This window comes from Uloborus diversus, chromosome 7, assembly GCF_026930045.1.
Source record: "Uloborus diversus isolate 005 chromosome 7, Udiv.v.3.1, whole genome shotgun sequence".
NCBI lineage: Eukaryota > Metazoa > Arthropoda > Arachnida > Araneae > Uloboridae > Uloborus > Uloborus diversus.
The window spans coordinates 131,833,430-131,894,113 of NC_072737.1; the positions used below are offsets into that span (position 1 = coordinate 131,833,430).

Genomic DNA, 60,684 nt, shown 5'->3' on the forward strand with positions numbered 1-60,684 from the left:
GATATGGAAACTTTACAAAATAGACAGTTATCTGACAAGATAGAGCTAAACAATGCAAACACTTTATTTAGTAATAAGATAGAACGCTCAATGAGAAAAAAAATATGCATTTTTTCTGGAAACGAAATTTGAAGTAAATTCGTAGGTCTTATATCAAGTATGAACTTCTAAGGCTTTTTTTTTTTTTTGAGACTTTTTTCACTTTTTCCATAAAATATCTCTCATAAATTATGCCTATTTCGAGAAAATACGCATATTTTCCTAGAATTTTTAAAATTTCTAAATTTAATGTCAAGGCTCCAAATTTTTGAAATATATTATCAAACATAGTAACGCTGCTCGATGGCACATCACATTGGCATTTCGAGCACCAAAGACTATTTAAACATAAAAAAATTACAATTGGTGGCTCCCATGCGTAAGACAGTATTAAAAAAAAAAAAAAGCAAAGATTCCGTTTTTTAGTTATTTACAACAATGTACAACGAGTTTTCTCGCGGAAAAATGTGCACTGACCGTTTAAATATGTACGTGGTTAAGTAATATAATGCACATATAAGTATACAGATAAGTATACAGATACTATCTCTATTTAATATAAATGCCAAAATATGTATGGTGGGTGCGCCAAATAATGTCATGTAGACCAATAAAGCTAACCCTCATTTTTTTTTTTTTTATGTAGGATAGCAAAATTGAATTGAAAATTGTTTTTATTCAACGAACGTACTTTAAATTCTTAGCACCGGGCATCGCCGTGCGGGTACTGATAGTATTATTATGTATAGATTAAGTATATATGAAACATTGTAACATTAAAGTTATAATGTTTACATTTGATATGTCTGTATGAATGATATGCTAATGATTACAGTGTGTGTGTGTATGTATAGGCATGTTTGTGCGTGTGTGTGTGTGTATGTATCAAAGTTAAAACAATAAGCAAATCATAGTTTATGAATGGGATGCACTAATAAAAAGCTTTATTTTATTTTTAACATTCGCTCATGCAGGACATTAAACTACAAGTAAATCTATAGGTAGATATAAATTTTACGTAACGAAGTGCAACACTTCAGCATCCTCTTCCTCTTGAAATAATTTCTTCATAACATTTTGTTTTCAAATTTTGGCATAGTTCAAATCAATAAATTCGAGATGAATAAAATACACCTTTGTTGAACCCAGCAAGCATGGCTTTCTTCTTTTGTTTTCGTGACTTCCAGAAACTACGACCAGCAGGATAGTAAAGCAGGTAAGTGATTGTTTCAAAGAGGTCGAAGAAGGAAACCAATGAAAGACCAAGCCACATGCCCATGTAGCCTCCAATGTAACTAAACATCTCAACACTCTGCAAGAAATGTCTGGAATTAGATGCATTGATTGAGCATTAATTTGTTTTGTTTAGAGCTGAAGATACAACAATGGAAGCATTTGAATAGTTTTGTGCAGCATACGGAGTTTTCGTTTTTGTGAAAAGTTAAAACATGGCCCCACTAAATTTCACTTACGTTTATAGGCCGACACCATAGCTGAAACTCATGGCAACAAAGAGGGCGCTACAGGGGATCCATGTTTTTCATTACGTTGCCATTGATTGGTTGATTCCAGGGTTTAGTTCAGCGCCTCTTGTGGTCAAAATGGGGGACGTCCAATCAAAAACAAACCAACTTTGAAACTTGTGAATGATTGGTGGATGCACAGGATTCCATTCAATTTCAAGAGCAAATCACAGTTGCATCGGTTTAACACAGAAAAGTCATAAATTCTCAAGGCCCGAAAGCGTCAGTGCCATCTAGTGGGGCCAAGGTTAAAAATATCTTTGCAGAAGCGTTTAATCAGCAGTCGACAATCAAAGAAAATGAAACGAATTTTGAGTCCTACGTACTTTTAATGGTAATTTTATGTGAATTTCTAGGATATAAAATAAAATCTGTTAGACCAGGTGTTTCTAACCTTTCAGACTCTTCTCCCCTTGTTGAACACTGATGTAAGGTCACGTTCCCAAACTATATGCAGTGAGAAGCAAAGAGAGGTAGGTGCCAAAATTAAGAATTTGTAGATAACTATAGTATATAAATGGTAGGTGAACCTCACCTCTGTTTTGGGGAAAGGGATAATACTATTAGATCTGGTAGGTGCTGCTATACAGCATGATTTAGAAAACAAATTAAGGTCTAACGAGGACCGGAACTTTAAACGCATTTTACTCAAAATTCGAAAATGTCCACTTACGTCCGTTTGCTTCTCACTGCTTCATATGATCAATACGATAGGAATTTGAAACTGCAACTGATTTAAGATAGCAGAAACTGGTGATTTTGTTAAAATATAAATAATTTCGTACACAAAGTTTAATATTACAACGCTTAGTTTTGTTTTGAACAAATTATTAATCGGACACTTGAAATCAAAGAATCAAAAACTAAATGCTAATTGGTTGAGGTATGTAGGTGAATTTAGCATGTAACACCAGTTACTTTCACAAAATCAGTGGGAGGGATACCACCGTTTATCCTTGAAAAATTCTTGAATATTGGGTTGCGACTGTGACAAAGAACATCTCAAAGCACTTTCAATGTCCAGCTAGATATGTTGACTCTACGGTACGTTAATGCTGAAAATTCGTATTTTGAGATATGTGAATGAAAAACACACTAGAAAACTCAAAAAGGGCAATAATAATAAAAACGTTTACTCTTGACGAAAAAACTACAGCACGTTTTGAAAGTTTTGCTGTTTTACTTTATTATTTTATACGTTCATACCTCCTTTGAAATTCTTCAGCGCTTCCTAAGGAGGCACGCTGATAATAATAAAAACGCAATAATAATAAAAACGTTTACTCTTGACAAAAAAAAAAAAAAAAAACTACAGTACGTTTTAGAAGTTTTTCTGTTTTACTTTATTATTTTATAATGAAGTAAAACATACCTCATTTGAAATTCTTCAGCGCTTCCTAGGGAGGCACGCTCCATGGTTGAAAGTCAATGTGTTAAACCAATATTTATTATGCTATTTTCAGTTGTCAGGTAAATTTTCATTTTTATCATTAAGATCAAATGTCCTGAAGCTGACATTCGAAAAAACAGTTCTTAAAGCATCAAGGCATTCGTAAAGCTGGCATCTTCACGTAAAACAAATACTTGAAACATTACCAATTTTCTAAAATAATTTAGAAAGAGTTTTTTTTTTTTTTTTTTCAGAAGAAAGAGAAACTCTTCAATCAACGACCTACTGTCAATCTACTTCAGCGGTTCCCAACCTTTTTCTCTTTGCGAACCCCTTGGAACAGGCAAAAAAGTTCGCGAACCCCCTGATGTTGAAATTAGTAACATGTAAGAAACAATAAAAAAACAGCATGTTTGCTTTCCATTTTTTGCAGCATTTGATTGCAATAAACAAAAATATAATTGTAAAATATCATTAAGTGCAAACATTAATAAAAAGTTAAAACTACATCTACAAGAAAAATTATAAACAAGAAGTTTTATAAACCAACTATGTTTTTTAAGCATACTTTAAATTGGGGAAAAAATCCTTAATGCGATATTTGTGGCTGTTTGACGGAACAAAGAAACTGAAAGTTTGGTTCAATGTCTGACAGTTTGAGTCTTAAATCAGGCTCTGCATTCAATCTGCTTTGGTATTTATCTTTGAGATAAGTATAGGAGGAAAATCCTTTCTCGCACAGATATGTTGTACAAAATGGTAATTAAATTCGAATTGCTTTTTTGGACAAAACGGTATAGTCATTTCTTACACTGAGCCAGAAGTCAATTAACGAGCGCTCTTTAAAGGTAGTTTTCAATGAATTATCACAGGATAACTCGATGAGCATTTCCTTTTCAGGTAATGTCAGGGTGTTCTCTAAGCATGGATTTCCTTCAAAAGGATTGCGTATCCAGTTGTTTGAGAGAGGGACGTTACGCCTATTAGGAAAATACTCGTCAAAAGTTAGTTCACGATGTTGCAGATGTTCACATACATTTCTTTTAACGCTTTCATCAAGTTTCATTGAGTTTTCTGATAAAAAACTACTAAGAGAAGTGAAACAAGAAAACTCACCCATTTCCAGGCATTGGATCCAGAAATTCAATTTTTTTATCATAGCTTCAATTTTATCATATACAACGAAAATATTAACAACTGCACCTTGCAAGGATAGATTTAATTCATTTAATTTTGAAAAGATGTCAGCTAAATATGCAAGCCTTTGCATCCAAAGAGGATCGAATATGCAAGTGGACAAGTGAAATGGATGATCAACAAAAAATGCTTGGACTTCTGACTTCAATTCAAATAGGCGTGTCAAAATTTTGCCACGGGAAAGCCATCTAACTTCTGTGTGTAGAAGTAAAGTAACATGAAGGCTTCCCAATTCCTCACAAAGCGCGTGAAATAGACGGCAGTTTGTGGCACGTGATTTTATGCAATTTACAATTTTTACCGCATCATTCAAAGTAGCGGATAATTCTGCGGGAATACGCTTACATGCTAATGCTTGTCTGTGAATGCAGCAATGAGTCCATTCAATTTTCTTGTTAGTCTTCTTTACTCGCACCACAAAGCCAACAAATTTTCCTGTCATTGATTTTGCACCATCCGTGCACACACCCACACACAAAGACCAATCTATTCCATTTTCTTCAAAGTAACTGTTGACCAGTTCGAAAATTGCTTCTCCAGTTGTGTTGGTTTTCAAAGGTTTTGCAAATAGTACATCTTCTTTAATTGCATCGTTAAAAATATACCTAACATAGACAAGTAATATTGCAGCGTTTGCTACATCAGTCGACTCATCAAGCTGGATCGCAAAATTATTCTCTTTTATTTTATTCACAATTTCTTTCTCCACATTACTTGCCAAATCAGTAATTCTGCGTGATACTGTGTTATTTGATAGCGGAACCAGGTCAATTTCTTTTGCTGACTTTTCTCCCAGCATACACTTAGCAATATCTTTAGCACACGGTCCAATTAAATTTTCTGCAATTGTATGTGGCTGTCCAGATCTTGCAATTCTATAACTGACTCGATATGAAGCTTCAAGGGCCATTTTACTATTTTCGTTGGATTCTAACAGGAACGTAGAGACGCTACACTTTTTATTATATTCCAATTTTCTTTTAAAATATTCGATAGGTTTGTCCTTGTGTGTCGGATGCTTTGTTTCGAGGTGTCTTCTCAGAAGTGACGGTTTCAAACTGCTGTTCGCTAGAACTTCGTTGCAGAGAAGACAAAGCGGTCTAGGTTCAGACTCTTCTCCAGTAAAATAAAAGCCCATTTGTAAATAGTCACTGTCATATTTTCGCTTTTTTCCTTTTTTTTTCCCCTAGTTCACTTTTCTGTTTAGTCGGGGGAGGCGGCAGTTCATTACAGCTATCTATTTCAATATCCTGTGTTGATTCGAAAGTTACTGCTGATGTTGAGGGTTGATCGATTGACTGCTTGTCCATTTGTCGCTCAACCAAACTACCAGTTTTCAACCATAGATCCATAACAGCAGAGAGTTATTAAATCATAAAAATTACCAACACGATTATAACTTCCCAAACAGAGTAGCAAGTTCACGTAGCAAAACCAATTGCAAACAAATTCACTTGTTTTCAAGCATCTCTAAAGTATCTCTAAATACGTCTGTTAACAACTATTTCCCCAGAACTATGAGCATGCTGATGTTATATATTTTTGAAAACGAACAGATGGTTAAAATCCAGTAATAAATTTTAAGTTTGGAGCCTTTTGCTGTCATGTCTGCTATTCGATGACTGAATTCGACGGAAATTCCCGAGTTATATTTCAACCAGATTAGAAATAATACCCCTATGATGCATTGTTTGAGAATTCTTTATTTTTTTCGATATATGTACATTATGTATATCGTTTGATTGACTCCACGCGATGGCGCCTTTTTAAGGTCATCGTGATCCCCGCCACAGCTTAATACAACGTTTCTGCATGGCGCCTCGCAATAAAGAAGGAAGGATATCTCTTTTTGTTGTCTATCGAACAAAAAAATGAGAATTTCTTTTTAACCAAGATTATAAAACCGCTGAAAGATTTTTTTTTTGAGCTTAATACAAGAGTCTGGCGCGTTTTCAAATTAAAAAAAAAATTTAGTAACTATGTGTGCAAATTGAATATTTTATAATTTTTTACCAAACTAGGAAAAATCCGCCATTGCACCGAAATTTTCGCGAACCCCCTTCCTGCACCTCGCGAACCCCTGGGGGTTCGCGAACCACCGGTTGGGAACCTCTGATCTACTTAAATATGCCAAAACAGCAGTTTCACTGTTTTGGAATGTTGCTTGGATTTTGTTTTACTTCTAAAGTTCAAAATAATGCTATAACGAACAACTGTACCTCAAATTTTGGTTGATAAATAAACCTTGTCACACGAAATCTCTTGAAATATATAGACAGTTTTATTCTTGCAAATCTAAAAAGCAAACAAACAAATTTAATAAGTAGAAAGATACAAAATAGTAAATAAATGTATTTTTTTAACAATATTGAATTCGTCCATAAATATTTCTCTTTATCGAAAACTTTCAACTAATCAAGACGAATAAAAAAGAAAGCATGAAAACGTAGATTGCATAAACAGATTTTGGTAACATAATATATTTTTAGAAAACATTATTGGAAGTAAAATTTCTCGCAAAAATTCAACTTATTGAAAGCTTCTTTTTAAAAACATATAAATATTGGTTTGTTTGCTGAAATATCAAGTTTATCTTTACGCATTTCAAATTAATAATACTTATAATAATGATTATTATCATTATAAATAATCTTACTACTATTATATATGCGAAAGTTTGTCTGTATGGATGTATGGATGTTTGTTACTCTTTCACGCAAAAACTACTAAATGGATTTTGATGAAACTTCACAATAATATAGCTTATGCATCAGAATAACACATAGGGTAGTTTTCGTCCCATTATGGGGGACAAAACCCCCTTTGGGAGGCAATAAAACACAATTTTAGTATAAATTCTCTAATGTGGGGATGAAAAAATACTTGCACATATTAACATTATATGTCCATCGAAAGCTCCGATTTTTCTGCTGAAGATGGCACCTTTTCGAAATTTCTAAGTAGAATAAAAAACGAGTTATGAGCTTTTTAGTTCCATGTTCGAAGGCTTTCCTTAACTCAATACAATATTTAGTGTATCATCTCAACTCCCTGTCGATAGCGACTATTGTATTGTTGACTATCTTTGCTTTTCGTGACTGTTCAAGGCTTTTCTCAAGTCAAATCTTGAAGTAAGATTTTTGCACAAGATTGGCAAATAATACATGGATTTGGCTGATTTTTTTCCATTTTAATGCAACTTTGAGGCATCTAATGGATTTTTCATTTATTTGTATTGACTGGGTATTTAATCGATCAGCAGGAATCTAGCCAAACTTTTTTTGTGGAATCATTTCAATAGCTAAGGCATTTGGCATTTTTTTCAACTGTCGCTGTTTTTGAAGCTAAAGACTACGCAATACTGTTTCTCGGTTTTCACCATGTAACCAAATATCGCCATTTCTTTAATATTTCTTCCTTTAAATTTGTTAACACGTAAAATAATTCACCAACTAATTCGCAAATTCATAAACAGCGCAAAAACTTCCATTACTTTGTCTTTGCACACAATTTCAAACAATTGCCAAATTTTTACTGTTTATTGGAGACATTTCGGGTAGCATCATTGTTGACCCTATTTTGGGATGATTTCTACGGTATGAAGTTACACATCATACAATAGTTTAGATTCCCGGTGTAGCGCTGGATATTATGTATTTGATGGAGATCGGGATTATAAGGGAACTGTTTCACTTTATTTAAGAATAGTTGACCTCACTCGAATTGGATTTTTTGGGAATTACCCAAACTGACTTCTTTACAACTCCTGAACGTTTTCGTGATTTATTTTTTGTGATTTTTGGGGTTCTTCTCAGTTTTGCCAACATTTCATTTACTCTCTTTCCCCCTAATTTTCAGTTTTAATCATACCTTTTGATACATTTAAGGGGGCAGGCAATTTGAAATGTCGGCGAAACTAGAGACAAACAACGTTTTAGTAACTATTTGACCTCTGCCTCTAATGACCATTAACTTGAATCAATTGAAAAAAAACTACATCAACGTGAGCGAAGCCGCGGGCAAAAGCTAGTATTTTCATATTTTACAAAAATTGTGAGCTTTCTAAACAATCAGGCTGGAAAATCAATTTTAACAATGAAATAATTGTACGAGTATACACCAAAAAAAGACAAGTAATGTGTCAATAAGTTTTGTAAGTTTGTCTACAAATGTTGAAAAAAACTTTTAAATGTTTCATTTTTAGTGAAAAATTCTAATTTATTTTCTTTGAACTTAATGAGTTTTCCAATTTTTCACTTTACATTTTGAACTTCTATCGAACTTATCTTTTTATAATCTTTTATTGCATTTTTCTCTTAAAAGTTTCAGTTGCATAACTTTAATAAAACTTTTTTATGTCTCGATTGCACTCGTTTCATATCCGCATCAGTATTTTCAACTCTATTTATTCTTTTAAATCTTCTTAAGTTGTATTTTTCGGCACTTACGTATTATTTCGTTGATCATTTTCTTCAAAAACAAGACTATCTCCAAGTGAAAGCTGAGTTCTCTGCAAGTCTTCAACCGAAAAATTTTCAAAATCAGTTACGAAAGTTTGGCGACTCCATCATTAGCAGTCTTTTTCTTGTGTTTGCCTTAACTTTGGTTTCGACACATCTGCTATTGAAATTTTCGTCGCTGCTGCTGTTTTGCTTTTCTATTTCATCTTTCAAGTTTTGCTTGGTGTTCTTTCCAGTTGCTTCCGCCTAATTTCCTTAAACTTTTTATTTCACCCATTTAATCTTCTTTGTGAGTTTGGGCAATATTAATTTTGCAATCGACCACTATTTGTGAATGTTAGTTCTTTTGCATTTTTCTTTACTTAACTTTCTTCGCTTTTCTATTTCAACGTTTTACAATTAAGCCGTCCACAAATGATGCTACACTCTGAGGGGGGGAAAGGTGTTCAGGACATATATGAATAATTATTATATAAGTGAATAGATCTTTAAGAAGGAAAAAAGTGAAAATAAATATATATTAAAAAAAAGTCCATTTATAAAAAAGAGAGACGTGAGACGTGTCAAATGCGAGTGAAGCCAATCTTCACGAAGAAAATCATCGATTGCAGACTCTAAATTTATGGCATTAATGAAAATTGACTCTTTTATTTATGTACTTACTAGCTGCGTTGCCCGACTTTGCACGATCTACCTCGAAAATAAAAGTTAGGTCATGTGACGCGTGTTCAACAATTATACTTAAATAATTGAAAAAAAAAAAAAAAACACACAATTTTCCGTTAAAATAATGATTCTTAAATTTCGTCAACGGCAAATCGGAAAGTCCCGAACAAATTAAAAACACAACCCTCCATTAATACAACTAAAATCCTTGATTATCATCTGCTGGCAGTCAAAAAAAAAAAAAAAAAAGAGAGAGAGAGATAAATGGCCAAAAAAATAATCAAAAGGAAAAATTTTACTTCAAAACAAAAAGGAACAATTTTATTTGTTCTCAGTGAAAAAAACGGCAAGAGATCAAAAATGATTTTATTGACGCTCATTTAAATCGAGCTCGTTAGCAAACGATAAACTTCCGATTTGATACTGGAGTTCCATTCGGCTTAAAAATGCTTTTAATTTTTTTCCGGGTGATTTTACAGTCTTGTTTTCTTTTTCTTTTTTTGAAATTTGAAGGAAGTAAGTCAATTTCAAGGGTATTTTTCACGGGCTTTCGAATTTGATCTAAATTAAGAAAAATGGATAATTATTTCGGGTAGAAGAACCATTAAATACCATTTTCGGGTCCTAAAATTAAAATTCGACGGTTCGGTTCTCTGTTTTGGCTTTTGAAAACTCCACTACGTTCTTTCTCGGGTGCCCAAGTACCTTCCTGCCAAATTTGCTCGAGATCCGCTTTAAACTGCGAATTTGTATAGGGAACATACATATATTCACACATACATACACATAGATCCCTTGTTTTATTTATATAGATTTGTTATGAATATTTGAATTTTTTAAAGGCTGACAGATAAATTTTTTTGAGGACAGCTTAATATTTTCCCCGGGCTAGTGCCTTTTCTCCGTTTGGGAATCCGTGCTTTATCTCATTATTTTTAGTTCATACTTTCAATCTTTAATTACATATCTCCTTTTCATAGCACGATCTTCTTAATCATCTGCATTAATTCCACGAAACTTTTCTGCTTTCATTTCTCTGTATTGCTTCCGCCAAGTACAGCTGTTCATTTCTACTGTTTTTTCCGCTTCTATTATTTCATTGTGTGTCTTCCCTCGTTTTTTTCTTATTTATAATCTCATGTTCTAAATTTTCTTCTTCGCTTAACTCTACCATATAAAGTTTTAACATTCCACAATATTTTTTATAAAAGTCTTTCAGCGTATTTACCAATTTCTTCCATTAAAGAATTAAATTAAATATTTTTTCAACATACTTTTCACGATAGAAATGTTTTTATCTTCATTGCATGTAAAGGCAGATTTTTGAAGAAAATTATCAAAAGATTGAAATTGAGGAATGGATCTACTTACCGACACCACTCATCATTGCACTATAAAATTAAAAAAAAAAAAAAAAACCTTTTTAAATCACAGGTATATTTATGCATTTTCATGAAATTAAATTTTAACTATGAAAGACCACACACGTGCAACATTTCTGAAATTTGTACGACAAATTAAAATATAGATATTGTTACAAATTCTGTAAATAGTAATTATTTTTGTGGTTAATTTGTTGTAATCTAGCTAAATTTGGCGTTTATTCCATAGTCTCGTTTCAGTTCTTGCTTTGGAAAGCCTTGCGTATTTTGTTATTGTGTATTTTGATGTAAATACATGGTTGACCGTTGAGTATACGGTGTTAATCGATATTTGCCTAATTGCTATGGTTAATTTAGCAGTTGTTAACGATATTTCTTGTACATAGTTGTAAATAAATCTCCTGTGTTTTCTCAAGAACTGTGTCGTCATTTAAAGAAAGTTTGAAGCTGCACGGAACTGGGAACAATATGAATAATCCAACAATGGAAAATACAATAGTAAGCGTACCGAAGATGTCGATTGTAAACACTTCATCACAGAAGTGATGTGTAGAATCCTAAATGTTGGGAAACAATGAGAGTTAAACTATTGTTTTAGCCGAAACTCCTTCACAGCTTTCTACTTGTCAGAAAATTCGAATTTTTTCAGTTCCATGACATTAACCGAAATTTGACATTATACTGCTGACTCACTCGAACACCTTTCATTAATTCGCAACTCCAATAAACTATAGGGGGCGCTGCAGCCACTGTCTAATGGCGGATGAAAAAGGTAAAACAAATAAATACCGTAAATTATAACTTGCTTTGACGATTAGTGAATGAGAGTAATTTTTCATCATGTTTGTGGGAAGCTCGCTTTTCTATTCCTCTGAAATTACATTACACCGCAAATTGTCTGAAGCCTGTAATTTACCCCAAAGAAAGCACGTGGAATGGAATGTTTTACCTTTTTCTTTAGTATTGTTAATCGCCACAAGGTAGCGTATTCGAGCTCTGGAGTTGCGAATACTATAGCCTTGCATACGAAGAGAAAATAGGGAACTTATATAGCAGAGTCTGGCAGCATAGTATTTCAACATACAGGGTGATCAGTAATTAACACGAAGATGTTAAAAATTAATTTCTCTAAAACTATTGATTCAAAAATTGTACTTAAATTCTAAAACATAGTACAATACTTGGGAATTAGTTGCATATATGCTCGATGTTTTTTCCATCTCTAGCTATGGCGCAAACGAATAGCGAAATTCTGCATCACTCGCTGTAGGGTTAAAGTTTCAATGTTTTCAGTAGCTGTCTGAATCGCAATTTTCAAGTCTTCGAAGTTCTTGGTAGTTCCAGGGCAAACTTTGTCTTTGATATAACCCCACAAAAATGAATCGTCGGGGTTCCAGTCAGGAGAATAGGTTGCTCAGTTGATCCCCATACTTTTCGATTTTGGGTACTCTAAAGTTGAAATCCGCTCATTAGAGTACTCTTCACGAAATCTGTTTCGTGTCTTAAACTGAAACTCTGTCGAAAACTTTTTTGAGACACAATTGGGCTGTTGTTGTTCGAATAATACGTTTGAACCATGAAAACGGTCTCAGAGTACTATATCTCGACATTTTCACTGAAAAATAAACAACAAAAGCCAACTCAATGAGATTGCTCAAAAAAAAAAAAAAAAAAAAAAAAAAAAAAAAAAAAAAAAAAAAACCCCGCCAACGAACTGAATCGAACCACCAAATTTGACTCGATACGCCAAAGTTTTCCAGAAATAGATATTTATTTTCAACGCGTTAATTACTGGTCACTTTGTATTTATTCAAGCAAATGTTCAGGGTCTACGAAATTTTACATTGACTTTCAACCACATATGAACTATGTTTTAGCTTTACACTGGCGAGTAAAAATATTTATAATAATAATAGATGAAGTCTTACCACGTGTGCATAGTTATTCACTTCTTCATATTTTATTTCATACTGCTGATCTCTGAAAAAAGTTTTTAAATGAATAAGAATGGAAGGTTTCTCAAAAATTGGACATTGATTACAAATTAGCAAGATTACGTATACATACATTTAAATACTGCTTCTATATCTAATCGTTATAGTCCTTATAGGTAGACGGGGACGCATGTACATATTTTATCACGGGGGATTAAAATACCCGGATGTGTGCTGCTCCGCAGCAAATGGTCTCAAAGGATGCGGTGGATGATAACTGTCTTTTCATAGAGATGAGAGGGGTTTGAGAAAGATCGAGATATAGTTTCGAAGTAGCAAAATGGCAACAAAGTACAAATTAATGTCAACCAACCTGAGGACTAAAGGGCCTCTGCTTACTCCAGGCTTTCACACCACATATCGCTGCCCTAGTTTAAAAGTACTGAGACGTGATACAAACTACTACTTAGAGAAAAAAGCATTAAAGGTTAGTTGAAGTAAAAAGAAATATGGAGTAAATGAAAACTAGCTCTATTACCCCACTTGTGGTAACTTTTGAAACTAAACTGCTGCTGAGGTAACATACAGAAGAGATTTTGAGAGATTCGCGTGTTTCTACAGAATTGTGCAATTGTTATCATTGTAAAAATGGATAAATAAATAAGAATGCAAGAAGCATCAATCGTTTACGAGCTTACTTTCCCGTATACCCATACTACTTTCTGGTACATGATCAATATTCTCAAAAAACGAACAAATAAAATAGCAGCACCTTTTAAACAAAGCAGCTAATGCCCTTTTTTCCATTAAAAATCTTTTTAATAGCTTTCAAAAAGAAAGAATAACAATTAAAATTAATAAACTCTTTAAAATAAATACATCATATAAAAAAAAAGAGTCGTTTCTTTTTCCCTTGCTGCCAAAAATATTTTTTAAATGAATTAATGCACTTACCAAAATAAATAAAAACAATAAAATGTCAACTTAAAAAAATAATTTTCATTGTCAAAAAAAAAAAAAAAAAAAAAAAGAAAGAAAAAATTAATTTGAATTTTGACATTTCGAATTCAAATTATGTTTTTCGAAATCACGAGTGTGTGTATGTTTGTGTGTGTGTTTGTGTGTGGGGGGTATGTGTGTTTGTGTGTAGGGGTATGTGTATGTGTGTGTAGGCATGTGTGTTTGTGTCTGTGTACTGGCATAAGTGTGTGGGTGGTTGTGTGTATGAATGCATGTATGTTTTTGTGTGTGTGTATGTGTAGGTGTCTGTATGTATACGTGTGTATATGTGTATGCGTGTGTGTATGTGTTTGTGTGTGTGTATGTGTAGCTGTCTGTATGTATACGTTTGTATATGTGTATGCGTTGTGTATGTGCGTGTATGTGTTTGTGTGTGTGTATTTATGTGTATGTGTGTGTAGTTGTGTATGTACGCGCGTCTGTGTGTAGGACATGGATGCAACCTGGAGACGGCTTTCGCTGTAAGAGCAGCATCGTGAGGAGCCGGTCGGCGGTGATGGTGCGGAGGATGGCGGTGGGAAAATAAAATGATAGGACATCACAAAACAGTCAAGTGAGAACAATAAGCAATCGTGATTGCTCAAAAAAAAAAAAAAAAATCGTCAGCGCATATCTTTATGCAGAAACATAAATGATTTCGAGTTTATCCGCCGAAAACTGAATACCTAAATTAAAACTTTAGCGTGAAAATAAAAACAAGTCATATCAACAATAATTATTTCACAGTTAAAACCATAGCTGTGGAGTCGGAGTCGGAGTCAATCTCATTTTGAGATAAAGTAGTTGGAGTCGAATATCCAAGAATCGGAGTCAGTCATTTGTCATCCGGGTATAAATTTTTGCCAAAGCTACGAAATCAGAGTCGAAATCGGGGAGTCGGAGTCGGTTAATTGTCAGGCACAGGAGTCGGAGTCGGAGTCAGGTGCCCCTAAATTCTAGGAATCGGAGTCTCGAGTTGGGCGTCAAGAGCTATTTCCAACAAAATTTGTTTGAAAAAAATTCGCCTTCAAGTACGGAATCTACATTGACTTTCAGTTTTCCCGTAGGCGCTAATGTTAAAGGATTTGAACTGTTCAAAATTGAACGGAAAATTGTTCAAATCAAAAAGATATTCTATATAAAAGTTTTTCATCAAATGCTTTTTCCTAGAAAGTTTGTTTGAAGCAAATTCGCCTCACAGTTCGGAATTGCCTTGAATTTCCCTGTAGGCGATAATGTTAAGTTTTTTTGAACTGTTCAAAATTGAATCAAAAAATGAAATATAGGAATGAGGTGTCCTCGCCGAGATCTTTCAAAAAAAAAAAAAAAATCGAATCGGATTATTCACTCAAACGTTATTGGGGGGGGGGGGGGGGAGACAGGCACACAGGACCTACAGACACTTTTCCCCATCTCAATACCTTACTTTCCAATTTTTAATTTTTCGATATCTATTTAATTATTTTATTTATTTTTGACTTGTTTGTTTTTTGCGATATTTTTAAAATGCATTAGGCCTTCTTTCATGCTTTTTTCTTCTTTTTCTGACTTTTGCTGGGAAAGTAGGCTAAAAAACCGAAAAGTCGGTTTTTTGAATTTTTGGCACAAATTTGAGCTTATATAAAAAAAGTGCAAATACTAAAGTTGAAGATCTTTTTATTATCAACAATTTTGTCGTTTTATTCTTTTCGGCAGGACTTGTAGTTTTACAATAAATAGTTTTCAACCCTGAAACCCCCTGTCCTCTCCCCTTCCCGACCTCAGATCGCCCGCAAATTATTTTTTCTATTTATTTTATTATATTTTCTTACTTTTCTAAGAGATTTCATCCTGTTCTAAATTTTTTTGGTCTCAAAGATTAAAAGCACTGGTCTATACAGGAAATGTGCCAGGGAAAAATGAGAAAAAAGAGCGAACAAACTAGAGCTCAACATATATGTACAGAACTAGATAAAGCATGAAGTACTCCCTAAATGATAACAGAAATTTCAAAATCTGTTTTTAAAAAGCTGTTTCAGTCGGGAACTAGATCAGTGATATTAAGGCAGCGGATAGTGCTGTAACAAATGCGGTATTGGTCTTGTTTACTAGGCAACCCTAATCTTACGAGTGTATTGGGGCGGGGTTGGTCATAACAATCGTTTCTTGTTTATTTTGTATTACCATATTACTATTACCAATGTAACTTAAAATCAAGAATTTTATTTGGTTTTAATTCCGTCCTCCCGCCAGTATCCCTGGGCTGCTGTATATGATCATGTACAACGCAACATAGTCAAATGAAGAGTTTCTATCTTTGGTTACGCTGTTTTGACTTAGTTTGTTTTGTGACTTAAACATTTTTTCATCAAATTGTCCCTATTACTCGATAAATGAAACGAGCTGATGTGTGCCTCACATGACTTCCTTTTACTCCAATTTAATGTCATTTTCCCATTGGTAAGTTTAATGTGATTCAATAGTTTACTTTCTAAATATCACCAACAGTGGCCAAATTAAAACCAGATTTAAAAAAAACAGCCAAATTTGTCACCAAGTTGGCGACAAAACTTGGCAACCAAAAGACTGGCGATACATTGCCAAGTGTCCGCCAAATGATAACACCACTTGAGTTTAAATCGAAATTAACAATGATTTCCCCTCAAAAAGGGACAAAAGTCCCTCTTAGAAACACCCGAATGCAACCACAAGGGGAGGTGCATAACTAGATCCCACAGGAGTCTACGTACCAAATTTCAACTTTCTAGGGCATACCGTTCTTGAGTTATGTGACATACGTACGCACATACGCACATACGTACATACAGACGTCACGAGAAAACTCGTTGTAATTAACTCGGGAATCGTCAAAATGGATATTTCGCGTGTCTATACGTTCTTAGGCACCTATCCATGTGTGGACGAGTCGAAAAAAAAAACTCAACATTCATTCGGGGGTGAGCAAAATGGAAATTAAGGCCGATTTTTGCGCGAAAATTTTTTCGCGAATACAATACTTCCTTTTTTGTAAAATGAAGTAAAAATGATATATTTTCTTTTAGGATACTTTGTTATACATAAATAGTTCACCTACCATGAGCATCAGTATTGCTGTTATAGTTTAATATATGAAAATAGTTCAGAACTGTAGTTATGTAACATAACTTCTCTGCAAAACATTTGGATACTTACACGCATGGACTCGCACAGCTATCCGTACAGCTCTTAATCATATCACTAGTCACAGTAACAACATCTGAAAATAAATATCTAATTAGAAACTGAACTTTTTAGCAAGCCCCTTTTTTTTTTGGATATTTTTTAAACATAAGCACTGCATCGTTGGTCAAACTAAATTTTGATCGTCTTGATTTTTTTTAACTGCATTTTAACCCAAAAAGAACTAAAAAATAAAAATTTTGGCACAAAATTTAGAGATAGAAAACATTTACGCACGTTCATGAAACTTAACTGTGGTTTGTTGCAACCACAAGAACGAACTACAGCGGTTTGAGCTTTGTTAATCCTGCAACAATACTCGTATATCATTGATCTCGTGATTTATTTTTATTCGATGCCTGAAATTCGTAGGGTTTGGGTACCAAAAATGCAGGAGTAGGGAGTGATTAAAATTTTGCTTATATTATTTTTTATTTACTTGACGGATTATTTGATTTCAACTTTTTACGTCATTTAATGGCTTTTCTGTCACTTGGTGGCTTATTTTACATTTCAATGCATTTCTTTATTTATTTGAAGGACTTATTTCTAATTTAAATGATTGATTTAGTTTTATTTAAAGGCTTGTTTTGTTTGAGAGTAAGGTAGGTGCGGGTATTAAGGCCTGTCAGGTAATAAGGCCTAAACAGCGAAAATATAATTTAAAATGGTTGTAGCCACTCAAAAACGCTATCGTAGATAGTTTACACTCCCAGATGGCTCCTCAAACTGGTCGCAACGCCATGCTCAGTTGTTTTGATCAGCGAGCCCAGATTCATTTTCACGGAACGCTTGTAAGACACGAATAATAAAAAATCATCGGATTGAAATGTAAGTAATTTTTGGAATGTCATACTTTTATGCATAGTTTTGCGGTACAGTTATCTGTCTTGAATGCTTCTATCGGTATTTCATGTCTGAGTGAAATAATATGATCGAATTATTTTACTTTTTTGTATTTTTTTAAATTCGACGTCAGCGGCTAATAAGGCCTACGAAAGTTGACCGTAGGCCTTATTATACTCCTTTTTTTTGTAACGTAGTTTTTCAGCTGTGCATCTTATTTTGAACCTTTCTCAACATGGTATGAGTGTTTACTAGTAATTGCGGCTGTTTGCGACTTGGTTCATTCTTATTTTAGTGCCTACATCACGATGCTCCCCAAACGAGCACTGTGGTCTGATAATGACTTAGTGTCGGCTGTCCAAGCAGTAAGAAGAGGTATGCTGAGCTCATATAAAGCAGCTGTGAAGTATAATGTTCCCAGGAGAACCATTAGAAACCATCTCCAGACCGGAAGTTTGAAAAAAAAAACACTTGGTAGAAAACCTATTCTCAGTGATGACCAGGAAGCTGATCTTTTCATCAGAATTTTGAGGTTTGCTGAAGTAGGGTTGCCTGTGACACCACGTATTCTCCGACGCTTGGTTTATAAATTTTGTGAGCTTAATAACATAAAGCATAATTTTAATAAACTTGCTAAAGTTGCTGGTAAAGATTGGTTTAAAGCATTTATGAAAAGACACCCAGAAATATCTAGACGAAAAGCTCAATTTATGAACACGACCAGAACTTAAAAGCTTAACAAAGTTATTTTTAATGATCACTTTAACAGACTGAATGAAATTTATGATAATCTGGACTTGAGAAGTCATCCTGAAAGAATATACAACATGGATGAGAAAGGGAAAAAATATACAACATGGATGAGACTTGGTACTGCTATACCACCAATGATAATATTTAAAGGCAAACACTTGAAGGCAGAATTATATGACAATTTGCCACCAGGTTCTTTAGTAGAAAAATCTACAAAGGGCTATATGACTAATAAACTTTTTACAGAATTTCTAAGGCACCTATCTAGATTTAAAAGTGCAAAAAAGTCCCTTTTAATATTTGATGGAGCGGCTTGTCACCTAGACTTAACAATCGTTAAAGTCGCAGATTCTCTCTATATATCATTATACAGTTTACCTTCGAACACCACTCATGAACTCCAACCCCTTGATAAAGTCGTCTATCGATCATTTGAACACCACTGGGATGCAGAAGTTTCATCATTTATGGAACTAAACCCAGACAAAAAGCTCACCAAGGCACGGTTTAATGTTATTCTTTCAAATGTCTGGTCTAAATGCATGACACATAGTAACATTACAAGCGGCTTTAAAGTCACTGGTTTGTATCCATTGAATCCACAGGCTATTTCAGAAACAGCTTTTGCTCCGTCTGTATTAGCAGAAATTCCAGCTCCCGAAGCAGACAAATTTCAAGAAAAAAATTCGCAACCTCGCACCTCCCTCACGCCAATAACCCCAAGCCTTCCACATCGACAGCACACGATGAAATAATTAATAGTACCCCAAACAAACCTCCTGGAACGACGTACGGCATGGTTTACGGTTCTAGTTCGGACGATGAAGAGGACAATGTACCACTAGCTCAACTAAAAAAAAAAAGCATTTCAGGAGCTTATGCGTACTCCAGTGAAAAATACTGAAAAAACATCAATTTTAAGAAGAAAATCTATTAATTATCGAGGAATTAAGGTCACCAAAGAACCGTTTGAAGAATATAGAAAAGAGAAAATAGCAAAAAATGACGTCAACCCTCAAAGAAAGACGATAAAAAAAATACCAAAAAAAAAAACGATGCTAGTTGGTACTGTCACGCTTGTAAGGTGGATAAAATGATTGACATGAGGCCCTGTTCAAAATGCAACAGGTGGTATCATGAGCAATGCGTCGGTTTGACAGCCGATGACGAAGATATTTTTGAATGCCCTGACGGCTGTTAATTTTTTTTTTTTTTGTTATTTTGAAGATTTTCAGCGCGAGTAATGCTTAAGGATATTACAAATTATCTCAATTACCAACGTTAATAGCTTATTTTACTTATTTACGAGAGTTAAAATATTAGGCCTTATTACCCTACCGTAGTATAATAAGGCCTAATTGTAAGGTTTTTTTAAGTAATTAATTTTATGTTTGTTTTCGGCAAGAAAGGCCGTTTTTGGTTATGTTCTTGTAGTAATTGAATGGTACTTTAATTAAATTTGCAATTTGCTGATTCGGATCCTTTTCTTTCCATTTTATTCCAAATCTCCCTTAGGTAGGCCTTATTACCCGCACCTACCTTACATTAAAAAGTCGAAATAGCGTATGATATCGCCAAACAAGTAGTTAAGTAACATAACTTAGACCAAATACGATGGCAATGAACAAAATGAAAAATGATTGCCAAAATTAAAAATTAGGCAAGTGAAATACCACGAAAAATAACCAAATTCTCCAAATTCACCATATTTTTATGTATGTAGAAAAATGCTTTAAAAACGATTCTTTTAAGAAATATTGCTTCTTACGCGCGTGCATGATTACACGCACCAATTCTTTGGAGTTATGAAAAAACATCTATTGTTTAATAGACGTAAAAGGAGATAGTATGGTGTTCACATCAGATGTTTTTCATTTGCATTTCTTATAAATTTTATGTAGCTTTTGACAAAAGTAAGCATTAATTAAATCAGAACGGCGATTATACGAAATTGTTGGGATCGGACCCAGTTTGGATAAGCAAAAGTTCGAATTATTGGACAAACTACTTCAGGAATGTTCCTAAACATTCCAGAACGTTATTTTTTACGGAGGAACTTTTTAAAACGCAGCAGATGTATATATTTTTAAATTAAACTAAGCAATGAATTGAGTGTGCACAATTTTCCTCCACCTTTTATCGAGGGGTGGTAGCTCTAAATACATGCTTGCTAAAAAAACTGTATGTTTATAAGTATGAAAATGAATTGTAAACAATGAAAATTCCCTTTTTTCCTTTGTAATTTTATTTATTTGATTTTTAGGGAAATATTTTATACGTTTTACATTTTCTGAACAGCGAAGAGCAACGGAGGAATGCATAAGAATCAACAGCACAGGGTTATACGAGAAATAGCAATTCTGCTGTCGTCACCTTGATTTCATCCTCTTTTTGACAATCGCTTAAAATCTTGTTACTGACCCTCAAGGTACTGTCTGACCACGGATTGTATGGAAAGGCAAGCATCCGGTTTACAGGCGGAAATGGACGCAACTATTAGTTTTTAGGGATGTCGACTTTTTCAGATGCATGTTAGCCTCTAAGTAAACAGTCTCACTCAAATTGCGGAACACACGCACCAAATTTTTACTTTTTCCCCTCATTCAGATAGACTCGTCTAAACTGGACGCTTTCCAATTCCATAGAATCCGTGGTTGAACAGTAATAAAATTTATTGAAGAATGATCTGAATTTGATGCATTTTTTAAAATCTTTTTCGTTCTCTTTAAAAAAATGAGCCGAATGAAATTTTTTTCTGAATGAGATAAAGTCTTTGGACAGTTGGAAGTTCGGTCAATTGGACATTGGATAAGCGGCGCTCTACTGTAATAACACAAGTTCAGTTCACAGTTTAGCATTTTAAGTTGATGCTTTTTCAAAATGTTATATCATTATTTAAGAAACGGAACTTTGAGAAGTTTAACAAGTGTGTTAAATTACTTGTTAGGTGAAAGAGATTTGAAACTCAATGACTTTGGAAAAAATTATATGTAAAGGTACAACTTAGTAATTTGTACAACTTAGTAGATTGGAGATGTAAACGAAGTGGATTACCTCTTTCGCACAGTGGTTCCATGTGAGGATAAGCCACATTTTTATCGATGCACTTTCCTTCCGCAATTAGCGTGTTCAGTTTGCAGTATTCAATACACATCTGAACAACATGAAAGAAAAGAAAGATAGGGATTTAAAATTAAAGTGAAGAATAAAACGAAATGCACTCATTTAAATACGTATTTATTTTTCACTAGCTTTTGCCCGCGGCTTCGCTCACGTTGATGTAGTTTTTTTCAATTGATTTAAGTTAATGGTCATTACAAGCAGAGGTCAAATAGTTACCAAAAAATTGTTTATCTCTAGTTTCGCCGACATTTCAAATTGTCTGCCCCCTTAAATATATCAAAAGGTATGATTAAAACTGAAAATTAGGGGGAAGGGGAGTAAATGAAATGTCGGCAAAACTGAGAAGACACCCAAAAATCACAAAAAATAAATCATGAAAACGTTCAGGAATTGTAAAGAAGTCAGTTTGGGTAATTCCCAAAAAATCCAATTCGAGTAAGGTCAACTATGTGTGCAAAGACAAAGTAATGGAAGTTTTTGCGCGGATTATGAATTTACGAATTAGTTGCCGAATTATTTTACGTGTTAACAAATTTTAAAAAAGAAATATTAAAGAAATGGCGATATTTGGTTACATGGTGAAAACCGAGAAACACAGTACTGCGTAGTCTTTAGCTTCAAAAACAGCGACAGTTGAAAAAAATACCAAATGCCTTAGCCATTGAAATGATTCCACAAAAAAAGTTTGGCTAGATTCCAGCTGATCGATTAAATACCCAGTCAATACAAATAAATAAAAAAAAAACCATTAATTGCCTCAAAAATTGCCTTGAAATGGAAAAAAAAATCAGCCAAATCCATGTACTATTTGCCAATCTTGTGCAAAAATCTTACTTCAAGATTTGACTTGAGAAAAGCCTTGAACAGTCACGAAAATCAAAGATAGTCAACAATACAATAGTCGCTATCGACAGGGAGTCGAGATGATACACTAAATATTGTATTGAGTTAAGGAAAGCCTTCGAACATGGAACTAAAAAGCTCATAACTCGTTTTTTATTCTACTTAGAAATTTCGAACAGGTGCCATCTTCAGCAGAAAAATCAGAGCTTTCGATAGACATATAATGTGCAAGTATTTTTTCATCCCCATATAAGAGAATTTATACGAAAATTGTGTTTGATTGCCTCCCTAAGGGGGTTTTGCCCCCCATAATGGAACGAAAACTACCCTATGTGTTATTCTGATGCATAAGCTCTATTATTGTAAAGTTTTATCAAAATCCATTCAGTAGTTTTTGCGTGAAAGAGTAACAAACATCCATACATCCATACATCCATACAGACAAACTTTCACATACATAATAGTAGTAAGATTCACTGGCAGAAAACTATCTGTTAGCATGACAGCGTTTCTATAGATAAAAGAAATTTCGGAGATGCGTCTGCAAATCTGAAAGTTGATGTTTGAGGTGAGAATGACGACAACAACGCCACTATGAACATACGCATCTCTCTTACTTTTTGATACTCCGTTTAAAATCTAAGCCTTACGCTCAGAGAGCATTTAACCCAACTTTGCCACGAACCTTAAGGACCTTTTGACTCAGCGGTTAAAGTACTGGGTACGCATCGCAAGAGTCCGTGGTTCAAATCCCGCCACCCTCGCATCACCCTCCACGTCTACACCCGTCAGCCACATATTGGTGATCCGAATCAGAAGGTTGTATGTTCAGATCACGTCCGGGTCATCAACGTGCGGCGTACGGATGTAGACATGGAGGGGGACGCGATGTGTGTCCCGTGCAAGATTTGAACCACGGACTCTTGTGATGCTAACCCAGTACGTTAACCGCTTTGCCAAAAGGACCTTAAAGCTCGGGGGCAAAGTTTATGTGCTCTTTAAAGGCAACGGAACATATATGTCCCCTACCATCAAATCTAATATATAAAAATCTTCTGTCACGGTGTTAGTGTTTGAACTCCTCCGAAACTACTCGACCATTTTTTATGAAATTTTTTATGTATATTTAGTAGGGATGAGAATCTCTAATATATAAAAATTTCCTGTCATGGTGTTAGTGTTTGAACTCCTCCGAAACGGCTCGACCGTTTTTTATGAATTTTTTTATGTGTATTTGTTAGGTATGAGAATAGGACATAAAGTATATTTCATATCGCTAGGAAATCAGGGTGCCCCTATCCAGAATTTTTTTTGTTGAAAATCATTGTAAAAACCATTGTTGAACCATTGTTGAAAATCATTGTAAAAACTATCGTTGAAAATTATTTAAAAAAAAAATACCATTGTTGAAAACCATTGGGCAACAAAAAATGTAAACGTCGAAGATTTAAACTTCAAGATACAGCAGTCATTGCCTGGCGACTTGGTACCATACAAATCGATCGATACAGTTTGCGATGCTAACGAAGCTGTAAATTATACAGCAGAGTTCTTGTACTCACTGAATTTGTCAGACATGTCCCGTCACCTTCTACGACTATAAGTTAGATCTCCGGCTATTTTACCTCGAAATTTGAACCTACCACGTCTGTGCAACAGCACGCGATTGGTCATTTAAAAAATGATGAAAAACGTTATCGAAGCCAACATTTTAACTGGTGAATTACGAGCTAAAACGTTTTGCTGCCACGAATTCCAATGATTCTCACAAATGTGCCAATGGAATTCAAACGCTTTTATTAAATTGGCATTTGCAATGACAATCACAAGTCGCAAGAATAAACGATATGTGTGTTTGCAGCTTAGCTTTGCACATACGAGGCATGTTCTCGCGTGTGCAAATCATCGAGCTTATTTCTGTTGGCTAAAGATGGGAACTGACAAAAAAATATCATTCATTCGATTTCTTCTCGAAATGAATATTGATTTTCTTCATTTCATTGTTATACTTTTGGATAAAAAATATATTACCTGTTTCACACAACGTTCAAATTTTAAGCGATCAAACTATTAATTTCTTACGTTAACGAAATACATTGTATTGAGAAAACGAATGGTTATTGTTTTTTGTTTTTATATGCGATCATCGTCTTCTACAGCACTTCATTTACTTTCCTTAATAGATCCTATCCCCACTCACTTGCAATTCATTCGTTATGTTTTAATTAACAACCGAAATATTAACTGGAAATAATTTATGTGGCAGAACAAGATTTGCCACTCAGCTAGTTTATTATAAAAACTGGAGGATACAAATAATTTGTGAATTATGTATTTCAGGAAACATAATGTTTAATAATATATATTGCTGAAAATGCTACAAATTTCATAACAGAGAGCATTGATTTCACTTGAAGATGAATTGATTTAGTTAAAGCTTTAAGACGTAACCATTTCTGAACGTTGTAAAATTAAATGTTTAAATTATTGCTCAAATTTACTTTAGATACACTTTGATAAAAGGTATTAAACTAAAACATAAAAAACTATCAATTCAAAAATCAAAAGAATGCCATCGCGTCCTTTCTAACAAAACGCACTTACCTGCATCCACCCACAAGTAGTACAAACACGAGGATGAACATGAAGATTCAGCTAGGTTAATGACTTCATCCTTAATCGCAACAGCTATTGCTCAGTGTGCATGCAAATTAAATGCCTTTTTTCCTCCGATTATAAATTAAAGCTGTTCCGATACTTTAACATAAATGACAAAGAAATTGAGTTCTTAAATTTTATTTATACCAGGAAAAAAGGATTTCACTTCACAAATTGAAAACACTTGCAGGCAATCATTCAGCATTAGTACGGTATGATTCTTGACATTAAAAGAAAAAAAAAAAACTTATGAAAAATCCTTTTAAGATACTACATCGCGTTTACGAGAATCATGGAAGTTCGGCTTCAGTAGGCAGCCGATATCTTTTAAAATTTCATGATATGCAACTGGATTTTTTTATGAGATGCCACAGCTACGTGGCTACGAAATTTTGAAATATATAAATTACTATCTTTCGCGCATGCGCAGTGAGAAACTTCGCACGTAATAATTCAAAATCCCGCAAATGGATTTGGTATTTTTAAAAGAAGTGCTTCGTGAATGTAAGTGATGCTTACTACCCCATAAAATAATTTTACATAGCAAGTGAGCTAATTTCTGAAATTTACAGCTTATTCCGGCTATTTAGGATAAAGAATAATCTAAAAACATATTTTATTCCATAAATTTATTGCTGATTCTTTAATTGTATATCTGATTTAATTTCTTTTGAAAAACGGCAACTGAAGAATATCTTTATCTTGATCAAAAGTTACAGAACAGGTCACTTACTTCTCAAGAAATTCTTTAAAATGTTCCTTTTGGTAAAATAGAGCACATAGGATTTCGTGCATTCTGGGGATGTTGTTTTCCTTACATTGATATTACGCTGGTAAAAAAACTAGTTTTACATGTTGTTCTCGTGTCTTTAGGTAACATATCGTTAAAGCGTTGTGAAAAGTGTGACGGAAACTCCTACTTTCAATACGTAGCACCTCTTATATTTACTATCTACGTGATAAATAACGTTACTTTATTCGACGAAAGTTTTCCTTACATTACAGCAGTAGCCATCGAAACGTGATATTCCATGAACCAGTTTTCATATTTGTAAGTTACGAAATCTTATTTCTAACCATATCTATTTGATTGTCGAAATACATGAAAATTGTTTTGGTACATCATTTTTCAGAAATCGTGTGTCGGGGACAGTTTATTTTCCCTACAATAATAGCGCATATAATGCACAAAATTTCATTCAGTTATAATGCACATTGAACTTTTTGTTTAAAATCTTGAGTGCCAGAGATCAAATTATTAAAATACGAGTAGTAACTTGCACCAGACTTAGATATACTGAGTTGAAAGTGTTTGTAATTGGTCAGTACTAGAGCAATACTGTACTTTTGTATAATTGTTACTAGTAATAATATTATTATTAATTATTCTAAATATTTTTAGCATTGCTGATTGCTCAAAATAGTTTTTTTTTTCATTATTAAAGCGTTTTAGTTATCTAAATTCAACATTTTAATCACCAATGTCGTGAAAACACTATAATATTTCCTATAACTAATTAAGTAGCGTGCTGTTTTAATTTAAAAAAAAAACCCCACAAGGATGAAATATTTTTTAAGTTTACCAGTTCATTTAAAGGGCCTGTTCCTCCATTCTCCTTCCATAGCTTTACATAATCGGTGCAATTAGTATCATAGGGTGCTGGTAGCATTTGCTTCTCTGTCTGAAAAATCGGAAGCACAGCCTAAGAACAATCAGCAAAGATTTTTACTTAATTGCTATAAATACAAATGTATCTTAACGAAGTAGGGGACGAAAGTTGTGGGGTAAAGTGATATATTTAAGGTAACTTACCTTTTTAAAAACGAACAAATTGGAAATTTATTTTAAAAATTACAGTAGGTACATAAAAAGGAACACCATATTATATAATAAAACTTGCATTGAAACATTATTTATTTTTTAGCAGTAAATTTTTACCTTAAAAAAGTGAAAAATTTTCACCTTTTGTTTCATGGGACAAAGTAAAAAATAAAATATTTTTGAAATGAAATGATTTTTATTTGATTATTAAAGATATTTTTGATCAAATGAATGTTTTAATAAAAACATGAATGAATAAATAAATACTAAACGCATTAACAAATAAATGAGTAAATTAATACACGAGAAAAATTAATGAGTGTCAAAAATAGTGGAAAGAATAAGAAAATCAGTGAATGAATGAATAAATAAGTGAATTGCTAAATGAAGGAATGTAAATGAATGAATTAATGAATGAATATGCAGCAGATTTCATAAATGACTAAATACATAAACGAAATGAGCTATTTCACTTTGCCCAGCATGTTCTTGACTAATTGTATAAAACACTTAAAATTAAAAAAGGTTAATTAAAAAAAACAATACAGCACTGAATAATAGTAGTTTTCAGTCCAAAAAAAAACAAGAACTTTGTCATTTTATAATAACAAAACTTTTGGCAAACAACAAAATATTATGAAGAAATAACATTTTTGGGCTTATTAGCCGTGGTCGAAATGAAAAAAAAAAAAAAAAATCCAGCCGTTTCGTCAAGTTCTGCGGCTGACATCCTCAGTGGCTGCGACTGATGAGCTGCTCCGGTCGCTCTGGTATTTAAGCAAACTGCTGGTGGGTGCCGGTTTCTGATTGGATGGCGTTCTCAATTTATTTAGTTTGCTTAAACACCAGAGCGACCGGAGCAGCTCATCAGTAGCAACCACTGAGGATGTCAGCTGCAAAGCTTGACGAAACGTCGGGATTTTCTTTTCCATTTTGACCACGGTCAATAAGCCCGGAAATGTTATTTCTTCAATGTCAACTTTACTGAATGGTGTCGGCCTTAAGTCTCAAAACAGGTGGATAAACTTGCCATTATGTGGAAGTGTTCTTTTTTCATTGAAATTATCCATAAAAATTTGCCAGTAGTCAGAACTTAGCACGTTGATGATTCGGTTGTCTTTGTTTACGGCATTCGAGTTTTTCAATAAATCTTTAACGTCTTATTTTTTGCGTTAAAATTGTATTAGAAGAAAAATTTATTATGGATTGGCTTGAGGAAAATTTGTATTCTATTATTTATCAATTTTCACTTTTTAAGACTGTAAGTATTTTTTAAATGCAATTCTTGAAGCATCACAAAAAATCATTCATTTTTTGAAATTTTCTATGTAAATGAATGTTTTTAAACACTGTGTACTCATTTGTATTGTTTCTAAGTTATACCCTATGTTACTTTAGAATGTCTACTTTGATAATCTGCAGCAAAAGTTCACCCGAGTTTACCCGAAAAATAACAAAGCTATATATAGAGCACATTAATATATTTTCATAAATTTGAGCTTTTTCGATTACTTTTAGGTTCAGTCATGAGTACGACTCAAAATCAATTTCACAGTATTATGAAAGACAGTACATAAAGCAAAGCTATTTGATGCAAAGTTCAAGCAAATAGAAATGGAACTAGCTGAAATTATGGATTTCTCTTGAAAATATCGAAATGGAAAAATATCACCCTGTTTTATTTCTGGGTCTGACTTTGAAGTCAGTCAGTAGCATCAGATTGTCTTTCTATAATCTAATTTAAAATATCCTGTAGTTGTTTTCAATTTATGCACCAGACTGAAACTTGTGAACCAAAAAATAACCGGAAAAAGAAAAATTTATGAAATTAATACTCTGCTTTATTTCTAGCTTTATTATTTTTCTGTGCAAACTCGGGCAAACTTTTGCTGCAGATTGTCAAAATAGACATTATTATAGGAAAACCTGAACGTAGTGCAAATGAGAGCAGAATATTTAAAAATCTTGTCTTGTAAGGAAAAAAAAAAGAGTTGATGTGTTTTTGTGAGGCTTGAAGAAAGGTATTTATAAAAAAAAAAATTAGGAATATATGCATATAAATTGATGAATAATAGAGTACAAACCTTGCTCGAGTGTTTCGTCTAATATCACTTTTAACATAAAAAATAAAAAAAGGAAGGTTTGTTGAAAAACTTGAATAATTCCAAACAAAAGGACAACTGAATCATAAAATTGTTAAGTACCGACTGCTGGTAAATTTTTATGGTTAGTTTCCATGAAAAAAGAACGCTTTCACATACTGCCTTGTTTATTTACCTGTTTTGATGTTCAGGACTGACAAGCTGACAGTTTCGATTTTCGGCCAGCTTTTTGGCTCAAATACCCGTCTGTGCGCAGGTTGTGAAAGCCTTAAGCAGTTTTTAACAAAATATTACAATATGAGTATCAATTGTCTTGTATTATCAAATGCTTTGATCTTCAGGGGTAATTTTTTTCCTGACTGACATCAGTGGCAGATAAGGTAGGTGCGGGTAATAAGGCCTACCTAAGGGAGATTTGGAATAAAATGGAAAGAAAAGGATCCGAATCAGCAAATTGCAAATTTAATTAAAGTACCATTCAATTACTACAAGAACATAACCAAAAACGGCCTTTCTTGCCGAAAACAAACATAAAATTAATTACTTAAAAAAACCTTACAATTAGGCCTTATTATACTACGGTAGGGTAATAAGGCCTAATATTTTAACTCTCGTAAATAAGTAAAATAAGCTATTAACGTTGGTAATTGAGATAATTTGTAATATCCTTAAGCATTACTCGCGCTGAAAATCTTCAAAATAACAAAAAAAAAAAAAAAATTAACAGCCGTCAGGGCATTCAAAAATATCTTCGTCATCGGCTGTCAAACCGACGCATTGCTCATGATACCACCTGTTGCATTTTGAACAGGGCCTCATGTCAATCATTTTATCCACCTTACAAGCGTGACAGTACCAACTAGCATCGTTTTTTTTTTGGTATTTTTTTTATCGTCTTTCTTTGAGGGTTGACGTCATTTTTTGCTATTTTCTCTTTTCTATATTCTTCAAACGGTTCTTTGGTGACCTTAATTCCTCGATAATTAATAGATTTTCTTCTTAAAATTGATGTTTTTTCAGTATTTTTCACTGGAGTACGCATAAGCTCCTGAAATGCTTTTTTTTTTAGTTGAGCTAGTGGTACATTGTCCTCTTCATCGTCCGAACTAGAACCGTAAACCATGCCGTACGTCGTTCCAGGAGGTTTGTTTGGGGTACTATTAATTATTTCATCGTGTGCTGTCGATGTGGAAGGCTTGGGGTTATTGGCGTGAGGGAGGTGCGAGGTTGCGAATTTTTTTCTTGAAATTTGTCTGCTTCGGGAGCTGGAATTTCTGCTAATACAGACGGAGCAAAAGCTGTTTCTGAAATAGCCTGTGGATTCAATGGATACAAACCAGTGACTTTAAAGCCGCTTGTAATGTTACTATGTGTCATGCATTTAGACCAGACATTTGAAAGAATAACATTAAACCGTGCCTTGGTGAGCTTTTTGTCTGGGTTTAGTTCCATAAATGATGAAACTTCTGCATCCCAGTGGTGTTCAAATGATCGATAGACGACTTTATCAAGGGGTTGGAGTTCATGAGTGGTGTTCGAAGGTAAACTGTATAATGATATATAGAGAGAATCTGCGACTTTAACGATTGTTAAGTCTAGGTGACAAGCCGCTCCATCAAATATTAAAAGGGACTTTTTTGCACTTTTAAATCTAGATAGGTGCCTTAGAAATTCTGTAAAAAGTTTATTAGTCATATAGCCCTTTGTAGATTTTTCTACTAAAGAACCTGGTGGCAAATTGTCATATAATTCTGCCTTCAAGTGTTTGCCTTTAAATATTATCATTGGTGGTATAGCAGTACCAAGTCTCATCCATGTTGTATATTTTTTCCCTTTCTCATCCATGTTGTATATTCTTTCAGGATGACTTCTCAAGTCCAGATTATCATAAATTTCATTCAGTCTGTTAAAGTGATCATTAAAAATAACTTTGTTAAGCTTTTAAGTTCTGGTCGTGTTCATAAATTGAGCTTTTCGTCTAGATATTTCTGGGTGTCTTTTCATAAATGCTTTAAACCAATCTTTACCAGCAACTTTAGCAAGTTTATTAAAATTATGCTTTATGTTATTAAGCTCACAAAATTTATAAACCAAGCGTCGGAGAATACGTGGTGTCACAGGCAACCCTACTTCAGCAAACCTCAAAATTCTGATGAAAAGATCAGCTTCCTGGTCATCACTGAGAATAGGTTTTCTACCAAGTGTTTTTTTTTCAAACTTCCGGTCTGGAGATGGTTTCTAATGGTTCTCCTGGGAACATTATACTTCACAGCTGCTTTATATGAGCTCAGCATACCTCTTCTTACTGCTTGGACAGCCGACACTAAGTCATTATCAGACCACAGTGCTCGTTTGGGGAGCATCGTGATGTAGGCACTAAAATAAGAATGAACCAAGTCGCAAACAGCCGCAATTACTAGTAAACACTCATACCATGTTGAGAAAGGTTCAAAATAAGATGCACAGCTGAAAAACTACGTTACAAAAAAAAGGAGTATAATAAGGCCTACGGTCAACTTTCGTAGGCCTTATTAGCCGCTGACGTCGAATTTAAAAAAATACAAAAAAGTAAAATAATTCGATCATATTATTTCACTCAGACATGAAATACCGATAGAAGCATTCAAGACAGATAACTGTACCGCAAAACTATGCATAAAAGTATGACATTCCAAAAATTACTTACATTTCAATCCGACGATTTTTTATTATTCGTGTCTTACAAGCGTTCCGTGAAAATGAATCTGGGCTCGCTGATCAAAACAACTGAGCATGGCGTTGCGACCAGTTTGAGGAGCCATCTGGGAGTGTAAACTATCTACGATAGCGTTTTTGAGTGGCTACAACCATTTTAAATTATATTTTCGCTGTTTAGGCCTTATTACCTGACAGGCCTTAATACCCGCACCTACCTTACAAGGAAAGGGTCATGGGGGTTGGCCTATCCTAAACCGTCGCCAACAGTATCCGTTCTCATTGTGCATAAAATGTAAACGATTACAGTATGTTTTCATTTCATTAATTATTTTTGAACGTAAATGTTTGAACTACTACTTCGTTTCATTGCTTATGTAATTAATTTGCAACATTTATCCCCAATTTGATGCCTCATTCCTAGCCGATTTGGTGATTTTTATTGATCCTCAATCAGTTTCAGAAATATTTTGTACCTAAAACCGTAGATTCGTTTATGGGCGGGGGGGGGGGGGGTCCTAAATAGTTTTCTGTATCCTCCCTTGACTGGCATAGACGACATGTGGAACTTCACATTTCAAATATTACCGGAAAGGGGGCACAAAAAACTGAGTAAATGTTTCACCATTTTACTTTGCCCCAAATTTTGCATCACGAGCAAGGTATTTAGTTAAGTGACATTTGTACAACACGAGTGATACTGACTTCATGCCTGCATCAGAGACTGAATTTTCGTCATAAATTTTTTTTTCACCTCTTTATTGGTCCGCTATAATTTTAAAATATGTTCGCTCGTTGCTATTCGCTTTGTCATTGGCTGTCTTCATTCCAGTATTGAAATTTATTTTCACCATGTTTTATTAGCTCCTTTATAACGTCATATAGAGTAGAAGTAGAGAAACCGGTAGTTGGTGTATCTCTGGCAAAACGATACGTATTCTTGAACGCGATCATTTAAATGTTTGGGTTGAAAGAGGCGAAATGTTAGATTGTCACAATGCCAATTATGAACAGCAAAAGTCGTAGTTTGAAAAACGTGTTAGCTTTACTCACCCGTACTTTAGCAATTGGAACCGTTTAAGCTTCAACCGATCGGATGTCAACATGTCAAAGTCAGACTATTTCATGTGCAACAGTCACTTGCGACAAGCGTATTTTGTTGCCGTCCTATTTGACGTGAAATTATGAAGAGGCTTACGCATTTTAGTGGATTTTTTTAAAGTATTAAATGCATGGGGAAAAAAATGTGTTACGCGTAACGGTGAATCTCTCTTGGTATTCAAAAAGGTTTAAAGTACTCGCAAAGTTGAAACGTCCATATTAACGGGGGAGGGATAGTGTCGCATTAAGAGAATTGTCAATAGTAAAATTGAAAAAATAAAATTAAAAAACACGGTAAGACTCTAAAAGCCAATTAATCTTCAATAAGGAGTATATCTCTTTGAAAGAAGAGACTATCTTTATATAATACTACTAGGGATAAAAGCAATCAATTCCTATCTATGTTTCAAAAAGGCTTAAGCAGTGAGTTTATTGAAATTAAGTTGCAAAGAACATAAATGAAAAAAAGCATCTGTGTCGAAAATTCTTGCGACACGCTGCTCAAGGTTACATTCTACCCTTTTTTGTTTCAATAATCTAGCGATACTAGCATAGCAGAAAAAGTCAAAGTATTTTAACAAATATTAAATATTTTTTATCGACGAATTGTTTTTTATTTGAAAAGGTAATTATTAATTACATTTGGAGAGATGTAACCCTGAGCTGTCTGTATTCGTGAAGTAGAGAGATTAACATAGAGTCAAATCACCATTGAAACGTAAGCTTCGTATTCCACTCCACCTTGAAATGAATACCCTTTGGCGTACGGGCTGATGAGACGCCTTCGATCGTGCACTGCTCCTTGTATGAGTATCGGCTCGGTATAGATCATGTATTCTTCTGGTTGTGTGAATAAATACACATCAAAGTCTATAAAATTAGGGAGCATTGGAAACATTTATAATTAATTATAAGATAGCACTAACACCATAAATATTGACTAAAGTGAAAAACAAAATGGCAGTATGAAAATACAGATACAAAATGAATTTGAGATTGCGCAATACCTTTCATGTCAGGCGTTTTACAAAACAGCTTTGTTATATGTCTGACCGGGGGAGAGAAGGCGGGAGATCGCCGCTCACACAAGCTTTTTTTTATAGTTAAAATAATACAAATTCAATATAAATTGGTTTCAAACCGCCTAACTGCATCTTGTTTAATGAGTCCCCTCAAACCTCAAATCTTTTTTCCATCTGCAGCCCTAACTAAGTATAGACGGTATCTTTTATAGAATTCATATGCAGAAAAGTGCTCTTAGAATGTCTCTATAGCCCAAAATGGCAAAGTATCTCACTAAATTGATCAATACGAGAAACATCACGTAGTATAATAGGTTTAGAGCAGTTGTAGTCCTTCAAGGCTTTTCCATGTTAAAAAACCTCTAATTTAACTAAGAAACCAATCTTAACCTTTTTTAGAACTTTTAAAACATTCTCTGGTGTATCGGACTGCGTCTGAAGCTTTCTTTTGGAGTGATGATTGGGTATTTCGTTCCGTTTGGCGTGTGTGAAACAAAATCCAACAACGCCTTACTTTTACGTCAGCTGATTATTTCTAAAATGCTATATTAGTTTAGCAGCAATAGAAGACAAAAACAAGCACCAATGTGGCCAGATTAAATTCCTTTATCATATTTCAAAATATTCACATTCACATTTCATACTCACTGAATGTATTGGGGTAAATTTCTGGTTTAGCATCTGGTTCTTCCCATTGTGATTCAATCGTGTAACACATGTTCGGTTCGCCGGATGATGTCACCACAGGAACTCTTCGAAGAGTTCGCCTGCATATAAAAAACATTGTTTTAGACAACGATAGGTAACTGCTCTGTATGAAAATACGTTTTGCTACGTTATCGTTTTCTTTTAAATTAATTATCACTATTTCCAACTTAGAATGGAATCTTTATGTTATAAAAGTAACTCTTGAAAAGAACACTTACTCACAAGGAACTCTCTTCCCTTCAACAACTTTGAAGCACATTTCAACTATTGTGTCATTATGTGCTTCCTTCAGTGCCTCAGCCCATGAAAATTTGTCTTGGATCAAAGTACCATTGTAAACCTGCAATGGAGGTCAGAAATAAAAGAATAACAATTCAAGTAACAATTTTAAAGAAAGTAATCTTACTCTATAACAATTCCCTTGTGAGGATGTCACATTTGGTGTTTAAAGAATTAACACTAGGGCATTTTCAATAGTTTGGTGGGAGGGAAGCAACAAGGGGTCATCCCTCTCTGGCTTTAAGAAAACCTCTTTACATTTGTGCACACGTCATCGCTGTTCTTTAGGTAATGTATATCGAGTTGTTGAAGGTTTTCAATGTAGTCCCTTTTGGACAGTGACCAAAGGGTAGACCAAAAAAGAGATGGGTCGACTCTAGATACTGATTTTGACATCATTTAAATCAAAAACTGGAGGTCAACGCCAAAGAGGAGGACAGCCTGGCGGGGATTTCCTGAATATCGAGTTGTGTCAGTTGTAGGTGAGAGGAACATAAAGGCAAACACTTATTATAACAGTAAGTTACCGCCTTCAAGCCAGGGCTAAGGTAGAACTACATGCAGTATACCAACAGTCCGGTAATCACATCCACAGACTGCAGTTTCGTCCTTGTTATGGAGTCGTGCACCTGTGATGACGCATCTATTTATGGTTTTCTTTAACTGCCTGTAATACTGTACAGTATTCATGGTACGGAGTTTTCCAAAGTATTCTTTTCTTCAATTAAATGATACTGACAAAACTTGCGAACTTCAACTGCTGCATAGAATCGCCCCCCCCCCCCCCGGCTCATTTTTACAATTATAAGTTCAAAAAAATCCAATGATATTTATCACAAATCTGCAGCAAAGTTGCGTACACGAGTTTTAAGCTGTAATATTAGTCTATGGTTTTGAGTTACAAGGAATTCCCTCCTTCAGTGTCGAGAAATAGAGTCATGCGAAATGCGAGAAAAATAGCAATTCCGATATGAATGAAATTTCTTTTTGAGATTTTCGGAAGTATTGTTACTGTGTAAGTTGACCACTTTCGGTGCAATACTTTAGTGGTCAACTTAGACAAGTGGTCAACTCATGGAGGTTGATATATTGCGCACCTTGTACAACACTGCCATATCTCCAAAAACTACTTTTCGAGAGAAATCGATTTAAATGTAATGCGCCTTAGCTTAAATTCTTATATTAACGCACTGACACATCTCAAAAATAAGGTTAATTTTTTTTTCTGTTGTAGCTGTCTTGCATTTTAATAGAACTAATAAAATGCACCAGGACATGTATATAACTCAAAATCGACAATTTTTGACTTGTGGCGGTGTTGTATTAGGTGTGAGATGTATGATCATGGACAGTTCTGTACCTGACAATAGCGGTCAACTTAGACAGGTGGTCAACTTTACATGTTTTAGCTTGTGTTCGACGAACCTCACCGGTCGACCGGTGAGTAAAGTTGCTAACCGCAACGTTCTTGAGAGCTACCGGTTAACTGGTTGCTTCCGATGTCGTTTCATGAGCCTCACCGGTTGATCTACCGGTGGACCGCAACTCTAGTTGGTTGATTGGTTGGTTTAACCGCGTGAAATTTTGGACCAATTATATGTATTTTTCACCTGCGTGTGATTCGTCTGTGTTATGTCTGCACAAGTAACCGGTGATCAACCGAAAGCGTTCGATGAAGCATTGGTTCGCGAACAACTGGTTAGTAACCGCTGATGTCATTGCTGTCACGTGATTAACCAACCGGTCGCTACCGGTCGTGCTCGTCGAACGTAAGCTTACTGTATTATGAATACGAAATTTGATCTGTTTAAAATTAAGGGATGCATTTATCAATAGCAATCATTCCGTTTAATACAAACAGTAAAACATATGAGTAAGTTGTTTTGAGATTACAAAAATATGTACTTACACCAGTAAACGGGGACTTTCTACCCGGACAATATCTTGGGTATTTTTCACAAAACTCCTTTGCATTCTCCTCAAAACTGCACTTACTCTCTTTCTTCTCACAAATAACACGTCTTCGCTGTCTAAAAGTATAAAATTCATATGCGTGAAAGTTCTTACTTTATGCTTAAAGTAGTCAACTTTCGATTAATAATCATATCAAGATTTTGAAGTTCTTGCCCTGTAAAAAGCATGTGTAATCGTTCCTGGAAAATGATGAGCACCTAGTCTATTTAATTCTTGCGAGTAATACATCTAACAAAGAACAGAAAAGTTTCCCACTAAATGTCAGTAACCATCCTGAAATTAACCTGGAATGTCCCTGAAGAATTCAGAAACTTCTCAATAAAAGCGAAGTGCGCTCAGGTGTCTCCATCTGGTAGGAAAATGAGTGGCAACATTATCTGTGTCCGCGTCTTAATGGTGGCACATGAAAGACTGGATGCCATATTGGAGGATCGCACTATGTCTGCAAAAGGCTAAATAGTCTAACGCAGCCCCATTAGAAAGAAATGGAAAAAAAAAAAAAAAATCCGAACCTCTTAACTAATAAACAAGAATTTTTTCTTCTTCGAGCCGAGCTGAGGGATATAAAATTTTGGATCAATGGATGCTATTTTCTTAGATCAAAAATGGTAAAATTCAGTGTTATTTATACTCGACGAGAGAAAAATTCCTCTCACGTTAGTTCAAGTAAGTACCTTCAGTAAAAACTTTTCCTGACAACAATACTTTGTTTTTAAGTATCTGATACAAAGCCACTAAATACATGGACTTACATCTTCAGCATTGGTCTATAGCAGCGTTTCTTAATTTCTTTGATAAGTGAAACCCTTTCCAATGCCCACTTTTTTCTGGAATCCTTGGGTTTTCTTGAATAGTACGTATAGTGTGAATGCATCACTCTGAAAAATGGTTTGTTTGCTATTTCCGCGAAAATCATTTGAACCAATATTTATTGACTTTAAAAAGCAAAAATTGAGACAAAATTTCTCAAAATAATTTTAAACAACGCATTTTAAACTTAAAAGTTTCTATTTTAATGAGATGATTGGAACTTATTGTTGTTACCGCAGGTATACTTATAATAATAGGCTTTGGATGAAGGTTAAGTCTACCATCATGTCCGTTTCGGTATTTATTTTTGTTGGCACATAAATCAAAAATCCTGTTCGCATATATTGTTAAAAATAGTGAAAGTACCTCAGCACGGCCTTTGGTCACTCGCTGTTCAGAATATTCATCTTTTGAACTACATTAGAATTCCTTCTAATGGCATTGATGTACACTTCTGAGTTTCAAGAAGGAATGAGATGTGATTTCAGCTAAAACTAACTAAAATAGCCGAGGGTTACTTTGACTATGAATGGATTTTTAACCCACAGTTCCTTTTGGATATTTTCTTCTGCAGTTCATTCGAAAAATACTGATTAAAAGCTTCACTCAAACATTCTTTTAGTCGATTTTTTCAGTGACCAATTAAAACGTTATGCATGAAAATAAAGAAAACAAATTTCGTGGAACCCTTGAGTGATCTCCGTGGATCCCCAGGGTTCCGCGGAACACAATTTAAGCAACACTGGTCTAGAGGAGTAAAAAAATAAATCTAGAATGGACTGCAGACGACTCCATATTTACAGAACCTCTACATTAAAATTATTGGAAGGCAACCATTAATAGATATCATTAACATCCGATACTGGACTCAGCACGCCCCCCCCCCATTCAAAATCTTTTTATTATTTTTTAAATTCAAATTCAAAAATAGTGAGCAAAAGATTCCCAGAACGTTCCGTACATATGCACTTACATATACGCCACGAAAACAAATTGTGAAAACAGATTCATAAGTGGTTAAAATGAAAATTTAGGTTCGGATATTTTTTGTGGCTACAGTACATTGGTCATTTTCTAATACAATATTTTTTTCATTTTGTAATATCAATGAAAGTAATAATCAGTAATTTATAATGAAATGAAAAGCTGTCCCATATTTTGTATATAATTCTGAATTTTTTTTTATGTAGTTCGAATTTGAGTCCTACGAGTACTCACATCATTATCATACTCATCAAAAACTATACCACAAAGGCCATCTCCCCCCAAATACACGCAGACCCCTAAAATCAAGAGATTCCGAAAAAGAGAAAAATGTTCACGAAAATAAACCCTCCAAAATACTCAATGACGTAGTCTGCGGCATACCCCTTCCCCCTCCCCCCCGGCGGGCACTCCTAAATTTTATGCAATGATATCTGAATAAAACTTCTTGTTTCATTTCGCGTTAACTTTGCTGTTTCACTTCCTTTAACTTTTTAGGTTTTTATGGATTAAGCAGATTTTGCTATTTTCAACAATTTAATCTACAATTTTTTGATGCGACGCTTCCGATTGGTGGATACAGCGTGGCTCTGGTTAGTTAAGGAATGACCTTTACAATGCTAACATTTTTTAAGGGCGTTCCAATGAAAAAGGGACGCGTTATTGGCACGGACTTGAGATGGAATACTTTTGCAAAACTGCTCTGAAAAAGACTCAACTCAACTCAGCACTAATTACACAAGGTTTCTGTTTCTCAATAAGTACGTGGTGACTTTTATGTTTTAGGGGGTGTTGAAAAAGAACATAACAATAAAAATATTCCACAATCCACAGATTTTTGAAAAATCCAAAATCTTTAAAATCTTAATTTAATGACATTTATTCAACTCATGTACAATATTTTTGTCATTTACCATTTTATATAAACAATTACAAAGCTTAAAACTACTATAAACACAAAAAATATATATTGCTTAAAAAGTTTTAGAAAAATATAAGATTTTTTAAGAAAAAATAATGATATTTGTAAAAAAAATTCTTAAATTTCATACTAAAAATGCTTTAACTGCGGATACTCTTTTATAGGCCCTATCACAAACTTCTCTAATAAGATTCCAATAGTAATCCCGAGCATATTAGTAGTGAATTGTCCTTGATGTCACGCTTCAATTGTAGAAATATCCTGGTAGAAGCGCTTCCCATGCTCGTCAAAAAATTTAAGTAAGATAAAAAAAAAAAAAAAAAAAAAAAAAAAAAAAAAAAAAAAAAAAAAAAAAAAAACGACATTGAACATTCTGTAACTTTTTAACAAGTCAATAATTACTTTTTCATGTTTACGACTTCTTTCATTTCCTAAAATTGTGTCATAGCATTTTAAAAATCAAGCCATGCTGTTTTTCCTAAATCACTTAAACTAGCTTCTTAATGTTGGTCCTGCATAAGCTTTCCAATTTGTGGGTCAATGAAAATCCCCCTCCCCCCCCTGTGAGTAATATTAACTGTTCCTGCATATATTGAAATCGTCACCCTTTTTTTATCCATTGCTTTAACAAAATTCTTCATTAATCCCAACTTTATGTTTGAAGGTGGGAGACTATTTTTTTAAATAAATTAGAGCAGTTGTTCTCAAACTTTTTAGACCTAGGAAACCTTAGTAATTTGCTTTTACTTTAAGGAAACCCATTTTTGTTTAACATTAAAAGACACAGTGTCGAATCATAAAGATGAAAAATGATCATCATTCGATTACTTTCTTTTGCATAGAAGAAACTATTGATTACTTGAGAATTTTCGTATTTTTACAGATTAACATGTTTTAAGGTGTACTGAGCCCATCTTAACCATTTTCGGAAAGTATCTGTCCTTCTATTTTTGTTCAGAATGTATTTGACCGATTTCTTGAGAGCGATCTAACTCAACACATAATGCATGGAATTGAAAGAAACTTGGTATACATACGCAACTCCATGTGATCTGGGGTTGATTAGTTTGGGTACTAATCCCTTCAGAGGTTGACCCAATCAAACGATTTCCAATTTTAGCGTGATTTCTGTCTGTCAAACAATAACACAAGGATTCGCAAACGAATTGGTACACATATGTGCCTCAACAGGAGAAGTGCAGATCAATTTTTGACACCAATCACTTCAAAGGTGTGACACAGCAGAATAATTTTCTCGTCAAGCGTTACTACTTTTATTTCGAAAAATAATATCGGAATTAAATGACTTTGGTTTTTGGTGCCTATTGCTCAAGAGAAGGAATTTGATTGCTTTTGTCGTCTAGCATGACCGATATTCTCATTCATGATTTAGTGCCTGTGCAGTATCTATTATTGGAGCTCTGGCCAAGACACTTAATCTATTCAACTATGTTGCAATGATACATAAATTGGAAATTCCTCCAAGACAGCAAATTGTGCCAACTTGGCTAATGTAAAAGTAAAACGTTAAGTTTAAATGTCGCCATAAAGCTAAATTTTGATAAATGCCATGATACGTAAGATATATGAAGGTGCAATTATGATTCATATTCGGGCAAGAACAATGTCATAGGTTTTTCAAATGAACAGTAATGGTTGTTAACACTAGAAAGACGGAAGGGACCTGGTGTGGCCCCTCGCATAGTTCGTTTTTCAATAAATCGAAAGATAACTAACTGAACGTAATGGAATTTTCTGATTTTTCATCATAGGACCTTATTTGAGTGCTTATTTAATCCATTAGTCGTTAGCCTCATAGAAGTGTAAATATTGAGCCTTATACCTAGAAAGACGAGAGGGACTACAATGGCCCCTGGGGAATTCAACAAAAAAAAAAAAAAAAAAAAAAGAGAAACTTATCTTTTATCCTACTCACCGTAGTATGAAAAAGTGCTTTTCACTCTAGTATCTCCTATATTTGCATTCCGATGGAATTGCAACAGCTCACCAGCTAGACTGTAGGGATTACTTACACCTGCTAGAGATAACATAACATAAATTATTATGGAATCAGTTCTTATTTAGTCATTAGAGGAAATTCTTGCGGCATGTGCACGCAGGAACAAATTTATTGAGAATTCACTCGAAAATCCGGCACTGGACCCTTCAGGCCTTCTAGGTATACGGCAAACTCAGACTTTCTAGTCCTAATATAGCGAAATAGTTAAACTCCATCAATATTGGACAGATAACGCAAAAATTCAGCGTGATTTTTAACGCTGCTATTTTGTCTTTCACAATAAATGTGGTTGCTGTTTCCTTTTAAGTGAAAATAGCCACTTTGTTCAATTCATCAAAAATGTCAAAAAAATATTTATTCGCCGTCGTTCCTCGTGTAAAACATTGAAAAAGGCGCAATATATTGATGCCTTTTGCTCCAGTTGAAAAACTCTCATTTCATCTCGAAGTTCATACAACCATTTAAAAACTTTTATTTTGTATAACTAGCATATTTCATATGGAATAAAAGTGATTTGTGCTCCTACCCTTGTCTTCATAAATTTTGCTAATTATTCTTGACTGGAGAAAACGAGATTTGACAAAATAAACTATTTCTAAAACTTCATAAAGAACTTTCCTAAAGTCAGCTGTTAGTTTCTTTTTTACGCTAGCATGTCAATGCAACTACTTTAATCTGGTGCGACATTTTAGATCCTTTCTATTGATTATTTCATATTTCTTGAAAGCAGTGGAAAAGAAATGTATGCAGCGGCTAGCCCGTGGGGGAACCCTTCTCATACTTCGGCGGAACTCAAAGGTTCCGCGGAACACACTTCGGGAAACGCTGAATTAGAGGAACGTTTTGGATTTTGGTTTTCACGTGCAATATATTGTTTGCGCTCTAGCCATTTCTTTTTGATGTAATGTTCATGTTTTGCTCTGCAGTTCCACTTGCTCAGAAAATAGCAGTATTTTGTATAATCAAGTTGTAGACTGAGAATGGCAATTACTTTAAAACATTTACATATGCTCCAATTATGATGTAAGTAGTCGATTTCATAAAGCAATATCTTCATATTTTCGTAATATTCTTCCAATATCCAAAAAAATAGGCTATGAGAACCGATGGCAGGGCATTTCCACGTACCGAAAGACAACTTCAACTACCGTAATCTTGTGTGAAACCGAAATGATATGGAACGCCTAGCGCCATCTGCTCAAGGTCGCAAACTTAAAACTTATCAAAGTGATTTCGGTTTCTACAATCTTGATACCTACTGAGTGAGTAACTTGCTGATGAACTTGCTGTGATGAGTAAAAAATTATGTCTATGGAACAAATGCAGCTAAAAGAAAAAATTAGTAAACTTATAACTGCTATAAGATAGCCTATACAGTAAAACCTGTCTACAACGATACTGTTTGGACAGAAAAAAATATTGTTATAGACAGGTTATCGTTATAGACAGTTTGATTACTCATGCTAAAATTTTGCTGGGACCAAGAACAATATCGTTATAGACAGGTTTATTGTTATATACAATATCTTTATACTTAGGTTTCACTGTATAATCCAAAACGTATAAATGAAATTTCTTAATATTAGAGGGTGATAGAAAATTTTTGCAAACATATTCTTTTTAAGCTTGAAATCTATAAGAAACACCCAAAATATATTGAGGAACAGAAAATTCGTTAAAATTTGTTTTTCAGTGTTATTCTTCCCTATAACCCCAAAATGAAGCGAACTTTATCAAGCTCAAGCATCAATTTATCAGAGCCACACTATACACATTATATATTTGAATATTGCGAAATTTGTTTTTACTCTCTTTATTTCTCGATAAGAAAAATTTTTTTGAAGATTAACTTACCTATTTCTATTGCAGAGTGTGATGGCTGGTTGGACAATTTCAAATGGATTATTTACCAAAACATTCACCACTGTAGGATAAGATAAATACAAAGCCAAAAAATCCCATGTTTGGTAGATAAAACCGATTAGGCACAGAGCAAAAACAGTTATTTTCACCAAAGTCTTGGTCAAACTCTTGCTTGAAGCAATTTCTGGGAAACTTGTTATGAGAGAAGATTTGAAAATATTTCTTGCATAGACTTTGAAAGATTTGTATTTAAGTTCAGAAGGATCAGGCTTTGTTAGATTTCTTTTGTTTTCCATTTCACCTTTAACCTGAAGAAATAAAGTGTTTAAAATTAGGTATGCTAAAACATTAGAGACACAACATTGTTCGACTTGCTATACAGCAAGGAATTTTTTGATGATTACTTAAGTTATAAAACGTTGTAAAATAAACTTATTATTATATTATATATTTAGGAAGATAATGGATAATTAAATATCTGGTAGTAGATGTCCTCCATGAACATTTATAGTCTTCCTTTGGTTCTAAAAGTTTTTAGTACAATACATATGGTTGAGACAAGAAAACTTCCTCACTTCCTCCAGTATTATATGAACATCTGGTATCAAACTCGGACACAACTTAAACGGAGATCGTAACTCAACTCAATACTAATAACTTTCCCTTTTCAATGAGCTAATAAAGAAAAAATATACACTTATAAAATCAAGCACAAAGACACCATCAAACTCATTGATAAGTTTAGAAATCGAAACAACCGGGATTTTTTTACATTTTTTTTGCATTTTTCAAAATTAAATTTTACATTGAATATTTGCTATTTTGGAAGGGGCGGGGTCAGCTGTCCTCCCTTGTCCTTCTCTGGGTATGCCCATGTATCTCTTGAAACACAGATAGACTAGTGAAAAAAAAAATCCTTCAAATTTTGTAACAAATTCTGAAAATATATTTTTTAATGACTTTTTCAATTTTAGAGCTTTACAGGCTTGAAACTTTTGTCCTCTTGGACTAATTTAGAAAGTTTAAACTTCATGTAGTCGGTATAAGGATTAAAAAAAAAAAAAGAAAAGAAAAGAAAAAGCGGGAAATACAGAAAGCGGTGTTTTAGCAAAAGGTTTGCTTTTTTTTCCTTCCCTCTTCCTTTTGAGACACCGTGGAGGTCATAATTTTTATTCTCTTAAATATATAATAGCTGACACGTGCGGAGCATTCGCGCTTGATAGCAAAAATCTGTTTTTTTTTTTTTTTATTACCAGCATTTTTTTGAAAAACAGTAACAATGTGCATTGTTTGTTTGTTTTTCGCCGCTGGCAGTGAAAAGTAAAATAAAATGATGCCTTACTTATGTAGTTTTATGAAGAAGACGCCCCCCCCCCCCCCACAAAAAAAACTTTAACAAATATTATTTTGCGATTTACCATGACAAAAAACGCTGTTTTTTCTTCTGATTTTAATGCAACAGCACATCTAAAGTGGTTCAGATCCCTGTAATGATTTTAGATTATATATTCTTGGATTTTTGAATCAAAATTATTTCGAGGGAAAAAAAGTTATTCGAAAAAGACAAAATCTCTGATGGTATCTAACTCACGATGTTCGCGTTTTTATTCCGACGTTCTAAACAACTAAGTTATGCAGATTTACTCAAACGATATCGTACATTAAAACAATGCGTATTAAAAGACAGAATAAATCGATTTTTTCAGAAAACCGCCACAATGTGAGATTTTTGCTTATTTTTCGCCGAAAGTGGTGAAAAAATCCTTAATCATAAAATTTGATGAATTATTCATAAAGTTATGGCGTTAACACACACACAAAAAAATTAAAAAAAAATTGAGAAATAATATGTATCGCGGTTCCGGTGGAACACTGAAGCAACTGTAAAAAGTGTAATTTTACAGTAGAACCAAATATGCATACAACAACCTCATACAATGAAACATAGTTAAGTTTTACTGCCCTGGTTGCTAAAAGTTGAAAAACAAATCTGTCAGTGTTCCTTCGTACGGGGTGACCACGTTTGGACCCAGTGAACACCATAACTCATTTTCAATTAATTTTGCAGCTACGTCAATGCTCCACCGGAACAGCGGTATGATTATAGACAAAAACCGACAAAAATTGCAAAACTGTAAGTGCAATCTAAAAAAAAAAAAAGGCTCCATACGAATTATTTCTCCGATTTTACAGAGAATTTAATGTTGCATGAGCTATGACAGACTCTTGTCCTGAAACCAGGGTATTTTATGTTCACCCAGGTAACCTGTAGCCTAGAATTTGTCGACCATGATTATGGATACCTATGTATTTTTGCAGATTAATTACGTATTATTTTTTATACGTAAGTCGAAAAAACATTTTTTTTTTAAAATTTAAAACAGAACATATCAAATTAATCCATTTATTAATAAAAAGTACTCACTTTAGCTTATATGTCGGTCTTAGCAGTACGTTATTGAAATTCTACCCAAATGTTTTCAGCTATACTAAAAAAAATTTCCTTCTTTCTCATTTCTTTTTTTCCCCTAACATTTGTAAAAGTTACGACAATTTAGCTATTGTTATGGCCGTTGTCAAGTTTGGTAAATACTGCATTCTGCTTGAAAATAAATAATGAACTAAATTAATAATGAAATATACAGTCATTACGAATATTTTGCCTTTATTTGTTTTTATGTTAGAACTATCCAATAATGAGTTGAATTGATAATATTTAATTAATATTTAGGTTTTCTGTCCATGAGCCTGAGATACCAATGGTGAGCTAACTAAAATTTATTCTAAACATCGCATGATTTTTAGCTGCATGTACTTGCAATCGATTTCTTTGAATACGAAATAAGCCGTGGAAATAGCTTTACAGAAAACTAGAAACTGAATGGGTACTACATTAATCATGAAACAAAGCAATTAGTAATTAATAATTTAATCAACTTGGTTACTGTTTTTTTCCCTCTAATACTGTAGGGTATATCATAGTACTTACCCGCTATGGAAAGTAAAGCCTCCCAAAATAAGAATAAACAATTTTAGACTGACAAATTTTAAGTAAAGAGTCTTTCTTATTTTTTACATTTTTCAAACGAAGAGGACACCTATAAAGTCGAATTAATACAAGTAGTAGATGTAATCAATAAACTTATTTCAATACTGCTCTTCAGCGCCACTAATTTCCATATTGCAGTTTTATTGAGCAACTCTTACTCAGCAACATATTGAAATTTTACACCCCTTACAGTTTTTTACCAGTGTTATTAGAGAGAGACTCTCAACCTTTGCATACACCTGGCAAAAGTTTTCACCCTCTCTCCTGCGAAGGAGTGAAAATGTGACTTGAGTTGTTAGTCTTTGAAGTACAGATTTAACTGTAATATTTAAAAATTTTGAATAGCCTGTTTTATCCACTTTCTCCGATGCCAAAAGTTTATTTAAAGTCGTGAAAATACGCTTGCCTACATTTTTGAGGCTTTTTCTTTTTTTTTAATGCGTGAAATACAGGGGACATTAAAAATAACTCTAGATTTGAATATGTCCCTAAACTAAAGCTTTATACTTCGTAATTTTGCTTGAACACAGACAACATATACTTATACTGTGGCCGCCGCTTATATGAATCATATTTGTTCTAAACTGTTTAATTCCCTAAAGCGGCTGATTCAATAAATCGACTAATTCAATGAAGCTGGGTCTTGTTCTGTTTCTGATGATTTGATTCATTAAAGCGGCTGATTCAATTAAACGGCTTCCACTGTATTATCCTTTTTGTTTATAGCGTATTCTATTTCATTATGGAAAGATAGATACATATTTGGTTACTTTCTAATAGAAGAATATCAACAAAGGCTATACCCGAACTATGCCAATTAAAATACATTCTGATAGTGGAATTCAGTGACTTGAACGTTAATACTGATCGGGTGGTGAACAGGATTCCTTATCGTAAGAAAGAGTAACTTCAAACCAACTGTATAAACACACGATTCTTATCTGAAACTGCATAAATTAAAGCATTTTAAGTTCATTTTTTTTCTTCCCTGGTATAGATTTCATTTGCCGGGTCTTAAATGGTTATAAATCACCTTGTGAAAGTTTTACATAAAAATTGTCGTATGTATTTTAAAATCTTTATTCACGATATTTCCCTCTATTCATTTACAAGTGTTTCAAGAAAAAATGTTACTGAAGGTAATTTAACAAATTAATTTTGTATTTTCTGTGTTAGTTTTAATTTTGAACACGAAAACGGTAATGCCTTTTTCGAGAAATCGCTATTATACTCGAACAATTATATGTGATAATGTAAGAAATATTTACAGATATATATAGTTGCAAAATTTCATGTACTATAGTTTTTCTTGAATATTTCAAAGATTTTTTTTCTTTTCTCTCTCTTTCTTTCCTTTTTTTTAAAAATTTCCTTTGGGATCGGTAAATAGCGATTCACATGATTTATTGCTTTGCGTGCGTTTTTTTAATTTTCATTTTCACTGTTTTTTTTATTTATTTTTTATTTTAAAAAGTTACACACACACACACTCACACACACACACACACACACACACACACACACACACACACACATATATATATATATATATATATATATATATATATATATATATATATATATATATATATATTGCTGACCATAAATTTTTCTGCGTCTTTTATTTTGACAACGAAGACGATGATGATGATTATTATTATAATTTGTTGACGAAATATCTTATTGCGTCTTTTATAGATTTTTTTTCTTTTCTTTTTTGCTCAATCGATATTGCTAATTGCCTTTTGCTGTTTCCTAGCGTTTACCAATCTATTGTTTTCATGATTCGTAGATAGAGAAGTCACGTGAAATAAAAGCAAACGCGAGTAAGCAAATGTACGTACGTTTGCACCCCATTTCCTCAAGAACGGCAGGAAGTACCCGGTCAACGCAGGTGTCAAAAAAGTCAGAATATTTTCAAGGAGCTCATTTATTCCTGTCCCATTTTTATCGTCAATTAGGTTTGCTTTCGACTGACTTTTTCGAAAAAAAACTCTTCACGTAGACAAGTACAAAAAATAAATTTTCTCTTTAATTATTTAACGGCTCTTACATTGTTGGTTCCAACAGATCCTCATTGAAAACAACGTCAAATGACTCGTTTTCTACGTTTTAACGGCGACATCGTTTTTAGCGTCACCACTCCCCCCGTGTATTATTTTTTCATTTTATTGTTTTTCAAGTCAAGTGTTAAGAACTTGAGTAGAAAGAAAATCATAACTGCTCTTTAATTGTCATCCTCGTTTTAGTATCAGCATTGGTGTAGCGTAACCAAACATTTTAGTGAGCACAGGCCAAGCGTTTCAAGGGTGCATGTGAAATGTTTGCACCCCCTTCGCATTGGATAAATTTCGCATACTTATGTACAGGGCCGGCGCTTGTAGTTCTTCTTCTTCAGACAATGTTTAAAAGTATCACTCTCCACTTAATAATATTAGTAGTTAAAACCAATCTCATATAATACTCCAATTAGAGCTGGGAGGTGGGAGAGGAAACCAATAGTTTTGACACAAGTTTGAAGGTTTTTTTTTTTTGCAATCACACTTGAAGTTCAAAAAAAAAAAAAAAAACCTATTACTTTTAAAACTTACTAGCTGCATTGCCCTGCGTTGCACTGTCTGCCTCAAAAATAATAATTGTGTTAAGTGACGCATAGTTAACATTCAGGCAAAAAAAAAAAAGGAAAATTTCCCGTCAATGTGTGTAGAAAAGAGCACTTTTCTAACTCAAAATTTAAATTTAGACCTGTTTGGATTTTTTTTAAATTTCAAAACTTCGATTATCTTTATATATTAACCAGCATCAGACGTGATCTTTCCGTTGACATGGCCGTTAGACTAATGATTGTTAGTTAGATGAATTCGCCTGTATTAATGAAGTATGTTCTGAAAATTTCAAAACAATGATTAAGTAAAAAACTAAAAGTAATTCTTAAACTAATGTATATCAACTTAACAGAGTTTGCCAATCTATTGTGTTCTACGAAAGGTATTAAAACTGGTAGTTAACAGCGCAGTTGATATTAAAAAAAAAAAAAAAAAAAAAAAAAAAAAAAAAAAACATGCAAACTGCAAGGTAGGATTCAAAAGTAATGAGCTTCACGTTATACTGACGCATGCGCAACCTGCAGCTCGTTTACCTTGAGAGTGACAGTGACGGTGGTTGTTGGCATTACAGCCAATGCAGGTCAGTTGCCTCCCAGCTTTCGGAGCCGTACCATCGGCCTTAACAGTAACTCCTATACGGTGAAGCGTGATACGTGCGATATGGAAAATTCCACAGAACAACGCAAAGCGATCAAAATTTTATTTCTGGTATCCTACCTAAACGTTCGCAATGCTTCAGCAGGCGTTTGGAACTGAGTGTCTGTCTTATTCTCAAGTAGAAAAGTGGCATGAGGCCTATCGTAAGGCCGGGAAGTGGTGACTGACGAACCCCAGTATGGACGGCCGTCGCGTCGTCAGCCCGTACTGCTATGAATGTGCAACGAGTGTGAATTTTTGAACATGGACTGGCGTTTGAATCTCTGCCAAGCCCTGGACTTATTGGAGATAACAGTGCAATGCATTGTTTCAGAGGAGTTGCACATGTGGAAGCCTGCACGAAACATGTGCCCGGAGTTCTGACTGACGGAGGTCTGAGTCAACGTTCCCGTGGTGCCCCAGCCTTCCTACACTCCGGGCTTGTTGCCTCTTGACTTCTTCTTGTTTCCTTTATTAAAATCAGGGCTGAGAAAAGAAAACGTTTCGGCTCCATCGAGGCCATCCAAGCACATGTAAGCTAGCCCTTATAGATACCCCGGAACAGGACTTAAGGGGTGCCTCTGAGTCCTGGAAAAGCCGTCTACAGAAGTGTTGCAAGAGATGCTTATTTTAGAAACGATCAGTCAGTTGTACCAATCAGCTCAAAAAATCTGTCTTTTTAAACGAAAGCTCATTACTTTTGGATCCTGCCATATAAATCCATTATTCTTACTGATTGTGTGAAAAACAATTTCACTTATTTTTCCACAAATAATAACTATGATTACGAAACATACGATATTTTATTAAGAAAGAAAACTTAAAAAAATTCTCTATAAGGTAAACACACCAGTAGTGGCCAGTGCTTCAGTAGTGGCACTCAGGGCCACAGACAGTCAAGGTGGGCCCCATGTCAGTTATGTCACCGGGCTCCCCCCCCCCCAAGAAAAAAGGAAGAAAGAAATAAAAGAAAATACAGAAAAACGGAAAAAAAAGTGAAAAAAAAAATCAAAACTGTTTATTAGAAACACAGTTAACTATATTTTAAGTGCCACAACAGTAAATACCAAAAGAATAAATTCTACTTTACCTTTACGTTTTCGCTTATTCGATTTTCAACCATCCCCCTCTTTTCCTCTCTTCCTTTTTCTTTCTTTCCTTTTTCTTTCTCTTTTTCTTTATTTTTTTCTATATTTCTGTTCCTTTTCTTTCTTTTTACGTCTGTGTCGTCGGGGCCTAGTTTCCGACTAGACTGACGTGGCTTCTCGTCGGGCCTGTGCCCACCCCCAAGAGCAATGGTGCACCCCCTAAAAATTACAAACCCCCCCCAAAATAAGAAAAATACCCTTTAAAACACCCCCTCCCCTAAAAAGTTCAATGACACAGTCTGCGCCATGACCCCCCACCCCCAGATAGGCACCCCTAAGTAGTGGCCACTTCAAGATTTATATTTTAAAAAATAGGATTCCTGGTCTCCCAATGTATTCAAAAGTGCATTAAACGTTCAGGAGGTATTACTCCTGTACGTTTGAATCCAATGAAAAACCTGGAATCCTAGTTTTTCAAATATAAACTTTGAAGTGGCGTCTACTGAAGCACTACTAAGCACTGGCCACTAGTGGTGTGTTTACCTTACTTGTTACTTCCTTTTACAAAAAAGGAAGTATTGTATTCGCGAAAAAATTTTCACCCAAAAATCAGCCTTAATTTCCATTTTGCTCACCCCCAAATGAATGTTGAGTTTTTTTTTTTCAACCCGACCACACGTGGATATGTGCCTAGGAACGTACAGACAACCGAAATATCCATTTTGGCGATCCCCGAGTTAATTACAACGAGTTTTCTCGTGACTTCTGTATGTACGTATGTATGTGAGTATGTGTGTATAAAAATATTGTCTAGCTCAAAGAGTTATTGACCAATTTTTCTGAAAATTTACATGAATATTCTTTATTCAATTATACTCTAAATGAACCTAACTCTGGGATGATATTACAGTCAAACTCCCTTATAAAGAGCCCTGATTAAACGAGAACTCGGATTTAGGGAGGAATTCTGAAATACTTCGTTGGTTCAATGTTAAGTCTACGGGAGCCTAACTCACTTTTAACGAGTGAACCCCACTTAAAGTGAGCGATATTTTTGTGATTCACAAAATTTCTACCGACTTCTAGCTCAGCTTATCTTTTTTTGGTAAATTTTATTTAACATTCTGAAGTCAAACGAAAGTTAGTGACAAACTTAATTTAAAAAGTTTACATTGGTTCTGGGACCCCTAGAACCCCAGAACGTATTGACCTAGGGTTCCTGATTAAGATATCGGAGGCCCTAGGCCAAGCATTTTTTCGGGGCCCACATGTAGCCAAATATTGCAATTTTGCCATTTTCTAAAACAGTTTTAGCCATTTGAGGCCCCCAAATAGCAGGGGCTCTAGATCACGGCCTAGTTGGCCTATTCAGTAAACAGGCCCTGAGCAGAGAAGAGAGCCCACGGCCCAGCTTCCCTGCGTGAAAACCAAACTTTGGCTCGGTGCAAAAAGTATCATATTGCTCTCCCTCGGTCACCTGCCACGGAAAGAAGGGAAAATTCCTGAAAGAAAAGGAAAAGATGGGAAAAAATCCTGAATCTTGACCGTACCGGAGGCCAGAGAAAGACAGACAAGAGACGTTTCTGGGTGGGGTCTAGAGGGGGGGGGGGGAGAATTGGAAATGGCAATAAAATTTTTGAACTTTCTTTTCATTCAATGTCAATTCATCAATTAGGTCAATTTTGTTAAATTTTTCCTTAAATCAAACTTTGTTTTTCATGCTTAAATTTGTTCTGGTCCTACAATAACATTTTTAAAACTTCAGTTTCACAAAATTTACAAAGGAAATCCCCAAAACTTGCGCTCTTCTTAATGTCACCCAAATTCACCTAAAATTGGGTTTTTGCAACATTCAGTTTTGAAAATTCTGGAACAGAGTCCCCAATTCAATCCCTAATTGTAACGTGATCAAAGATGGCCTAAAATTGCGTTTTTAGAAGGCTTTCCTTTTTGGAGAAAGCTCACCTCCTCTTTTTATTATCATTGACGAAGATTGCGTACAATTACGTTTTTAGAACTTTAATATCGAGATATTTTTGGAAGAATCCCTGACTCCTTCCCACAAAGGTGTCTCACAATCACGTGTGTAAAAACTTTCGAAAAATTTACGGGTAAGGTCCCCGAACCTTTCATCCTCCTAACATCACTGACGAACGTTTAAAACCACTATTTTGGGAATTCGAAAACTCCGGAGGAGAGTTCTTTACCTCGCCCTTTCATCTAAAATCATCCAAGGTGGCCTATTGCATTTTTAGAAGTTCAATTTCGGATATTTCCGGGGATAATCCCCGAACTCCGTTGTTTTAACATGATTGAAGGTCATCTAAAATTGCGTTTTTTGAACTTCCAATGCCAAAATATTTGTGGAAGAGTGTCACTGACCCCTTTCCATTACGTGACGTAAAAATTGCTTGCAATCGCGTTTTTAAAACCTCAATTTCGAAAAATTGACGGCAAAGGGCCCTAAACCCAGGGCCGCGCCGTCCCTATGTGCAAGGACGTGCGGAGCACGACGGTGCCAGAGTCAAAAAGGCGCCGAGCTCTACCAATCAAAAATGCTCCAAATGAGTGGAAAAAACTTCCAACCAAAAGAATAAAATTGAACTTTTCATTGTATCAAAGAGTAATGATGATATTATACTGCTCATTAAAACAAGCAATCCTACTCGCTGCCTTTCTTGAATGTTGATATTATATTACAATAACAACATTGCATACATGTTGACGCCGTCAAGATGATATTGATTTCATGCTGTCACCGTGAAGGTAATTTACTAATTACCTTGACAGGAAAATGTCAGGATACATTGACATGACAGTATGAAATCAGCATGTTTGCAAGGTGTTTTATCCATTTATTTATTTGTATTATTTTCACTTTAAACTCGAGAATTAAATTTCATTCTTTAATTATTTCTGTTATTCTTCAAGATAATTTTCTAACCTAAGAATATATTCTTAAAGCTGACATCTGATCGGAAATTTATATAAAGATATTAATAGTACTCGCAATTTAATTTAAAAAATGAAACTTTCTTCGTTTTGTGTAATACTTGACTTATTTTTTAAATTCATGCTTCTAATTGTACTATAAAGAAATAAAATGCCTAGTTAGGAATAATTGCGGAAGGTTTTATAGCACATTTAAGAGTAAAGATAGCAAAATAATAAATAAATAAATAAATACAATAAAGTATTTTCAAATGGATGTCGGCATTGAAAATATCCCATGGACAAAACATATGAATTTATCTTAAAGAATAACATAAATAACCATTGAATAAAATTAATCTTACTCGTGAGATTGAAGTGATAATACGAAATTCTGGGCTTCATGTCCTTTGTTTCGAAGTCTAGGAACGAAAAAAGTTATTTTCGGCCATTTCTAACATTGATCGCACATCGACTGCGATATGACTTGTTTAGTACTATATTAATAAACAAATGCAAATATCAGTCATTCATAAGTTATTCCTAAAACACTAAGCAACCAACTTAACGAGGCCTAAAAAATGCAACGTCACGTGCAACTCCTCTGAACCGACTGAATCGATGTGCCAGCAATGCGAGGGACGCTGGGTAGAAAGAACTGTGCGCATGCGCAAGCATCAACGAAGGTCCACCTGTTCTATTGTGTACTAATTACCTTAACGGCGACAGCATGAAATCAATATCATCTTGACGGCGTCAACATGTATGCAATGTTGTTATTGTAAGGTAATATCAATATTGATATTTTAAGATGAATGCAATGTTGCATACGTGTTGTTATTGTAATATTACTTTTTAATCTTTATGCAAGCTTTATGCAGTATGAAACACGTCAATATTGACGCCGTCAGTATGATATCAAGATCTGTCGAGGTTGATGCAAGAAACTTTGCTAGTAGGGATTGAGGCAGCATTAATGCAAGATGATTTTTCTTGCATGTCAACCTTTATGCAATACTAAGGCAAGATATTCTGCTTACTGGGTGCATACTCCACACAACATAAACTGGTGGAATAGACAATGAAAAGTCGTCGAATCTGGTCCAAACACTCGTCTATAACTGATCTAAAAACAGTCCCTAACTCGTCGAAATGTCCCCTCAGAACAGTCGAAAGTCATCTTGTACACGTCGAAAAGACGACTACAGTGGATAAAAAATGGTGGAATTAGATCAATAATGGACGATGTGCATAGCGTTAGGTAACGTCTCCAAGAACAGTTATAGATAATCTGGGGGTCATGGCACACTAACGAGGTACGGGGAGATATACCGTATCTCACGGTGAGCAAGACCCACACATTAAGGGGTAAACTCCCAGCTGGGCTGACGCCCAGCACGGGGACCTTCCCCGACGCAATAAGTACCAAGCGCGTCCGTAGCATGATACGACTATCGACCGCCGCACTCAGCCGTGCGGGGGGCCCGCTACGCGGACCCCCGGGCGGTGGAACCTAAGGCCTACGGCTAAGAGGTGGGGTGCGTGCGGAGAAAAGTTATAGATAATCTAAAAAACGTCTTCTAGGTGCGCTTATTAACGCAGCACACCTTTTTTTTTAAATTCTGGACCCTTAATTGTAATGTTTATATGACACATTACATTTTCCTTAACCTTTTTAACATTCACACATTTTTGTCTAATCTGCCAGTCCAATTTTTTAGTACTTATTGCAATTACACTATTAAACTTAAGACCTTATTTTCAATTTTTCATGTGTGCAAGCTTATCTTTTTATCCAACAGTCTTTTTTCCATATATCATTTTGAAACAGAAATCAGCAAGATGAATAGGCTTACCGAAATCAAGGCGCTATAAAAACAAAACGCTAAAATATCAGAAGTAAAAAGCGGTGCTGCTCAACGTAGGTTGAAGCACGTGCTTCAACACTAATACCATATCAATAAGTGTTGCCAAACATGTCAATTAATTTATAAATATCATCATTCTCATTAATTTTTTTTAATGAAGTTCTAGCCCTTTAATCGTTGTTCTACGAACTAATGAACTATTTTTAATTCACTTTTCGCAGTAATTAGCACCACAGCAATCCGCTCTCACCCATCACTGTTTGTGTTGATTCTACTGAACACTTCTATTCGACGTTTAGTAGACGACCTTTGTGGATGATCTAATTTATGTCTGTAAAGGATAACTAATAGATGTCCAATTATAGACGTTTAATAGAACATCTAGAAATAACGTTTATTAGTCGTAGAATAGATATCACCTTTAGATGTAGATGAGTATAGATGAGTTTCGACGAGAAATAGTCGTTTTATAGACGAGTGTGCTGTGTGAGACATGACCATTTTTTTTCATATTTGGAGTCGCAAATGCTATTTCGATATGTCTATATAATTTCACAAGGTTAAGCATCAAGAAATTTGCTATTTCCCATTTTGGTTCTTGCAGTGAATATGTTGTATTATAATTTATGCACCTCCGGAATGCTGAGTGAATGTTTTTCAAAAATATTCTTTAGAAGAAAAAAAAAACGCTTCTTAGGAAAACAAAGTGATTTTGATAAGAAAAAAATAATGATGTTGGGGAAAAACTTTAGTTTCTTTCCAAACGAAATCTTTGAATTAAAAATTTTCAGCTAATTGTTCAGCTACTCCGACCTCCGTTTTTTTTTTCTTTTTTCCTTATTATTTTTCTTTTTTCTAGTTCGTCTGAAAGTAAAATTGTCTTCAAAAATGCTACTCCCCCGATTCTCTCCCTCTCCCGCCGCCAAAAGCATTACGGAGCATCTTAAATTCTGCGTTCGAAAATCACCTAATAAAATTGCGTTTTTGGAGCTTCAATTTCGAAAGATTGCCGGCCCTAATGTTACCAAATATGGTCTTACAGTCGCGTTTTTAAGATTTCAATTTCAGAAAACATTCGGGCAAGGGCTTCCGAACCGCTTTAATTTAATATCATTAAAATTTAGGTTTTTAAAACATAACTTATTAAAACTTAAGGGAAATATCCTCAGAACTTCTTCTCCTAATATCATAGAGTACTGCTTACGTTTTTAGGGCTTTAATTTTGAAAAAATTTATAGGCGGGAGCTCCAAAATTTCCTTTCCTTTAAAAATCTTCAAACTTGTCTACAATTGCGTTTTTGGAAGTTCAATTTCAAAAAATTGGAGGGGAGAGGAGAAATTGATTTCTATCTGTTTTACAAAAAAAAAAAAAAAAAATCAGGTAGAATCCCAGAGTTCCATCTTTTATTCTAACGTCAATAAATGTGGCCTATAATCGCGTTTCAAGGCTTCAACTTCTACAAGTTTCCACGAAGCCCCTTGTACCGTTTTTCCCATAACACCACCAAAGACCGTCTAAAACTGCGTTTTTAAAGCTACAAATTTCAAAAATTTTAAAAAAGTTTTTTTTTTTAATGTGCCCCCCTAAAACTATTTTCTAGTTGCGCCACTGCTCCTGTTGTCATGTTTTGACAGGCATAACTGTTTTATTAATTATTTATCACTTAGAGATTAGATAGATACTCACAGTGGCGTGCACTTTGATGTTTCAAACATTTTTCTTTTTCCAAAATGCATTATTAGCATATCAGAGGAGTTGCTGAACTCCAAATATTTTCGAGATATAAAGTAAAAACGTACACCATATTCCGAAATTAAATATTAACACGTTATTTTTTTGAATAAATTGAGTTTCAAACGTATTTTTGTCCATTATATATTTATTTACAAAACCTCTTTCCAGGTGTTACCTATATTTTTCCCGAACGCCAGAGCATAAAGGCGCTCAAAAGGCATTTGCACGACAGCGTCGATCAGGCTTGGCGCGGCCCTGCCTGAACCTTCCTTCTTCCAAACATAGTCTGAAATTCCGTTTTTATACTAGAATTTCAGAAGAATTTCAGAAGCTCTCCCGAACCCTTGTACAAATATTATATTCACAATTAAATTCATTTTGCTAATTCTCTTTTTTCCGCATTGTGACGAAAGCTCCGGATTTCTATAGCTAAAGATCCCTTTTTAAACTATTAGCTGAATCCCCCCTCTCTCGCTATATTATATATGTATTTATATACATATGTGTGTGTCATTAAAAAATTGTGCAGCCGACAAACTCGAAAAACTGTACTACAAGTATTCGGAACTCCAGTGCTCGAATACGCTACCTTGTGGTGATTTACAAAACTGCCGATGGAACTAAAACATTGCCACGTTGCGTTCCACGTGTGTCTGTTGACGTAAACACAGGCAGTTTGTTCTGAGTATTTATTAACGCAATCGATGTGTCTTAGTTTGCTTTCAGCTACAAAAATTAATTCGTCCCTTAGTAGTATTCTCGAGCTTCTCAAAATAATGTTAGTTTTCCTTATTTCTTTCAAAAAAGTATTAAATGGTGGAAGCGTAAACAAGAAAACTATGGATTAACAAAATTGGATAACGTTATACCAGGTAAAATTTTTTATTGTTTTGTATGAATTTGTAAGAATATGAGTTTTTTTTAATCTTAAATTAATTAAACTAATCATATTTTACAGCAGCATTTAGTTGGAATGAGCTGTATGAAAAATATTTTCTTGAATTTATTATGGTAGAACAAAATAAAAATGTTTAACCGAGAAAGAATTTACTTTATTCCTTTTATTCTCAGCTGAAAGGTTTCGCCAAATTTGTTTAGGGTTATAGTTTTAGTATTGTGCGAGAAAGTAGCCTTGGCGAGATTTCGCGTTTTTAGTTAAACCATTTTTAATTTTTATCATGAGTGGAATAAAATGATAGTAAGATTACAGAATTCGATAAGTTAAAATAAATAATGGTCAATCAACTGAAAAGAAAACTACCACCATATATAAACTGTGAGTACACATTTTATTTATTTTGTTCTGAGTGAATTTGAATAAATATCAGTTTTTCAATTCGATGAAAAAAAAAAAAAACGAACTTAACAACATTGACTGGACACTTTTCCTTAACCTAATTCCACATAAATGATTTAAATAACCTTTGTTACGACACTATCCTACTGAAATAGACAGTATGCAAATAAATTTTCTTGAAAATATTTATCGCAGAACAGATTGAAAAATCCAGAAAGAACGTTAAGAATTTGAACAATAAAAAATAAAAGTTCGCCAAAAATCTGTTTATAGGGTTATGGTTTTAAAATTGTGTGAAAGAATAATGTATCTTGACAAGATTTCGCATATCAGGTAAATCATTTCCATGACGAATGAATTAAATGCATGATTTCTTTGGATATCCAATCATATAGTCATAGAAAAAAATTATATAGTGTTAAACGTTACTCTTGACAGTCTGCTACGTATGTGCACTATGTGACAAAAATGTCAACAAATGCCGGAAATGTCACGAAACTGAACTTAATATGTACTAATGTATAGAAAAAACGGTACAAAATGAAAATGCCGTTCGAAGCGAACCAAAAATTTATGAATTCCGAATTCTACATCGTGAAAATGGCTGCTTCAGAACAACTTACTGTGTGTTCTGCATTAATTGTTTACTTTCGTAATACTTTTTGGTTTCTAATCTCTTTCTGGGTCAGAATAACCAAAAGACTTTGAAAAATCTTTTCAAATGAATAAAGCGAAAAAATCATACATAACAACAAAAATCACAACACTTTTAGCATTTTCTTCGTTACCACATGCGTTTGTTTTAGTTTTTAAGTCGGCCATTAGACAGTGACTGCAGTGCCCCCTATAGTTCGTTGGAGTTGCGAATACATTAATTCGCAACTCCAACAAACTATAGGGGGCGCTGCAGCCACTGTCTAATGGCCGATGAAAAAACTAAATCAAACACACGCTGTAACATATAAATTGCTTCTAAACTTAGGAAATGATAGATATTTTTGTTCACATGTATGATTTTTTGTTCTTTATTCATTTGAAAAGATTTTTCAAAGTCTTTTGGTTATTTTGACCCATGTAGAAAGAGATTAGAAATCAAAAAGTATTACGAAAGTAAAAAATTATGCAGAACACACAGTGTTGTTCTGAAGCAGCCATTTTCACGATGTTGAATTCGGAATTCATAAATTTTTGGTTCGCTTCGAACGGCATTTTCATTTTGTACTGTTTTTTCTATACATTAGTACATATTAAGTTCATTCTTGACATTGCCGGCATTTGTTGACATTTTTGTCACATATATAGTGCACATACGTGACAGACTGTCAAGAGTAACGTTTAACACTAGATAATTTATTTCTATGACTATATGATATTGGATATCAAAAGAAATCATGCATTTAATTCATTCGTCATGGAAATGATTTACCTGATATGCGAAATCTTGTCAAGATACATTATTCTTTCACACAATTTTAAAACCATAACCCTAGAAACAGATTTTTGGCGAACTTTTATTTTTTATTGTTCAAATTCTTAACGTTCTTTCTGGATTTTTCAATCTGTTCTGCGATAAATATTTTCAAGAAAATTTATTTGCATACTGTCTATTTCAGTAGGATAGTGTAGTAACAAAGGTTATTTAAATCATTTATGTGGAATTAGGTTAAGGAAAAGTGTCCAGTCAATGTTGTTAAGTTCGTTTTTTTTTTTTTTTTCATCGAATTGAAAAACTGATATTTATTCAAATTCACTCAGAACAAGATAAATAAAATGTGTACTCAGTTTATATCAGATATTTTTGATGTTACGCTGTTGCGGATGACGATTCCAAATGATGAATTACGCAAATAAAAAAATACACATAACAAACTATTTGTTTATCCCAAAATGAACACATGGAACGCAATGTTTTGGTTTTGTCGGCAGTTTTGTAAATCTCCGCAAGGTAGCGTATTCGAGCGCTGGAGTTGCGAATACAATTTTTAGTAGGGGGCCCAAAATCGGATTTCGCGGCTTTTTGGTTTATCTATGGCCAATATTAATTACACTAGTACTAATAATAATTAAATACTAGTACTACTCTATATTGACTCTAGCTCACAGAGTAAAAACATTCTTTTTGTGTATGAGTAGATTTTCACAGGGATTCAAGTGAAACACGG

At 34.2% G+C, this 60,684-nt stretch overlaps 1 protein-coding gene across 1 annotated transcript; it reads right to left on the minus strand.

The window, feature by feature from the left end:
• Positions 1-973: 973 nt before the first annotated feature.
• Positions 974-49,533, minus strand: LOC129226882 (uncharacterized). The gene is made up of 13 exons (XM_054861511.1): positions 49,501-49,533; positions 43,304-43,620; positions 36,649-36,769; positions 34,679-34,800; positions 34,401-34,519; positions 33,440-33,600; positions 26,595-26,693; positions 21,442-21,541; positions 16,762-16,825; positions 12,586-12,637; positions 10,647-10,666; positions 6,369-6,444; positions 974-1,351 (listed from the first exon to the last, which is right to left on the minus strand). Exons 1-13 carry the CDS (start codon positions 49,531-49,533, stop codon positions 1,145-1,147), a joined length of 1,491 nt encoding a protein of 496 aa, XP_054717486.1. The 3' UTR covers positions 974-1,144.
• Between the last annotated feature and the right edge of the window lie 11,151 nt (positions 49,534-60,684).

Bases quoted from the DNA above. Each gene is read 5' to 3' on its own strand.
- LOC129226882 (XM_054861511.1), bottom strand. From the start codon at position 49,533: ATGCCAACAACCACCGTCACTGTCACTCTCAAG. The intron at 34,801-36,648 runs GTAAGTACATAT...CCTCCATTGCAG, and splicing joins GAAAGTCCCCGTTTACTGGT to GTTTACAATGGTACTTTGAT. The intron at 34,520-34,678 runs GTAAGTGTTCTT...TTTTATATGCAG, and splicing joins GGGAAGAGAGTTCCTTGTGA to GCGAACTCTTCGAAGAGTTC.